This window comes from Magnolia sinica, chromosome 17 (assembly GCF_029962835.1).
Source record: "Magnolia sinica isolate HGM2019 chromosome 17, MsV1, whole genome shotgun sequence".
In the NCBI taxonomy this organism is placed as follows: domain Eukaryota; kingdom Viridiplantae; phylum Streptophyta; class Magnoliopsida; order Magnoliales; family Magnoliaceae; genus Magnolia; species Magnolia sinica.
In genome coordinates this window covers 49,300,986-49,373,074 of record NC_080589.1, presented here as the reverse complement: position 1 = coordinate 49,373,074, position 72,089 = coordinate 49,300,986, and the positions used below count along the sequence as shown (strand labels likewise).

The following is a 72,089-nucleotide window of genomic DNA, read 5'->3' as shown; positions in this document are numbered from 1 at the left end:
GAAGCCTTACCATAAGGGATGACCAATGGAGGAAGAAAATCAGAAGGAAAGACGTCCACCGGAGCTCTAAGGAAGAAGGAAGAGGAACGACCATGAGGAGGAGAAGAAATGGGGTGAAAACAAAAAAATCCCGCCCGCCCCTGCTTATATATTGTCATGTATCTTGAATGCCATCAACATGTCTTCGATGCCATCGAACAGCTTCCAAATAGGTTAGATATGTGCACAGGGCTTTAATGCCATTAATGATCTCTTCGATGTTATCAAAAATGGCATCAAAGCAATCTATCAATACAAATTTTCCAGTTCAGTTCACATGGACATATACAATGAGATGTACATACACATATACCAATAATTCATGATTTGTGCACTCAACAAAATTCATGAAATTCACAAAATAATACAGCACAAAGAGAAATTAAACTAAACTATCTATGTTAAAAAAGAATGATGAGGCCAAAATCCTCAAATATAGCAGTTAAAGCATATGGGCTAATGACGAAATTAGACCACACATACTCCAATAGATTTTTGGAGATCTCTAAATCTATTGGCATCTAGTGATTTCGTTAATATATCGGCAAGTTGTCACTCGGTAGACACATAATTCAACACAATCACATTTAATAGCACTTGTATTATCGCAAAATAGAGTCATTGTTGATTGATTAATACCATAATCCAGCAACATTTGCTTCATCCAAAGAAGTTGTGCACAACAACTACCGGCTATAGTTGTATTCGGCCTTGGCGGTAGACAAAGATATAGAGTTTTGTTTCTTATTATGCCAAGACACTAGACAATTGTCAATGTAAAAGCAACCACCGTTGGTTGACTTACGATCATCGATATTACCAGCCCAATCGGCATCTGAATACTCGACAATGATGGTAGATGTGTCAAACGGGTACCACATGCCAAAATCGGTTGTCCCACTCACATATCTTACAATTCTTTTAACATCGGTTAAATGTGATTCTTTAGGATTGGCCTGGAACCTAGAGCATGCCCCTATGCTAAATGAAATGTCTGGCCGACTCGTTGTTAGGTAAAGTAAGCTCCCTATCATGCTGCGATACAAAGTGTTGATCCACACTCTTGCCATTTGTATATTTGGAAAGGTTGAGTGTGGTGCTCATGGGAGTATGATGAGTACAGCTAGTTTCAAGTCCAAATATTTTTAACATACTTAGTCTGGCATATGAAGATCCGATTGTGCATTTGTCTCACTTGTAATCCTAGGAAGAAATTGAGCTCACCATTCAGGCTCATCTCAAATTCAGATTGCATTAGATTAGCAAATTCATGAGTCATATCTTCACAAGTGGATCTAAAAACAATCATTCACCACAAGGAATGAAATAAATAACATCTACCATCAAAAGGAAATAAACATCACCACAAGACACAGGGGGTTATAGTGGTTCGGTGCTTAAAAAACCACACCTACTCCACTCCTAAAATTACTACTCTCGTAATTTTGGCTTTCACTATTTTAAGGTTTTCATAGGTTCACCTTAACAACCTTGATATATTTCTTGTGATTTTCATGGGCTCACCACAATAAAACCCCTTTTGTGATTTTCATGGGCTATAACAAACAAAAACCCACTTTGTGATTTTCACGGCAATCACAAATCAACCCACTGAGATTTACACAGGCTATCTCAAAAAAGCCAAAATGAAATAAAATAAACAATGTACTTATCTTCAAATGTAGATTCGAAGATGTAGTCAAAGCTTGTAGTAAAAAGTCTTCTTTCTTGTATGTAGAGGAGGCAATATTCGCTCAACCAGAAAGAGTACTGGGTTCTAAAGTATTTCAAACAATGAAAAACCCTATTGTTACAGATTCAATTCTCTTAATTCTCAAGTGGAGTATAGACTACTCTCTAGAATATGGGGTTCGTCCTCTGATAATGGGTTGCTCCTTTGCCTTTTATACGAAATGACTTTTTCAATACAAATAAAATAAAATGAGAAATAAATTCTTACAGTCGGTCGTGAAGAGCAGTTGAAGAACACCTTTCCAATTGACGAACTGAGTCTATTGTACGAGTGCATACTGAATTACAACTAAAATCATCTGCTAAGAGATTACTGTTACAGGTTATGCCAGGAAAAGTAAATCAATAGACTTGAAAAGTAAAGATTATGCTGGAAATGTAAAATTTCTTGAAAAGGAAAGTGATAAATTTCACTATGGAATGTGAATCAACAGGATAATTGAAAGATAATTGATTGGTTTGGTATGAGACGCTTTTCTTTGCTGTATTCCTTCTATATTTATAGTTTTGATCTAGCTGTTCTGGATCCTTCCAACGTTCCGACAGTTATGGTAACTACCCTCCACTACTTGGCTTTTGGATGGTTCCCATGTTCCGCTTTCTTTACTTCTCCTTGCACCATCTGTCACGCGACTGCTCGAACTCGATCGCTCCGGTGATATACGACACCGACTGATATGTCGTGGCTCCTTTTTCCAAGACATCTCCGTACATATCTTCAGGCAGATCTCTGAGTTTAGCATGCACATTTGTACATATCACACGCAACCTGCTCTGGGCCAAACATTGCTGCCCACATCGTTATAACTCTGGAAGAGAAGTGACAGCAACACAAGACACCTCATTAATGGGCGCATTAAATGCATATACTCATGTTTGGACGATAACCGGCTTTGGCCGCCTCCTCGTAACGTGTCAGTATCGATCACATGTAATCGAGGCATCAGGGCCACCCCGCGTCGACATGTGTATTTTCCATCGATTTTGCCAAAACTGTCATGATGGCTTAATAAATGCTCTCTCCTTGGCCAATATAAGCACCGTTTCGAAACTTCTTCTTAAGCTCTCAGTTTTTCTCATAACTGCGATTTTCTTCCTGAAAACCTTCATCTCCTCTTGCTTAATCTACAATGGCTGCCTCCTCTTCATCCACTCCATTTAATCAGATGGACATCATGGTGATGATGGACTTTCTTATAAGGAAGTGCCCTGAAAAGGCTGTGTTCAAGTCGCCGTTGAGCAACGACTTCCTCTACCTACGGCCTACATTCTCCATTGAGGTTGAGGCAGAGGAAGTCAGCCCGCTAGATCTGTTCTTCCCTATTTGCCATAGGGAGAACATATTGATTTGATCTAGATCCATTCTCTATCCAACAAATGCTCTAAAAACTCCACGAACCTGGCCGAAGCCCCTTTCAAGATTGGGAAGACTGGTTCATGCGGGTATCCTTACAACATGGGGAAACATGGAGAGAACTTGACATCTATCAATGCATCAAGCTCTCCATTCGGGAGTATCCGACAAATCCGACCCTTTTCCTTGCACTGTCGGTGTTCTAGAGCACTTTAACTAACTCTTTCTTGTTCGGTTGCGGTTCAAGCCCAAACATTAAAGACATCTCTCACTTGACCGAGTTGCCATCCTCTGGCAAGGCATTCTTTCTAGGTGGTATCTCTAGGCTACGCAAAGTTTTCGCGAGCAAGCCTGCCAAGGCTTACACCAACTTTATGAAGGCCTACTGCAAACTCAAAGGCCCGATCGATGAGGATGAGCATACGATGTTTCTGCTTCTCTCGATCCGCCATCACCTTATGTGCATGAGTGCTCAACAAATCACCACTGAATATGTTGCTCTGGCCGAGGAACTTGCCCAGGGCTTCAGGGTCGCTTTGGCCCCTTTTATCCTCGGCCACTTTTATTTGGGTCTCTATCAATGTAACACCCCGTACCTGTCAGTACTCGGGTGTTCATTTAAATCAAATTTAGCATGAACGTGGGTAATAATGCATATAACCTATAACCTGTACATCTCTTGATTGTTCACAACTTGCCATTTAATTGCCTAATGTTGGGGTACATGAAGTACCTGTCCAATATGATATCCACTAACCTTTGAATTAACTAGGGACTTCTCAATGTAAGATTACATCATCTTTGATTATTAAACTCAAGATTTGAACTTATCATTGAGGCATGCAATGACGTATCGAAATACCTCAGATCGATCCATGTACAAAGATAAACCAATCTCTTAAGTTTGGTCCTAAACTGACCTGAACAATCCTCATCTTAGCCATGAAATAAGGCCAATCATGTAATTGGCCTCGAGATTAGCCTATATACTCAACCATACAATAATCTAACCATCAAGAATACTCATTATCCACAAATTAAGCCATCCAATCATTGATTTACAATATGGACTATTACATCCTCAATTAATCCACCTCAAACCACAAAAGACCCATTTCTAAGAACCTAATATGGGTGAAAACATCAGTTAAAGCTTTGTTAGAATTAACTGAGCCATAAGAACTCAATTTTGGGAACTAGATCATTGGATTTACCGTCAATTAGCCATTGGCATCTAATCAGATAAAATCCCCACTCTAATATATTAGATTGGCTATTTAATTCCATATTAGCTCTTAGATTCCATGTAATTTATATCAGAACCCTAGATCATTAAGCAATTCATTTTATAGAATGATTCGATCACCGGATTTTCACAGAGTTCCAACGCCGCGACTCGCGCACCGAACCGATACCCTGGCTAGAAGATGTCGATCTGCGTTTATTCCGAAGAAACACCGCGCATTGCGGATTTCGAAGGAATCTCTACAATTAGTCCCATCAATCAACCATTAATGCAAGCCTTACCTCAAGTACAACAACCCATCCCTCTTTCTCCACAAAGTCAACTCTCTCTCTCTTCACCCATCCCTCTTTTACTCACTTTTCAAACCAACCCATGCTTCATTAATTACACCCATCACTCCATCACCTCACCTCACCCATCCATATCTTCTCTCTCTCCCTCATTTCTCCAAAAAAAAAAAAATCTCTCCCAAGCAACTCAACCCCCACACGTCCAACCCTTCTTTCCCTCCCAAGTGTGGTCCACCTTCTCATCTTCCATATACACCCTCTCATCTCTCATCCACACCATCAATCTTCCATCAACCTCCATCAAAAGGCAAGCTAAGGAGCATTGGAGTCTAAGGGACCAAGAAGAAGGAAGATAAGGTGGGTGATTTACCATTAATTTAAATTTTAGGGCCCACTTGTTGGTGGGACCCATTTGGATGTATGTGATTTAATCAAGAGGGCCCATAGTGGCGGGGTTCCTCCTCTCCATCACCGTCTCTCTAGTCTCTCTCTCTCTCTCTCTCTCTCTCTCTCTCTCTCCATTGTGATGGTGAAGATCCACACCATCCATTGTTAAAATGGACCCAATGCCCTTTTTATTATATGATATATTTTATATAATCTATATATGATATATAATATAATATATATTATATATATATAATATAGGATATATATATATTATGTGTATACAAGTGTTGGTGGGCCACATCCACGTGGGACCCACCACAATGAAGTGTCTCCCTGTGCCGTCCAGCGTCCCTGGATGCTGGACGTGCTATCGGTGGCCGAACAGTGGAGTGTACACTGACATGGGAGGTACTAACGAGCTAGCCAAAATGGTGGGCCACTCATGCAGGCCCCACCTTGATGTATGCATATAATCTAAGCCTTCTATCCCGTTTCCCAGATCATTTTACCCGTTGAGCCAAAATTTGGGACCAATCTGAAGAGCAGGCGGGCCATACCATAGGAAACAGCGATCCTACCTTCAATTTACTCCCTGATGCTCTTGAATATCAAAAACAGCCCAACATTGGACTCTATGGGTTTGTATCGAGCCACAGGGACCCATGGCTGGAGTGGATCTTGCAGATACGGGCCCCATCTACTAAAATCCGTAGGAAAATATAAAAATAAAAAAAAAAAACAAAACGAGCAGCAGCGCTGCTGCTGCTACTCTGACAGCAGGCGCTGGCAGCACCCGCGCTGGCCGCTGACGGATGGACGGGTTGGGGCTCACGGCCCCAGCTGTGGGCCCCACCTTGGTGCATTTGATGGGTCCCCATGGACAGCCGTCCATCCCAAAAATAAGCTTTATACGGAACTCATGTGGGCCACACCATTTAAAATCATGTGAAGACATACCAAAACATATAAAATCACTTGGTGGGGCCTACTTGAGTTTTGGATGTTGCTGAAACTTGGGCTGGACCGTCAGCTAGATGGGACCCACATAATGGGTGGGCTGGATTTCACTGATGAGGGTCCCACCTAGGAAATTCCACAGAAAAGTAAATGTTCAAAAAAAAATAAAAAATAAAAAATAAAAAAAAGGGGCAGCAGCAGCAGCGTCCGCCGCTGCCGCGTGGACGGATGAGCTGGGGCTAGCTGTGGGCCCCACCTTGATGCCCATCAACAGGTTGTATGGAAAATAAATATTACAGTGGGCCCTATCCAGGCCAACGTGACCTTATGAATAGATTGGATGATAAATAAATATTACAGTGGGCCCTACCCTGGTCCACATAACCTTATGAATAGTTGGTTGGAAAATAAACATTATATTGGGCCCTAGATTGTTTGGAAAATAAATACTACTGTCGGCCCCGGTCTGAATGACCTTATCAATGGGTTGGATGGGAAATAAATATTATGGTAAGCCCCACATGGGACCCACTTATGTATGTATTGTAAGCCATACCCTCCATTAGAGTGGGCTCCATCATGATGCATGTGTTTCATCCAACTGTCCAACTATTTTGGAGATAATTTAAGGCCTATTGTTGATGCCTACCTTGATTTGTATAGAGCCCATATTATGAGGCCCATTGTGAAGTATGTAAGAATCGTGTGTTTAGGCCCAGCTTGATGTATTTGTGGCCTGCCCACTAAGGCCTACTTGAGATATATGAGCCCATGGTTTGAGGCCCATTTGATGTATTTGGGTCCTTGGGTCAAGGCTCCACAAGATTTATATAAAGTCCATTACAATGTGATTCTACCATGGTTCATGCCTGGAACAATGTTGGTTTGACGTTCACATTGCAAGTACAATGTTGATTAAATGTCTGCATTGTTGCTCTCCATAAGGCCCATTAATAGGTCCATACCTGTAGTATATAGGCCGTCTAGGCCCATCTTCATTTTGATCAGAGCCCATCACCACATAATATGCAGATCCATGATTCATGATCATACGCATCATATGTATGCCTGATGTGAGGAGTGACCGATCATAGCATATGCCTTTAGGCGGACTGTTTATGGGCTCCCTGATAGGCGGAGTTGCCCCATATAAGTGCATGGTACACGCAGGACTGTTGCATGACTGATAGTGTGATTCATGCACTTGCATTTGTGTGATTGTAGTTACTGTATGCCCTAGCGATATTAGGGCCATAGCCTCCACAGACACATCGTGGATGGCAGGATTGGATACCGAAAATGTTTGGTTCTAGCATACGGGCACCATAGATGTCCCTAGGTGAAAATTCCTAAACCCGATGGTACCAGAGGATGACTCCAATGTCGAGACCGAGTGGATATATGAGCGCATGAGAGCCGAATACCAGGAGGCCGCGTCTCCCACTGTGTCGTGGTCGGTTGGAAAGGAGTGTGACCTTACTCGCCCGAGGGTAAGGGGCAATACTAGGCTGAGTTTGACCAGCTCGCGAATGGGTCCGCTATCGACGTGCCGGATAGGTATTGGTAGACTATTGGCCAGGCGGATAGTGAGGTTTCTTACGCTCACTTGGATTGTGCGGCTAGGAGAGCGACAGTGCCATTTAGAGTGTATTGAACCCCGGTGATTATCCATAATGATATACCGATACATGTTGAGGATTGGCATGCTTGAGTTGCATCTCGCATCCCATGGCCGTGTTATGGCCGATAAGATTCATATCTTGCACCGCATAGCCTTGTACTACTGATTGCATTCATGTGCTCATCACCATGATTCCGCATTACTCGACCTTGCATTTTGAGCACGCTTATATGCGCACATACTTACACCACCCTCTAAGCTTTCATAAGCTTATGCACGATTGATGCGTGCGCCAGGATGCTACGCAGTCGCAGCCTTAGTCTCGCCGTATTGGAGCGTGCACCCGACTGGAGTCTTGTTTCTTTCATTACATTGCATTAATTGTATCATGCATTGTACTAAAAAGTTTTTGATCATAGTAGATTTTGTGGTGGTGTTCTTGTGGTTATTGTTTGTGGGTTATGCTTTTGTTATGCTCATTATGAATCGGACTGATGACTTGAAATCCTCCTTGTAGTATTCCAGGATCGGAACCTGGTGAATGGGTGCCGGGATCCGAGAATGGGGTTCTCAATTTTGGGAACTAGATCATTGGATTTACCATCCATTAGCCATTGGCATCTAATCAGATAAAATCCCCACTCTAATATATTAGATTGGCTATTTAATTCCATATTAGCTCTTAGATTCCATGTAATTCATATCAGAACCCTAGATCATTAAGCAATTCATTTTATAGAATGATTCGATCACCGGATTTTCACAGATTGTGAGATAACCATAAAACAACCGCTAAAACTCACCTAGATAGACTTTAGAATCCCTGGGACCATTGATAATCTAATAAAGCTAATCTAACTATCAGATGGATGGAAATCAACATAGAAGAACCACATACCCTTGATATGGCCCACCTGAGTTTATGATTTTCCTCATTTTGGGTCGGATGTCGTTTCATGGACCGTAAAGCCCGTTGGATGTAGTGAATTTCTTAAGAACATCTCTATGGGCCCCACACCTAAGGATGCGTGTGCACAAACTGTGTACAGCCACGGTGCACCGGACTGGGTATCTCGGTCAAATTGGGTTAACCAGAGTATAACCCGAAAAAGAGAGGATTTCCTCTCTTTCTCCCGCCGTTCGTTGTTTAAACGGACAACGTCCATTTACGGTCATTATGGCCCACCATCATGATCAGCCCGGATCATCTGAACCGTCCATCATGTTTGGGCTGAAATTCGACCAAACCCCCATTACTCTCGTGCGTGGCTAGTTATGTGCACGTGCATAATCTCAGGCCGAAGGAGAGTGCATGGGAGAGAAGTTTTAAAAATGAAAAGCAGATTGCATCTGCCTTGCTCACAAACCATGTGCGCACGCACTCCTTCTCCCATCCTAACCCTCCACCTTGACACATCCCAGCCATCCCTTTGTAGACTCGATTAGGGTTTTTCTTCAGCAATTCGGGGCTATTATGGCAGAAGAAATTCATGCCTCACTAGGGAGATGCTCATAGTTGTCCAAAATAGGGACCCCACAGTGTTTAATGGACCAATCCATGCCATATAGGAACTTTGGATTAAAGGAAAGACCGTTTGGAAGTGATCCGCCATTAACGGCTGGATCTTCCCCATTGAGCCAAAACACTAATCACCGGTTTGTGGGTCCCATTCACTAATCCAAGATGTCCATTCGGTGGCTTATAGCACATGGAGTCCGTCTATAACATTAAATGGTGGCCATGCAAGGCATGTGATCAAATCAAATCCAAGATTCACATGAAAATCGTCTGTGTGATGTCTGAGTTTAATCACTACGGGCCGCAACTAATCCATGGTTTGTGTTCGAAGCCTCTAGAGAATTTAGGAGGCCTATAAAAGGCTACTTTTAGGGCAGCCACTTTCGAATATAAAAAGCGTAAGAAGAGAGGGTGTGCATCATTCTTGTGCTACACTGAGTTGGGACGACTTGGTTGGATTGTGCATGGGTCTTCAATTTGAGTCAGGATTCTGAGAGAGGGAGTAAGAGAAAGAAAAGAAAAGGCTGAGAAAAAGAGGGAAAGGAAGAAAATAAAAGCAGAGAGAGAGAGAGATACACCTCATCACACTACTGAGATTGCTGAAACAGGTTTCTCTGAGTTACGGTCCAAGTCAAGTCGAGTCCTGTTCAGTCCGACTGCTGGATGTGAAAGAAGAAAGCAAGAAGAGAATAATGGGGGGGGGGGGGTGGGAGAGAGAGAGAAATAGAGAGAGAGAGAGAGAGAGAGAGAGAGAGAGAGAGAGAGAGAGTGGTGCTGCACTAGCTCGAATCGAGCTGAGTTTGGATCGAGTCAAGTCGGGTATGACGGCTATTACTGGACGTTCTTTAACAGGGAGAAGGAAGGCAGAAGAAGAATTGACAAAGGAGAAGAAGATGAAAGAAGGGAAGAAGAGTGAAGAAAGAAAGGAGAGGGGACGAGGGTCGTGTGACCTTACCGTGTCGACTTAGTAACCCACTGAGTTGACCGAGTCTAACCCATTGCTGGTGCATTCTCATATAGTTGGACAAGTTCCGTGTTGTATGAGGTGAAGCTGTTGTTACAAATTCAGCAAGTGTTGAAGAAAACTCAATTTAAAGTCGAGTTGATTCGAAGGATGACCCGATTGATATGCATTTTAGTTATCAGGTTAACTCAGCGAGTATTTGGCTAAGATTTGAGTACAGCATATAATTATGGTTTTGTGGCTTTTTAGCCTCGTTTGGATTGGGTTGACCGAGTCAGATCGGGCCAAGTTGAGTCAATCGGGTCTAAGTCTTACAAATCAATGGTTGGATGACTTAATCTGCGGATGAAGATTATTCTTAACTATCATATGGATGTAAGGTTAGGCTTGGCTAAATTGGTATCGTACACATGTACATACTAAGTTAAATTTCATGATAACACTAGAGAACTTTCAATACTCAGGTATTGAAAAGTTCGGGGGTGTTACAATCCCTCCACCATTTATTCCAGTATTTATTAAAATGGGCTTCCTCATGGCATTTCAAGCCTTTGTCAATCTCGTACGAGTAATCGGCAACAAGGAAGCCAGACCAATACTTCGTTTTGAAATACTTTTTGAAAGCGGACACAACCTTGGTCAAAGATGTACCTGATGATTGACTGCGCATAGCAGGTATCGATAGTGGCTGATCCTCTGCTACCGGGCAAGATTTAGGAGGATTTGTGCGTCGAAAAGAAATGATAGGAATTTTCAGAGGTTGACTGAACATACATCCCAGGTACAAAATCTTCTTCGAAGCCATTTGTTGCGGTCGAGCAAGTGAGAGAACCTCTAACTGTTCCTCTAAAAGTTCCTGGCTTAATGGGGGAGGAACTTCAATTGTCGAGGTTAAAGTAGAATGAGCAGAGGCTGACCTCGTTCATGTATTAGTTGTTGACCTCTTGGTAGTGGGAGTAGGTAGCATACTAGCGCCTCTTTTCTTGCTTTTCATTGCATCTAGCTAAGAATAGAATTGAGTGATGAGCTCTGTTGTGTTTCTGCCACCTAGGAACTTATTATAACGGTGGTCCCACCATACAACGAAGCTATCCACCGCTAGAGGAGAGTTGGGATAGCTGGGAATCATCAAGAGTAGTGACTCCTTGTGGTATGATTTGCCAAGGGTAATGTATAACTCCAAGTTGGTTATGATCGAACGATCATAAGGAGGTTGATTGCAGTAGTTATGAGTGAAAGGGGATACATTAGACGAGGCCAAGTTGTCGAGCGAATAACGATGGGTAGTATTGCTCAATCCCAGCTTTAACATTCTTGCATGGCTTGACCATACCCCCATACGAGAGATCATGGCCAATATCGTTACTAGTCCATGCATGATGTGAACGGATTACTCATCATTTGGCTCGATTTGCCCTGTAAGCCATCTTGGTCTGTATGCTGCTTCCTCTAAAAAGGGCATATAAGATTGATTTTCTTTGGATTTGTTGAGAGAGAAGAATTCGCCGGATATTCTTTAACTGTACAATTCTCTAGAAAGGTATGGAGAAGTCGATCGCCAAAGAAGGAATATGGCTTTCATTTGTGCATCATGTGATTGAAGAGAGCCGGCTGAAAGTGTGGGAAAAACCACATTTGTAAGAGCCACATCGTTCCCACAAAGTGTAGTCCTTTACAAGTAGCCACATAAAGACTCTGGTATAAGTGACCCAGAACGTAAGGCGTCAGGGCTATCCTTTGAGCCTAGACAAGCGCTTCGACTAGAGTAACATACTCGAAAGTGACTTGAAGGGCACTAATGTAGAGCTAATGTCGGCAAATCTAGAGAAGGAGAAAGTCTAGCCTTCAAGAAATTAGTGTAACCCTTGTTTGCCTTGCTCGGATAGTCTTTGCTTAGAAACAACGCTTGCATAGTAAGTCATGCCGAAAGGCAATAATTTGGTTAGATGGCAGATGTCCTTGATGGTAGGACTCATCGGACTGTAGTTGAAGATGAAAGTGTTGGTCGATGTACTCCAAAATGATGAAAGGGTGAGGAGAGGAGCTAAATTGGGTAGATACTCTCTGAGAGAAAGTTTTATGCATTCATAGATGTTGATATCTCTCCTGGACAAATCGGGAAGAAAGGGTCCGGAGGTTGAACCTCATCGGTTGGGATCTTAGGAAAGAAATGATGGACTAAGGCAAAGAGCCTCATTGTCAAAAGGAGATTTAGAGATAGCATCTTTAATATATTTCTTATTGAGAAGTTTTATCACTGCCATTATGTCATTTTGATTGAAAGAGGGAACGAACGAGGATGTAACACCCTGTACTTTTCAGTACTCGAGTGTTACCATATAATCCAATTTAATAGCTAAGCGAGCATTCACAATCGAAATCCGACCGTTCTAAATGGTTCTCGTCCATATATCAAGCTATCCATCTATTATCCTTCAAGATGGACTGTCACATCATGAGAAAGACCTATTCTTAGGATTTTAATTCCATTGGCACACAGATCTAACCAACCACCAGGGTTACCTTTGTAAGGTCATCATTCAGGAAATGCAATCGGATTATTCTAGTCCATGTCCAATTCCCATATCACACCTAAGCACCTGTTAGGATCCTAGGGCCATTGATAGTCGAATCAGGATCAATCCAACCATTGGATTTATATGGGCCGACAACTTGAGACCAATAAAGACCGTAGGATTTCAAAGACGTGTAATTAACTAATAGGGAATTTAATGAAATTATTTTGTGGCCCACATATCTACATGACCACCTTAAAATAAGGCCTTACAATTTTAATCTAATAATAATAACAATAATAATGAATGTTGAAATTATTTTAATAAAAACATTTAATGTTCTAAATTCATAGGACAGGGGTCTTTGTCACCTAAATGAATTCTTAGGGCCCTTTTAACCGTTGACGATCGATTTCGGGATGACCTAATCATCAAATCAATGTGGATCCATGAACAGGACCATGGTTCCATTAGTTTGGACCACCTAAACCTTGGATATGCTTAATCTTTGGCCAGACCGTCCATCTAGACCCTCCAAAGCTAATGAATGGAGTGAATTTGCCACGAACATCATGGTGGACCCCACCTTGAGGTGCAAGTGCATAAGAGGGACTTGCACTCGCCGTACACGAGTCCTGGGAGACCGGTCAGCATGAGCTGACCCGTGCTCTTTCCAAAAACAGAGAGGTTCTCTCTCTCTCTCTCTCTGTTTTTCAACAGTCGACTCTGTTTGGGACGCACTATGGCCCATCATCTATGATCAGATGAGTGATTTGATCCGTCCATCTCATGCACAGATAGGTTCTAACCAAAACCCAACCTCTCCCGCACGCAGAAACACGTATTCATGCACATGGTTCTTGACGTAAATGGGCCCTACAAACACAAAACTTCCAAAAACGGAAACTGTCTTCCATGCAACATGTTGGCGATCTATGTGAGCAAGCAAGGGATCATCCAGGCCGTTCCAAATAGAGCCTTTTCAACTGTCCATTCTAGCTAAGTGGCTTAAGTCTTCTTTTCTCCACAATGAAAATCAAACCGGTCGCTTCTTCCTCCCAAATCCGAACCCCCCGGTCCAATCTCTCCAAAGCTTCTAAAAAGCTTATCTACAAGCTTTCTAGGGTCCATATGGACCGTCCGAAAGTAGCAGATCGAAGGAAGCTCTCATTTGCAAGACGCCATTAATGGTTGTCTTTCCTCCATTGAGAAACCGGCAGGTGCTGGTGGTTTTAGCCCTTGTCCGGCATCGTTCAGGCATAGCTGGAGGCAGATAGGAGGAAAAGAAGTAGAAGGAAGAAAGAAATGGAAAAGAAGAGAAGAAACAGATGGAAAGAAGAGAGAAGGAAAGGAGAGAGAGGTGGTGGAGATGACGCTGCTGCTATTGCTGCTGCCATTACCGCACCACTCAGGCTGGTGGGCCGCACGCTGCCAGTTGGTGGGCCAGACCATCAGTCTATCACAGATCATAGTAATATGGTCCACTTGGGTTATGGATCTATCTAAATTTTTGGCTCTCTGTCCTATTTCGATCATCAGAAACTGATGTGCGGAGTAGATCTCTCACTGGAATCCCTGTGGGACATAGCATCCGACCACAAGGACTTCACGTGGGCCTGTATGAGATACGTACAACAATCTAGATGGCCAGGTGGGACCCACTATGGAGAGATCACATCCAACCATTCATTCTTGTAGGTATAACCTTATCCATCTGATCTTCCAGCTGAGTTTGGCACACTGATTAATCTGTTTTCTTTTTCCAACACCAATCGGACGGTCGCGCTCAATATGGTCCACATCCAGTGAGCCAGGGAGTTGGTTCAAACAGCTAGGCCAAAGTAGGCCCAGCTCAGTCCCAGCCAATTAATCTGATGTTGGTGCTACACCTGGGCCAGAAACCATCCAGCCCAGCCCAGTCCTTGGTCTATCAGTAAGTGGATGCGGCTGGGCCGGAACCAGTCCATCCTAGCCAATTTCTGGGCCCCACCACGAAATTAAAAAACCTCCAACCTGTCCAACATGTGGGTTTGGGTTTGAGCCTGACAGTAGGTCTAATCTGCCCTTGCCTAGATAGCTTAAGACGTGCATGATCCCATCATAAGGTAGATGGGCTTGGAGCAGCTGCACTTTGAAGAATGCATATGTGATCCAAAATGGTTTATTTGAGAACTCTCCAAAACAAGACCCATGGCCCATACAACCACACTATTAGCTTTTGTATATAAGGTTATTGATCAATGCATACAATTGCCATGGCCACAAGTGTAGGGCCTGACCCATTCAACTTAGGTAATATCCTCATCCTCCTTCCAGAATTAAAATATTTTGATTTCAATTATTGTTGTTACCACTGTTATCATTGGTTAGGATCATTAATAGCCATTAGTAGATTACCTACACTAATATCAGTTAATACATACAGATTTCAATAATTAAATAAAAGGAATCTATTCTTCATTCTTAAAGATCATCATTAATAGTAGAGCATACTATTTATTTCCATTACAATGATTATTAGTGTCACATTAATTAATATTAATTATATCATCACCATAAAACTATTAATATTATTAGCATTAGTAGATGTTTATCATTTTCCTTATGAGATTAGTATAATACTTGGTAATATAATGATTAGTATCAGTCTTTGGTATATTATCATTAATAAATGTTCTATTATCATTATTTGTATTATTTGAGAGATTATTAGTCATTATAAGAATATTAGATAAGGTCGGGACATTTTAATATGAGTTTATGAACCATCACTATTAAAATCGATGGATTAATACTCCTATTATGAATATTACTTTGCCCATTTTACAATAATAATAATATTATTATTAAAAATAATCTAGGATTCAAATCCTACGATCTAAGCATTTAACTAAACTTTAAGATAAGACCATAAAACCTAGATAATCCAAGCCCTAGGTTATATAAATCTTTACTATGGACACTTTGTAGAACATTGATCTCACGTACAACTTTACAATTCATGATAAGATTTGCTTTTAAGGGCATACGTGCTTCCTAGCAACATTAGTGATGATCCAATCCATAAGGTGATGATTCTTCCCATTGAGCTTTCCATTTCCCATTAGCTTAAATGATAGGTTTTATTTACATTTCAGTTAATAATTGAAATATTTATATTATAGTCACATGTGCTAAGTGTTGGAATTGAACTGCTAGATTACATGCCTGATATCTATACTGCACATTTTCTCATACTTATGAATTACTTGTGGATTGTTTATGGAACTTAAACTAGTACATCAGTGGGAAACCCCCACTTATAAATGTACACCCATGCTTGGGGATGTAACTCGACTGGTTGTAATTATAATAGACCTTCGACTTAGTGGTTATTGAATAGTGGTTTAAATTGACCATTGATGTGATCCTACCATTCAGGGTTGTTGTGTCCAATGATTTTCAAGGATGGTCGTTTATCACATGGTTTTGATACTCGCCCAGTGTGGCTTATTTTGATATTTGCCCTATGTGGCTTGTTTTGATATTGGCTATACGTGGCTTTGTTTTGGTATTTTTCCTATATGAGTTCGATGCTTTATACTGTGCAAGCATACGATGGTAAGCCCCATATACTATAATATGATTGACCACCAGTCGACAGGTTTCCATTAAACATCCTAAGATGGCAGTCTCATGAGCCGGGGATGGTGGTATGAGACCTATGCCCAAGCTGTTGGCTTACGCTAGTGACGAGCCCCCGTAGTGACCTTGAGCTTATTTAAATTGGCTGATTGTACTGGACTAATAATGGTTTGGCTAATCATGCATACATGGCACAGACCAGCATCTATTGCTATCGTACGTGATGTACGTATTTTTCCGACTGAATGATTTTTCCAAGTCGATGATTGCATGGGTGACGAGCCCACTGTCCGCACGAATGAGCATCCCTAGGGCGATGATTGCATTCATGCATCCATGTATTTAATAAGACCTGCATCATGTATTATTTTATATGCTTTATTTTATAACTATGCTTACCTAATGCGGCGGTGTGTAATTTTGAGGGGAATTCATACTGAGTTGGCTACTCATCCATTAAATATATAACCGTACAGGTAGCACAGGTGACTCAATTGATCTTCAGGTGTAGACTGATGAGGAGCAGAGTGCCACTGTTGAAGATGCATGATTGTATTGTCAAGAGTTGTTACGTGGTTTTACAGTTCCAGATTTGTTATAATTTGCCTTGTTTACATGTAACATCATTTCACTTAGTAATTGTAAGTTGGGACATTTGCTTATATAAGTCATTATGGGCAACCTCTTGTACATCCTAAATAAAATATAAAATTTCCTTTATGCTGACTTGTCCATTCTACGGTTATCTGTTAACTCTGATGAAGGAAAAAGAAAGATTATATATGGGATTTGGCTCTTTATAAGTTAACACTCGGGTTTTTGAGAAATGGGTCGCATACTCGGGTCCTGAAAATACAGGGCATTATAGGGGAAGAGGTAGCGATTGCAGAAAAAGGGTTTAAGAGTGAAGGTTTTGAAAAAAATATTGCAGTGAAGAGAGAAATTTGAAAGCGTAAGAGAGAACCACCTTAAGTTTCGTTTATATAAGCGAAGGGGAAGGGGGCATTTATTGCAAATTTGAGATGATTTCGGCATAACGGCCAGAAGAGACACGTGTAAACAAGGGATTCATTTGATGCATCGATTCGAAGTGGCCGTTAGTAAAGAAAACAATCGAAGACGGTTTATATTAAGCAACATGTGTAGACATTTCATGACTGCAATAATGAAGCATCAGACGTCGCTGTCACTTTCATCGAAAGGATAACGACAAGGGGGGCAATGTTCATACCCGTTTCGGTTGATCCTTGTCTTAGCTAATTAAGTTCATTTACATGTGATATGTACGGGCACGTGTGGTACGGCTGTAGGTTGGAAACAAGAGTCACAGTATAGCAATCGCGACCAAAAATTACTCAAGCGGTCGATGGGTTAGTGATCGAGTTTACACAAATGAGTGACAGGTGTGCAACGATTGAATTCACATGATTACTCGACACGTGGCTACAGGAAAAGTAAAGAAATAAAGAATGTGTGAAGCATCCAGAAACAGAGTAATGGCGAACGGTTATTATAATCGTTAGGATGTGGGAAAGATCTACAATGGTTGAACTAAGGCTATAAGTAGAAGAAAATTGCAATAGAACAAGTCGTCTCATACCAAACCAATCACACCAATTCAATTATCTTTCAATCATTAGTCTCTTTACATTTTGTAGTGTAATCGTTTACTTTTTTTGTCAAGTAAATTACATTCCTTAGTGTAATCATTTACTTCCTGAGCTTGTTTACATTTCATAATGTAATTTGTAATGATAATCAAGTAGTTGATAACCTTAGTTGTAATTGGAATCTACGCTCATATGCTGGATTCAGTTCTACATCATAGAGGCATCCTTCATCAGTTCACACAGCCAACTGTAAGGATTTACTTTCCTTTTCATTTAATCTATATTGAAAAGTCCTTTTGTATGGAAGGTAAAGAAGTAACCTATCTTTAAAGGACGAACCCCACCTTCTGACTATTGCCTGATCCATTTACACATTAAGCGAATGACTAAATAGACGGCCAATCGCTCTGAATCTTGGTCATACTCTGTGTCTGCTTATCTTAACACTTGGGGTCATTGTTGCAACCACCTGTGCTGGGAACGACAACAGTCGAACAATATCAAATCAATAGTAAAGAAACTCAACCTCAATAGTGTGTGTGTGTGTGTGTAAGCTAATAGAAAAGTGTACAAAACACACAACTAGTCATACACAGCAACAATGTCCACTCAATTGGGGACCCAATGTATACATGTCCCAAAATATGAAGTCTACGTTTGATATCTTTGATCTGCTCTCAAAAGATGAAAATGGAAGCAATGGCCTAACAACCTAAAGCTACTCATATGTAAATTGAAAGTATGGCCTTCTGAAAACAAGGTTCATTAATCCATCATCACTCACTACTACCTCATAGGTACTTGTGTCACAAGCATCCAATTAGTGTTTTAAAACACTATCCCGGAAAGGAGTGAATGATCAACTCAGTGTTACCGTTCCCTAAGTTAAACTTAATATCAATACAATTAAGTTTAAGTAGTGAAGTATAACGTAACAACCAAAATCCTAAAGTAGTTGATTAATGCACGTATGTAATGATATGTATGTATATTCTGGAACTTTTTAACGTGAAGCTCTCTCACCTACCTCGATGTGGGGATCTCTCACCTTTCACGCTATGCTAGGGGTCAAGTAATACCTTGGGGTTCTTACCAAACAGTCAGGCACCTGATAACACCCGTGAGTACCTATGCACGTGGATGCATAATTACCAAGTCTTTATTAATCCATATTTAAACGACAATATTGGCGAAGCTAGATTACCACAATTGTAGTACGAGTCAAGTACACAGAAACCACATGGCTTGTCACCAGGGTCATTAATCCATTAAGGGTCATTACCCAGCATTTGAAATCATCAATTTCATAGGAATTGACAATTGCCCAAGACAAATCAATAAGGAAATGGGTTGTCACCCAAAACCACGGATGGAAGGCTTGTCACCTCCATCGATGCTCAAGACTCATTTTAAGGCTACCCACTTACATTGGTCAGAGACAACACAGACACAATGTCCCATACCACCATGCCTGACCCATGAGTTGTAATGAGTAGCTCGCTGAAACATAAATACAACGACTATGAATGGTGACTATATATCAGTGATAATCATGGTATTTTGGATTTCACATGATGATCAACAACATCCACGTAATATTGATTGTTCCTTAATTGGACTAATTCAATGGATAGAGTGAACATTGATTAGACCAGCCTTGGGTGTAAAGCAACCCAAACTAGAATCGTTCAGTCTTGTTCTACCCCAATCGATCGAACATGTCTATGAAAGCCAAACCTAATGAAGGCAGTCCAAATTTTCAATTGTTTCCAGAGACTAATCCAAAATAATATAAATTCATAGCATCCTAAACATGGTTACAAACTCATAATACACAATTTCTTAAAAAATCTCACATAAGCATATAACCAAACACTTAGTGTGCCAAATGAAGCGTTTCTTATTTTCACAAAATCAAGCCTAGATGAATACCAAATTCATACAACTCATCAAGAATATTATCAACTTAGCATATATAGCATGAATCATAACCATGGAATAATTCTAACATTCAAATATGGAAAATTCTAATGAAAATCCAAAAATTTACTAATTAAAAATATAAGGGGTTGATAAAAAGTTAGATTAGAGAATAGTCCTCACCTACGGACTTAATTCCACGTTCTAGCTACGATTAGGATCTAAAATCTGAAGAAACCCCTAGACAAATTTCAAATGAATTTCAATTAAGGCAAGAAAAACACAATTTCAGTTTCTTAATTCAAATGTTTGACATAGACTCATATTGGATCACTACATTGTGTGAATCGAACGGGGGAAACGACGGTAAATTCAGAGTATTCTAGCAAAATCCTAAGAAAACCTTGATTTTTTAATTTTTTTTTTCTAACCTTAACCAAATCAAATTATATATGTACACACACACACACATACACTCCTTGGTCTCGATCTAAGTTAAGTGATTTGAGGTATTATCTTAGACATCTAATTCATGCGGAAGGTTAAGCCCACTAAGGTGAATATATTCGTATGGTTTTCCGATCAATCGCCCACGGAGCAAAATAGAGCTTGTTTGAATATTCCCGCCACTTTTAAGTTAATTTAGGGAATAAAGTCTTATTGATTTTATTACTAGGTTTTATAGCGGGCATGATTAGGTATAAGATGTAGCTTACTGGGTACATTTATTAGTTATCTAATGGCATCTAATGTAACGCCCTGAAAATCGGGGGGTCGAGCAGGAGCCCAACTCCTGAGTTCCAATGCATCACTTATGCAACATGGTAAGGAATGATTTAATGTTGTTTGTGTTAGTGCATTAGACATGAGTGGGGTTATACCAAAACAACGTATCATAATCCAGAGAAAGTTAAATTTTACAAGCGGAAGACTGTGATAGATATATATAAAGCATATAAGTGGTAGTGCGTCTCCAGAGTATAATCATGTTCCAGGTTAAAAATTACATGTATCATTTCAAATTACAAAATATCAAAAGGTGTAGGTCCGTCTACATCATGAAATCCCTGTAGCCCCGACGATCAGAATGCGGCCTAATGAACCTGCCTGAATACTGCATATACGAGAACTCCTCCTCATCGACATTAAAATCAGGCTCCGCTTCATAAGCCGCGTCATCATCTGCAACTAAGACAGAGTTTGGTTGGTGTTTTAAAACACCGTTCTAGAACGTGGGAGTGAGTGATCAACTCAGTGGAACTGTAAGGCAAAGGTTAACATGTTATCAATTCAGTCAAGCAGTAATGATAACGTAGTACAGCAATCATGTCCTATATTACTCTTGTTAATGCAAGCATGGTATATGATAATGATGCATGCCCTCGCCTATACTCCCTCAGCGACTTCATCTCACGTTCGTGTATGGCATCCTCTTGAAACGTGCGCTTCCTCGCTAAAGCACATGCAATGCGGTGCATGATCGTATTAGCCAATATACTTAATTAAACATATTCATACAGCAGGATTGTGAAGCTAAGGCACCTCCCTTTATATCATTTACCCAAATAATGATCCATCTAGGGTCGTCAATCCTAGTTAAATCACATACGATAGCAGTTCTAGGTCGCTACGGAGAAACTCATCACCATCAGCACAGGCCTAGTTTATACTCAAGGTTACTACGGAAAGGCTCGTCGCCTTAACGTAGTCCTAGTATATACTTGAGGTCACTACGGGCTCGTCACCTGATCGTAAGCCGACAGCTCGAATACATTGTCCCATACCACCGTATTCGACCCACGAGTTTGGGTTGCTCACTGGTCAATACGGGGAGGCTCGTCGCCCCAGCGTAGGCCGACAGCTCGACCACGGTGTCCCATACCACCATGCCCGGCTCATGAGTCTTACCGGATCGAGATACCAAGGTTAAACGAGCTTTTCCACTGGTAAGTTGGTACCTTAGATTCAAGCAGTAGCGTCCACTGGTAAATTGGGTTACATTATAGCCCCAATCACACTTCAAGCAATGACATTCACATGTGATCGTCAAAGACAGCACGTGACAACCAATTCAGATATAAATCTCATATAAGCATTTTAGCGAACGCATAGAGTACATGTTATCATACATAGGTATTCTATACATAAATTACGTAGTAGTAAGATAGATTACATAAAGGAAATTATAACTATAGATGAGGAGTTGAGGATCCTATCTCCACACCCTCATTAAATATATCACATAAAACATTTTATCAAACACTTAGACTACACATATTACATACATGTAATAAGTTAGTTAAAACACATATTATAGCAAATCCTTCCACATAGGAGTTGCCACACGTATAACCATCATGTGTTCTCAAATGTCCATCACAATAAACACAAATCATAATTCCATATCCATTCAGACATTTCAACAAACACATAGAATGCATTTACAATAAACATAGTTTACATATATGTGAAATATACGGAAAACATTATATCTAGGCATATGTGATAGTAATTAAGTCAGACATAAATCATGGTTGACATTGAAAGCGTTGAAAGCCATAACCTAAATGTTTATAGTCCGCACCTTACGCCAGTAGACTCGTAACGAACTCAGTTTATATAGTAAGTCTTCGTCTATGGCACAACGGCAACCTATAACATGAAATAGGTTAGTTATTTCACCATTTACGCTATTTGGATACCTAAAACAGATTAGGGTTAAGATTTCTTACCCAAGTACGGAGTCAGAATCGCTGGAATAGCAATACGGTAACAGTGGTTACGCACGTGGAGTGGCAGGGAAGAATCCCAGGAATAATCTCCCACTCTCTCTCTCACTTTCTCTCTCTTTCCTTTGCTTTCTTCTCTCCTCTCTCTAGGGTTTGCAAATTCGTATGTGAAAGGAGAGAGAGGGTTTAAGGCCCTTATATAGGCACAAAACTGAACTCAATGGCCCCTAGGCCATGATATACGTAGGTTATAGCCAAAAGTTGGTTGTTTCGGTCCAACGAAGCACATCTGGAGTCCCCTTTTCTACATCCGGTTAGGAATAAGTTCCCTAACATGGGATTAAGGTCAAGTTAAGTTTTCGGTCTGATCAGATTTACAGATCGACCGCGGAGGACCAGTTTCAGGTACTCGATCAGGGCCACAAGTACACTGACATGTGTTAGAAAATTTTTTTGATCCAACGGTGTAGTTGGGTCAGAATCTGACGGTCTGAAACCTTAGATTTTTTCTGCAAGCGAACAAATTAATTCACTTAAGTTTCAGTTCATTTTCTAAAGATATTTGCATTTCTCACACACTTCGCTTCGGGCTCAAGTTGTGCGCTTCTGGATACTATTAGGACTTGATTTTCGAGATGGTCGTCAAGCTCAATAAGGCGGTCATAACCGTACAGTTTCGCGGTCGTCGGACTTTTGACGCATGATCCAGGTCCGATACGAAGTTTCACTATGCTCCCGAGAGCAACTGGGTTTAGAGGTTAATCCTAGATTTTAGGGTAATATAGCGTAACTGACTCTACAAGTTTTGGGTCTTACAGGTCATATTTAAAGTGATCTAAGCTAATTTCACAGATAATCTCGTTTAATACTTAGTTAATTCTCGTCTAATTTCTAAAGGATTTGGTCTTAAGTGATTTCTGCCAGAGGTGGTACTCGGGTCTTGGTACGGATTTTTTCGAGACATTACATCTAATCATAATCATATGGTTGTACAGTGGTAATACCCACATATTCATTTAAGTTGAGTTCAGCTAAAAATGTGAGTCATTATAGATATGCTACTATAGCACACCATGTCCCATCAGGTGTGCTAGAAAATAGTATTATTTTTCAATTCGGATACATGGCCACACGTGTAATGAATGACCTTAATTTGGTTAAACGTATGCGATTAGGAATGGTGGCGAGCATGCTAGAGTCATACTTAGACTCGAATCAATTGAATGCTTGTGACCCCTAATGTTATGCTAGACTAGACTTGTGAAGGTTGGCTTGATTATTCTATTAGTGCACTTATTTGCACTCATGTTTATCAATCACGTGATAAGTTGTGTCTTGTAGTCGGATGAGTTCTTAGCAAATGAAGACCGGTGACGCAACTGGAGCTAAAGAAGGAAAAGCTACATTGAAGATGAAGAACTGTTTCTGCGATTTGAAAACCTTGCAAATAGATGATCCCAACCCAAATAGGAAAACCCTCCTAGGTCATCTATTCTAAGCCAAACCCAAATCCATATTTTATATCACATAGTCTTGGCTTAAGCAAGTCCTAAGTTGTTGAACTATTGGACAAAAACAGAAAAATCTGTCTACTATCGATAGGACGAAGGTGTCACCGAATAGTACCTTCGGTATCACCAAAGATACCTTCGGTCTTACCAAAGGGGCTCAAAACAGTCCAGCAAGTTTACAACGTTAATTCGTTATCACCGATTGGGTATTTCGGTGACAATGACTGCCACTGACGAACAAAGTCGGTGCCACCAAAAGAGACTGTTTTCAGTTAGCAACTTGGAAAATTTAATTCGGTACTACCGATAGATAATTCGATACTGCCAAAGCAAGTTCGGTAGTACTGAAGGTCACTTTGGTAGCACCAAGAACTAACCATTTTCTATCTGTTAGAAGCTTTTGCCTATAAAAATGGCTTATAAGAACTTGCAGAAAGAATGGATTAAGGCTATTGAGAGTCCCTAGTGCAACCCAAGCTTATCCTAAGCCTCCCTAGACTCTATCCATATGAGATTCATGCTCTCTTCATTATGATTCAACATCTTAAGAGCATTCAAAGCTTGAACTTATAAAGAACATGATCTTAAGCCTTCGCTAGAGTATTGAGACCAAACATATAGGTATATCCTTGATCTCAATCACTCTAGTATATCCATCAGTTGAATCTCTTAGGAAACCCATTCATAACCTTTGTTAGAGATTTAACCAACTCCCATAACCTTGGTCACCTTTATAGGTATATCAAATGCAAGGTTTTAGATCGTGAAAGTCGACCCAACTAGTAAATCCAAGCTACGCGATCGGGGGAGCACCGAGGAGCTGATTCAAGCACCAAAGTGTGAAGATCAAGAAACCTGAGAACAAGCTATAAAAGAGAACTCATCTGACAAGTAAGTGTCATTTTAAGAATTTAAAATGTTAGCTTCATTCCTTTTGAAGGATTGAGGCTACGAGTTTGTTATCCACAAACTCGTTTAGGTTCCTAGTATGGGACCTTGGCCAGTGGGCCTAAATAGTGGGTGCCTTGTGTGGGACCTAAACTTATGTGCCTTATGTGGGACCTTAGCCGATGGGCCTAAACTTAGGTGTCTTGTGTGGGACCTTAGCCGATGGGCCTAAACGATAGGTGCCTAGTGTGGGACCTTCGCCGGTGGGCCTAAACGCGTGTCCTTAGTGTATGACTGTAAAGATTGTTGGTGAACCTGTTTGAAAACAATCAACAGTGAAATCCGGTGCACTCTGGGATTGAGTGTGGATGCCAGGAGTGGAATAGGCATGTAACCAAAATATTATACATGCTTGTGTTTGGGATTGTCATTTATGCATCTGTTTAATCATGCTTAAATATGTTTAAATGTTTAAATTCTTATACATGATTGAATGAATGTTATTTAATTGATAGGAAGCACTTCCCAAACACAAGCTCACTATGATATAGACTAGTTGCTTTATTAGTATATCCTAAGCTTCCTATATGGTTTGTAAGACCTTACCCTGAGTATCTATTTTGTTCCCCTAGGTCTCGCGGTCCTACCGGTTGAATTTCGACGACTCGTGACCTGTGGATAGCGTTTGCGGACATCCTTGAGTCACGTCATGTAGACCCAACCCAGATCAACTCGAAACTTATGCCATTGCGTCGGCATCGGCGTTGTGGTTCCAACGCCGCGTCTCATGCGTAAAACCAATATATGCATCTTGTGATTTCAACCCGAGCATTCTTGGCCATTCATCATGTGGTCGAGCCCACTTCCTAGCCCTACACATTTTTCAAGGTGGGCCCACCTAGTTGCAATTTCCTAAAAGGCCTATACCTAGCCTCTACCTAACCTAGCTACACTCATCACAGCCTAGCTTGGGTTTGCTTTTCTAGAGAATAATCATTTACCTTGATCCCCACCCCCAATGCTACATCATGGAGTTGCTCTTCCCTAGCCAAGAGAGCAATGAGTGCTTTGGTATATACCCCTCCCTTCTCTCTCCCTCCCTCTAATTCTCTCATTCCCTCCCTCCATTGCTAAGGACGTCCCCAAGCTCCCTCCACTCCAGCCCCTTCTTCCCCAATATCCCCTCCATCTAGCTATTAGCAACCCATCTACACCTTTCAATCATCTTCCTCATGAAGTCTAGAACTTGGATCTTAGAGTTTTGAAGGCTTTCTTCAAGGTGGGTGCACCATCAAGCTTCTTCATCTCTTCTTCTTCTTCTTCCCTTTCTTCTTTTCTTTTTTACATGTATGGAGGCATGTAGGACCCACCAATCCATGGTGGAGATCCTATATGGCTCATAGGATGAGGCCATGGGCCTAGATCCTCCACATTTCCATCCATGGTGGGCCATTCTCCATGGACCTACCATGATGCTTTCTCCTTCTCATTTCTTGCAGCCCATGGGCCATCTAGGCCTTGCATGCATGTGGGGAAAAGGATCCATACCCTCCTGCAAGTTCCTTTGATGTATTATAGCATGTATGTATCATACAACATAGTAGACGGTGTGGATTTGGGTGTGGGAGGTCCATTAGTGGCAGGACCTTCCACTAATGGCCGATTTGCTTCTTCTCTTTCCTTTTCTATCTATTTTTCTTATATGTATTCTGATGATGTGTGGCCCCACCAAGGAGAGGTCAGCAACATCTCAGACTCTTAGCTACGTGGGACGTCTAAGCCCACCATGCATGCATGATTTGGGTGGCTTTCAAAATGGCTTTTTCATGGAGGTCTGAGTGAACTCATGGGTCTGAAATTTTGTTAACCTATCAAGGTGGACCCCACATGTTGAATCAGGGCCATAAACCCTTTAATTAATTTGTATGGGCTGAAATATGGACAGCCTATGTTGCTGTCTAGATTTCGGGCCTAGTTGGAGCATGAGTTTTGAGCTACTGTTTAGACCTATTTGTAGGCCTTTCTATCCCAAATTTCTTTAGGGGTTTTGTTGTATGTGGATTCCACTTGGATGTAGAATGAGACCCATACCCTATCTCCCATGATTGAGGCCCATGGGATGGGCCAAAGTAGGCTAACTGCCTAGAAATTTCTGGACAGTTCAGCAACACAATAAGGTGGAAATGTGCATATTTGCCTGATTTTCTGAAAAAGTGGGCCACCCCAGTGGACCCCACTTGTTGTCCATGAGTAGGACCACCATTCTCATAAATTTTTCAAGGGTTTGGGTAGGTTTAGGCCCACTCCATGTGGTCCCAAACATAGGGACAACAAGATTTCTGCAACAACCAAATTTCTGTAACATGTATGGTTGCCATTTTATTTTAAAATATTTATCATAATTATAAAAATATGAAATTTATTCTTGAGGTGGCCCACCCTTGCTAGGACCCACCTACAAGATTTGGGGCCATTTGGGCCACTGGAAATCCGAGTGTGGTGGCTGGACTGGGCCACCTAGCTGGACGTCCATGGTGGTGACGTCCAGCAAGGCTGGCCGTCCTCACCCATTTGTGGCCCACCATGATGTGTGTTTTATCCACTTGTCCATCCATTGTGGGACCCACTTGGACATGGCCCACCTTGGTGTGGAATGTCCAAGGTGGGGGCCCACCATGTGCATTGCATAGGACTGGACATCCAGCCCATTGGACCGCCCAGCCCATTGTAGGACACCCCATGTGAGCTGAATGCTGGACCTTGGTCCAGCAGTATGGCCCACCTAATTCTTTGTGTCCCTTAGTATACTCCTATGTGGTGGGACCCTCTGGCCTGATTGCTGGGCCACTTGGACTTGGGTCCCAATCAGATGAGCATTTTTGGGCTCCAGTAGGCCCATAAAACTGGTGGAACAAAAATCCAGTAATATATTCTAAATGTACATTGCCTGTGGGCTGAGATTTTTAGGAGTGAGACCCACCATAGTTGGGTTATTTGGGACCATGTATATAGTTAGATTGTTGGACTCTTTAGGCCCAAATGGGCTGGAACCTTCTTCTTAGGCCCAGTGGACTCTTGGGACATTTTCACCATAATGTTGTGCTGCGTTAGCAGGCTGAATTACACAAATGGTTGGCCCCTTGGTTGCCCACCAAATCAACTATATTCTTGGGCCAGGTTGTAGGCCCAACTTACTTGACTAGAGCATGATTTTTTTTTGCCCATGTGGTTTGAGTAATGGGTTGCCCACTAGGCCCAACACAATATATGGAATTGGTGACCTTTATGTTGGGCCCTAACCTTCCCTATGGGCCCGTAGTATTGCATATGGGTTGGGCTATGTGTGTTGCCCTTGGACCCATGTTTGAGCAGGCCTTGGGCCATCTACTTGAGGCCTAATATGGTATGTATGTGGAATGTTATGGCTGCCGTTCTCTTATTTATGGTGATGTGTGGGCCTTGGGACCTAATATGGGAAAGATTATTATTTGGGCAACCTTCTTGGGACAAATAGTGGTTGGATGTCCACATTTGTCCCCCTAAGGTAGGCCCACTTGCCTCTATGAGTGGTTAAAGGTCCACCATAGACCTTTGCTAGGCCCGTTTCATTTATTTAAGCACATGTGATTGTCCTTCCTTAGCCTTGTGCGCTACCCCAGACTATTGGGCTCCCATTAGAGAATTTGTCTAAGTACTTAGACTCAGTCCCTACTTGGATAGGAGTGTATTGCATCGTTCATTGTCGCATGACGCATCTTGTTCATCCTCATGACCCATACGTATTATGGCGTGCTTGGTTAGCATTATGTGTGGTCATAGTTGAGCCATTGGGAAGATATGATGACTTCCTAAAGGGATGGAGTTCCCCTCTTGAGCACGTTGGATGCTTGGAGCTGATGCATGACTAGTATACGTGATTTATGCATATGAATTTCATTACATGGTTTATATTCACCCTTACTTCATCAGGGTCGTGGCCTCCACAGGAGTATCATGGATGACCATATGGGACACCAGAAATATCTTTGAGCATAGAGGGCACTTAGGATGTCCTTGGGTGAGAGCCTCTAAACCTTCATGGTACCAGAAGACGCCTCAATGCCGAAACCAAGTGGAAAACATGAGCGCCCGAGTGCCTTATACCATTAGGCCGCGTCTCCCACTGTTGCGAAGTCGGTTGAGATGGGATGTGGCCTTATCCGCCTGAGTGAGGGGGCAATAGTTAGGTTGAGTTTGACCAGCTCGTGAATGGGTCCACTACCATCGAGCCTTGCTGGTAATTTGTTGTCCACGAGCGAGTAGTGCGGTCTCTTACGCTCGTTAGACTATGCAACTAGGAGAGCCGCAGTCGGCTGGCAGTGCATTTGATCCTGGTGGTTTCCCCATAGTAGAACTGTATATGATTTGTAGACTTGATATGAGGACTGACATGTATTGCATTGCATTGGCATTGGCTATATAGGCCTTTTGTGCATCGCCTCGGTATGGCGCCCAATACTCATGTATTTATTTGCGTAGCCTTAGTACGGCTTATTGCATTCATGATTGTTATAGCTCAACCTTGGTATGGCTAGTGGCGTTGATAGTGTTCATGGTTCATGCCAAGCTTCTGCATTCTCTGATATTTCTTTCTGACACTGGTATTACATACACTTACATCGCCCTTTAAGCTTTCTATAAGCTTATGGACGATTGATGCGTGTAGGTGATTCTAGGTAGCCGCAGTAGCTGAGGAGCTTTCGGAGCATGCCGAGGACCTGTTGGAGTTTCCGTTATTCTGCTTATGTATTTCCCCTTTGAGGCTTATACCTGTATAAAGTTTTAATTCCTAGTGGATTTGTGATGTGTTCCTATGGTTATTATCTGTGGTTACTATGTTATGATCTTGTGGATGCTCTTATTAGATTCAGACTTATGTTATAAATCCTCCTTGTGGGATCCCAGGATCGGAACCTGGTGAATGGGTGGCAGGAGCCAAGAATGGGGCACCACGAAGGCTGTTGCGGCCGGAACTGGCTATCAGGTTCCTTGTGAGTTCGGTCACCGAGTCTGGGGCATGACATGATTGGACCATCTAACTGGCTTGGAAGCCATCAGAGTTACATTACCTTACTGAGGTTATTTGTAAATCATTTAAGTTAGGCAATAGAAGTATTTATTTGGTACAATCACTTGAAAAGTCCTATTCACCCCCTTCTAGGACTATAAAGACAGTTCCATACTTCTACTAGTGCGGTGCAAACCGCAATTTCATTTTCAACCACCAATTATTACAGTGATCAAGCGATTAAAAAGGGGGAGGGTCAGTCCTTCAGAATGGGATATTTTTGCCTTGAGTTAAGGACTTTTCTTTAAATCGTAGCATATCAAGTTTCTCAACGAATTAATATTGGTTGGATATGATTAAAAGTAAGATTGATTGCTGATTTTATTAATTAGAATGAAGAATAATATAATTAACAAAAATGATGAAAATAAACTATATAGAGAAGAAACAAATACCAATGGTGGCTTGTGTTGGCAAAACAGTTGTGGAAAGGATCAGACGATCATGGTGTGAAGTCAAGAGGATGTGACTGGTGTGTATCAAGTATGAACTCAATAATCAGGGATCTAACGATGGTGGTTGTGGATATTTAACGTACTCCTAGGACGTACTGCAATGATGACACTAGATAGGGGTGAATTTAAGTTGTTTTAATGGCTCCAAACTTGCTGTAATGTGGCTAGAGAGTTTAAAGCTAAGATGCCAAACTAAAAGGATAAACAATGTTGTGATATAGAGAGATTTATTAATCGATTGTGGCGAGGGCCCGAAACTCTTCTTCGAATGTTTCGTTTATAGACTTCTAAGAGACTACCCGTGCATAAGTTTCTGCAACGTGAGAGTTTTGGATAGTTTTCCGTGCAAATATCCTTAATTCTCCACATAATTGTATCCAATTGCATTACGCCACATTTATAAGAGATTACATATGCCTTTTGCTATTCCAATTGTGTATAGGAAGCTTTATTAGAGTCTCCATGTTGCTGAACTCTTGCATGAGAAACATTGCCATACTACTCACATCACTGAGCTCTTGCATCTGCGGAGGGTTGCTTTTGGTATGACTCTAGTATTTAATGCTCGATATAGATTTGCTTTGATGGAATTTGCTCTGAAGAGAGTTGCTTTTGATGGAAACTCTAACATTTAATGCTCCACATATGTACATCTTTAACTCTTCATTTTAAAGTTCATCTATATCACATGTGGCGTGACTGCTGCGTGTCACCTTCTTGACTGTTTGATCTGGTTGTAATTGGCCACGTGTAGATAGTGGATTGGTCATTAGTTGCGCACACATCTCACACCCACTACATGAGTTCTTCTCATAATGCCATGTGTAGATAATTGTTATCTACTTCTCCATTTAATTGTGTGTTGTGTGCTAGAAAAATCGGTTAATTTAGCATTGCCTTTATGCTACTTCATTGCTCATTAAGCAGTTTCAACTTATGACTGTATTTTATTCTATACCTATCATTGGTCATAAGGCCACTACAGTGAGTAATCGACTCTTGAAATTGCATAGAATAGTATCCCACGGCTATGCGTGGAACCTTATTGCAGTTATAGAATAGTGGCTATGTACTGGGGGGGGGGGTGTGATTAGGACCAAATAAAATTTATGCCTTTTAACATACAATTTCTTACTTAAAGTAATATGGTAATTTAAACTAAGTAAGACAATTAGTCTAAGGGTTCCAAGTCAATAGAGGGTCCAATCACATATCCTACCATAAATATGCCAATGAAGCAACTAGTCTATACTCAATAGTATGCTTATGTGTGCTACATAAGTTAAGTACCTAACATACAATCCAATTCAAGCATTTAAATGATTTAACTAATCAAACATATAAGCATGAGTTAAACATGTATGTAATTTATAATCTAAAACAAAAGCATGTATATTGGTTTGGTTTTCTTACTTTGCACTCAGCAGACATGCTCTCCCTGAGTGTACTAGAATTCACCATCATATGTTTTAAATCAGGTTCACCTCTAACCTATACAAGTGTACACTCCCACTGGAGGCCTATAAAAGGACTTACCCACGTATTCACCCTTGTCAGTGGCTTACGCATGGACTTACCACGTATACACCTATGTTGGTGGCTTAAATAAGGCCTTTCCCACGTATACACCCGTGTCGGTAGCTTATACAAGGACTTACACACGTACTCACCCGCGTTGATGTCGATATGGTCCTACGTGTCGATGTCGATATGATCCTACACAAGAATCAAAGCGAGTTTGGATTACAAACTCTATACTCAATCCTATATAAGGAGTATGAGGACTCTTAAAATTGACAAATTACTTGCTGGATTGAGCCCATTTTATATTTTCATGTTGAGTTTCTTGATTGATGCTCTCCTGTGCTCTAATTGGCTCCCCTTGTGCTCTATCGATTGTTGATGCCGATGTTTGCCAATGTTTCAGCTCCAAGATCAAATAACTTGCACGCAATTCTCCATTGAGGTGACCAAGGTGATGGGAGGATGATGAAATCTCCTACAACTAATGAAAGGTTGTAATCCTAGGGGGGTTCACCTAGAAGAGTCTTCTGGAGGATTTAGACAAATGATATACCAATAAGGTTTGGTCTAATCTCTAGAAAATGGTAGAGTTCAAGCTCATCTTTAAGGTAGATGTTGGAATCCTTATTAGAGTGTTAATCTCAAGGAAGATGACTTGAAACTCATTGGTTTAGAGGCTCAGAATGAGGGATATGAAACATAAAATCACCTAGGCTTTTATTGCACAAAAAACCCATCCTCTTACCCAAGAACCGAATACTTTTTTATAAGAAACCGATTTACAGCGGCTATAAAACCGACTCTGTCGATGGGATCGAAGCAATCTTCGATGGGATTGAAAGGCTCTTCGATAGAATCGAACAGGTTGTCGACCCTATCGAGAAAGCTAGATAAATATATCAATGCTTGCGGGACAAATTTGGGTTTTCTAATCGATCCCATTGAGTGGACCTTTGATTCCATCAAGACCCATCGACAACCTGTCAATGAGATCAATAATCACTCAAAAAACTATTGTTTTGGGCATATAACAGATTTGGGTTTCCTAATCGATCCCATCAATTGGATCTTTGATTCCATTGAGACCCATCGACAACCTGTCAATGGGATCAAGAATCACTCAAAAACTATTGTTTTGGGCATATAATTTCACAGTAGCTTTGCATATCTTCTATCCTTACTTATCATATTCCAATTATGCTCCTAAGGCTAAGGAATGGTCAAACAAAGTTTACCTATTAATCCATTATCATCTAGAGGTTTAGGGTTGTTTTGGATCAATGGCACCTCATATGTCTGTTTTTTGCACTTTGATGTCCATTTCCACTTATGTCTTCAGTTTTTGGCTTTAAAGGGCTCAACCGACTCACTGACATAATGACTTATATGATTGACAAATAAGGTGCACAAATAAGTGCACTAACAACTCTGCCATGTGAATAAGGTATGTGACATGCGTTCAAAGATAGTAGCACATTATACTCACCATTTTTAGGCTACTCATGACTTTTCAAATTTCAATCAAATTCTACCGTCATAATAATTTAAAAGATCTATCATTTGTCTCTTATCAAGTTCTTACTGCTAGGTAGCATCATCTAAATTGCTAGATTTGTTGTAGTGAGATCAAGTGCAAACACATTGTTTCTTGTGTTGTGGCCCAGTTGAGTATTAGATATAGCTAATTTGGAAAATAAAGGTAATTCGTTGAGCATGTGGTTTAGTGACCCCAACACCAGCCAACTAGCTAGTGTCAAAGTTGGGTGGGACCTACCATGATGCATGTGTTTTATTAACGTGGTCCATTTATTTTGTCAACTCATTGTAGGGCATGAGCCTAAAAATGAGTTGGATCTAAATCTCAAGTGAACCATACCACAGGAAACAGTGAGGATGAAATGCTTACCAACGAAAACTTCTTGTGGCCACGGAAGGTTTAGATCAAGTCGGTATTTGTGTTTTCCCTTCATCTAGGGCTATGTGACTTTATGGACTAGTGTGATGGTAAAAAAACATTGATGTGGGCCTCAGGAAGTTTTCAATGGTAAGAGTTCAATCCCCACTTAGGCTTAGGATCCACCTCGATTTTGGGCTCGTGCCCTAGAGTGAGCTAGCAAAATGGATGGACGACATGGATAAAATACATACACATCATGGTGGGCCTACAAATCTTGACACCATCCCAACCACATTCGTATGTGGAACACATATGATGGACAGGTTGGATGGTCTTCATACATCGTGTGGGCCCCCATTTGTTATTGCACTTGAGCGCGCCTCATATGAAAAAAAAGGAATGCCCTAGCAAGAAGATCTGTGGATCATGGTGTTATGCCAGTAAGTTATAATCAGTGTCCCATCGGGCATGCCAAAGTATTGTTGGCAGTTTCTTTGTTTTTCCAATTTGGTAAGTGATAAATGCGGGCATGCTATAATTGAATTTGCGGCTCAATTCTAACCGAACAACTATGAACCCAAGCGCTGAGATAGGCAGATACATAGTATATGACCGAGATCGAATGAGATTGGCTATCTATTCAGCCACTCGCTTAGTATATAAATAAGATCAGACGATATTCAGAGGGTGGGGTTCATCCTTTGATGATAGGTTACACTTTTGTCGTTCATACAAAATGACTTTTCAGTACAGATAAAAGATGAATATAAAAAGAATACTTATAATCGGTCGTGAAAAACGGCTGCGAAGCACCTTCGTGGATGGGTACTGAATCTAGTATATGAGAATAAACTCAAATTACAACTAAGATTACCAGCTACTTGATTAACACTACAGATTACACTATGGAATGTAAATAACAAGCCAAAAGTAATTGACCGACAGATAAGTAGAGTGATTACACTAAAGAATGTAAATGACGAGTAATCGAAAGATATGTATTGGATTTGATTGGGTTGATATAAGACAAAATTTTCCTAATAATTCCTCTATTATTTAGTCTTACTTTGGCCATCTATATCCTTCCCACATTCTTCCTATGTTTATTTAACACTACGTGGTCTTATTTGCTTCTACTTCTGCCACTTGTCTTATAACCATTTCTACACGATCGTTCTACAATAGTCGTTTAAGAAATATCGTGACTTTGCTTAACGTGCTTCAACTCTATTATAGCAGAATTGCTAGTATATCTCAGCACATCTCCAACTACATAATGCAAATTCATTCAGATTAACTATCTTTGATTGGCTTTTCAGGAACATGCAGCAATGGGCACTCGGATTTCCTGCGAAAGCCTTCCGCAGGAAGTTCCTGCACTTGAAACATAGGTGAGGCCCACTGTGATGTTTGTGAGAAATCCACACCTTTCATACGTTTTTTGAGATCATTTTAGGACATTGGGAGAAAAATGATCCGGATCCAATACTCAAGTGGGCCTAAAACATGATATTCGTGGGATACAGAAGTTTTGAATCATAGTTGAAATATTCGTGGGGATACAGAAGTTTTGAATCAGGATAATATTTTTTTTTTCAGTTCAACTAAGTAGTAATGATATTATGAACAGTATGGATGGCATGTAAACATCACTGTTCACCCAGGGAGGTTTCAACGGTAGGAATTTCCCTACCCATCTTTTCATTTAGTGCGGCCCACGTTAGTCTTTGGATCCTTCTCAATTTTGGTCTAGAGTGTTAGAATGATCTCAAAAAACGGAAGGATGAGGTAGATTTATCAAAAACATCACAGTAGGCCCCACATAGGTTTCCAGCGCAGGAACTCCCGAGGGAGACTTTCGCAGGAAATCCGCGTCCCAACAATGGTACGAACACACTGTCCATTCTGGGCCGGGCTTGACGAATACATACCGGTGGTGTCGACAATGGGCGTTTATCGTTCACCAACTATGCGAAACCATCATCGGGAGAGGCCGCAAATTCTGTAATCAAACCCGTCCTACGCAATGGGAATCCGCCTCCTCAGATGCCCTATGTTTGCAAACGAACAAGAATGAAATGTGGTCCACTTCGAGGGGAACTGGCCCTCCAATCTTCTGAGAATAGAATAGACTGATTGAAAAGTTGTTGTCCTTATTCACATCTAGGCATAGCCTTAAATAAAAAAGAAAATAACAAAATACAAAAGAAAATAACAACCACTTAGAACACGTGGAGTCTACCCTTGGACACGTGTACTCTAGCCCAAAGCAAAGCCCTTAAAACTAGCAAATGGTTATTGACTAAAACAACTCAAACAACCCAACGTACTGATTTGACTGAGTCATATCTGGCACATAACAACCCTCCCCCCCTTAAGAACCAACCTTGTCCTCAAGGTTGAAACTTGGAAACCGTTCTTTGATAGACACGAAGCTTTCTCATGTGGCGTCCTCAGGTGGAGAGTCATGCCACTGGATCAACAGCTCAGTCACCGCCTTGTTGTTTTTCTTTACCATTCGTCAATCTAGGATCCATTCTGGCACTTTAGAGAAGGAGTCATCCAGCAACAAAATAGGCGGGGTCGTTTGTAACTGGATAGCTGGCCCTACCCTTTTCTTGAGTTGAGAAACATGGAAAATGGGATGAATCTTTGCACCTTGAGGTAGATCGAGCTTGTAAGCAACTGGACCGATGCGCTGTAGAATTTTATAAGGACCATAATATCGTGATGACAGCTTCATAGAACGACGTTGAGCTACAGAACTTTGACGATAGGGCTATAACTTAAGATACACCCAATCCCCTTCATTAAACTCACGATCTGTTCGATGAGTATCAACATATTTCTTCATACGATCTTGTGCCCTGATGAGATTGTCTTTAAGAATTCGTAGAACAACATCTCTTTGTTACAATTCAACTTCTGCAGCTTGTACCTTGGTCGTCCCTGGAATGTAGCTTAAGAGAGCGGGAGGAGATACTCCATAGACGACCTCAAATGGGGTCATCCGAGTGGCTGAATGGATGGGTGTGTTACAAGACCATTCAGCCCATGGAAGCCAACGAGTCAACTCCTTAGGCTTATGACTGCAGAAACAACGCAAATACCCTTCAAGGCATCTGTTTAGCACTTCTGATTGGCCATCAATTTGAGGGTGAGACGCTGAACTCATTCGTAGTCGGCTTCCTTGCAAACGGAATAACTCTTGCCAAAAGACACTAGTAAAGATTGGGTCACGATCACTGACTATTGATTGTGGCATTCCATGAAGTTTGAATATGTGGTTCACAAAGGCCTGCGCGACTGATTTAGCTGAGTAGGGGTGGCCAAGTGCTATAAAGTGAGCATATTTGGACAATCGATCAATAATCACAAGAATCACAGATTGGCCTTATGAAAGAGGAAGGCCTTCAATAAAGTCCATGGCAATGTCGGTCCAAATCTGCTTGGGTATCGGCAAGGGCTGCATGAGACCTGTCGGTGATGTATTTTCATATTTGTTTCGTTGGCAGGTGTCGCATTCCCTAATAAAATTTTTCATTGAATTTCTCATTCCCGGCCAATAGAACAGTCGCTTGATTCGCTGCCAAGTTTTGTGATATCCCATATGACTAGCAGTGGGAGAAGCATGTAATTCAGTCATTAGCTTGGTTCTAGAGTGAGCCGAGCAGTGCATATCTCTTGGAATCTAGCTGGCCTAGGTTCCAAAGCCGAATGAGCTCGCGAGTAGCTGGATCACTATGACAATCTTTCTTGATCTCATCCCACCAATCAGAAACTGGTGTGGACAAGGCTTGGAGCTCCCCCTCTTCATGCCTTCTAGATAAAGCATCAGCTACCACATTTCCAATTCCCTTTTTATATTTTATTTTATAATTATACCCCATAAGTTTGATGAGCCATTTTTGTTGTGCTGGAGTGATGACCCGTTGTTCCAAGAGATATTTTAAACTTTTGTGGTCGGTACGAATAATGAAACGATGGCCAAGTAAATATGGTCGCCATTTCTGAACTGCATGGACCAAAGCTAACATCTCTTTTTCATACGTGGACAATGCCAGATTTCATCCCTGCAACCCTCAACTAGTGAAAGCAATTGGTTGTTCGTCTTGCATTAAGACTCCGCCAATCCTACCACCAGACGCATCGCATTCAATAGTAAAAGGCCTTGAGAAGTCAGGTAAGGCGAGTACTGGCGGGTTTGTCATGGCTTCCTTAAGATTTATAAAAGCCTGATCAGCTTGCTCATTCCAATGAAAGGAATCATTCTTAAGGAGGGCTGTCAGTGGGCTAGCGATTTTGCCATAGTCTTTGATGAACTTACGGTAGTAGCCTGTTAAGCCCAGGAAGCCTCGCAAGGCTTTGAGTGAGTTGGGCTTAGGCCAACCCATCATAGCTTGAATCTTTTCTGGTTCCACTGCTACTCCAGCACCGAATATTATGTGCCCCAAATATTCAACCTCCCTCTGGCCAAACCTACATTGGACATTTTTGCATATAGTTGGTGGTCCCGCAGAAGGTCCAATACAGTGGCCAGATGCTCTAGGTGTTCCTACCACGATTTGCTATATACAAGTATATCATCGAAGAATACCAATACAAATTTGCGCAGATAAGGACGAAAAATATCGTTCATGAGACTTTGGAATGTTGATGGCGCATTAGTGAGACCAAAGGGCATCACCTTGAATTCGTAATGCCCTTCATGTGTTCGAAAAGCCGTTTTTGGAATGTCAGCTTCTGCCACATGAATCTGATGGTACCCTGATCTCAGATCCAACTTGGAGAAATAATAAGATTCATGAAGTTCATCAATTAGCTCGTCCACAACTGGAATGGGGTATTTGTCTTTGACGGTCACCTGATTAAGGGCACGATAATCGACGCATAACCGCCAACTACAATCCGCCTTACGTACCAAGAGGACCGGCGAAGAGTATGGGCTTGTACTGGGTCGGATTAAACCAGTTACTAGCATTTCACGTATCATCCGCTCAATTTCATTTTTTTGATAATGTGGGTAGTGGTAAGGTCTGACACTTATCGGTCGAGCCCCATCAACCAACAAAATTTGATGGTCATGGGACCTAGGAGGTGGCAACCCTGGTGGTTCTTTAAAGACATCTTGATAAGTGTCAAGTAGAGACTTTAGTTCAGGTGATGAAAAGGTTGGGTGAGACAACCCTTCCATGCTGCAGAGATGTAACACCATTCCCCATCCCAACTTCTTGGCCTTTTTACTGAAGGTAATTCCATCCACCATTTGAAGTGCAGTTAGCTTCGAACCCTTAATATTATATTCTTGCCCATGAACGGTGAACCGCATCCACATGTGGGTGAAATCCCACAAAACGGGGCCAAGAGTTTGTAGCCAGTGCGCACCTAGAACCACATCACATCCTCCAAGGGAAAGTATATAGAAATCAGTGGAGGCGATGAAGTCCTGCAAACGCAACGATAATCCTGTGCACTTCCCTTGACTTTTTAATCGGTCACCATTAGCAACCATTACTTCAAATGAATCTTTAGCTGAGGCCGCGACCCCGACCTTTTTAATGGCTTCAGGGTCCACAAAATTATGGGTGCTCCCAGAATCAATAAGCACCGTGACCGGATTTTGATATAGGAAGTCACGAACACGCATGGTCTGAGGAGTCGGAGAGCCGGCTATGGCTTGGAGAGAAATTTCAGGTGGATCACCGGTAACATGGCTGATTTCGATTTCTTCGTCAGCCTTGATATCAGTATCAAGTGTTGGCTCACACGACCCATCAATCAAAAAGAGTTTTTGGATTTTGCAGCGATGTCCGGGGTGAAATTTTTCATCGCAATTGTAACATAGCCCCCGATCTTGCCGTTCTTTTGCCTCAGTAGGAGTAAGCCGTTAATGGGTAACAATTGTACCTTGGCCTCCCTTTCATTGGCAATTGTGGAAACTAAGGGCTTACTAGAATCAGGGCGGCCCAAACGATGTCTCGTAGCCACCTTTTCTTCTTGGAGTCGGGTCAAGGCTATGGCTTGTGTCAAGGTAACTGTTCGAAACATTTGGACATCCAAGCGGATGTCATCTCGTAGGCCGCATACAAAACAACTTATGAGAAATGATTCGGTCAGCCCATCGATCCGATTGGCCAACTTTTCGAATTCTTTTTGGTATTCTCGCAATGAAGAAGTTTGGCGAAACTTGGCAAGAGCTCCAGCATGATCTTCATACCTGGTTGGTCCGAAATGCTCGTTCAAAGCTAACAAGAACTCTCGCCATGACATGTAGACTTGCGATTTTTCATACCATTGGTACCATTGCAAGGCATCCCCCTGCAAATGGAATGAGGCAATGGTTAATCGCTCGTCCGCCGGTGTGTGGTGATAGGCGAAGAACTGTTCTGCTCTATAGATCCATTCGGATGGGTCACCTTCGTCGAAGGTAGAAAAATTAAACTTCACGGTTCTGGATTGAATGGAACCTGTGGGTCCTGAGAGCGAGGATCCACTGGTGTCACCAGGTCCGCCAGTTGCCGGATCTTTCCCTTTCTTTAGAGTATTGGAAATCTCTTCGTAACGGCTGTCGAGAATAGATAGTCGTTGCATGATCTCTGAGAGTGTTTGTTGTAAGTTAGCATTGTTAGCTTGGGAATTTCTTAAATCAGCCATGGAACTTGGCTCTGATACCAAATTGATAGGAATCCGCCTTCTCAGACGCCCTATGTTTGCAAACGAACAGCGAACAAGAATGAAATGTGGTCCACTTCGAGGGGAACCAACCCTCCAATCTTCTGAGAATAGAAGAGACTGATTGAAAAGTTGTTCCCCTTATTCACATCTAGACATAGCCTTAAATAAAGAAGAAAATAACAAAATACAAAAGAAAATAACAACCACTTAGAACACGTGGAGTCTACCCTTGGAAACGTGGACTCTAGCCCAAAGCAAAGCCCTTAAAACTAGCAAATGGTTATTGACTAAAACAACTCAAACAACCCAACGTACTGATTTAACTGAGTCATATCTGGCATCTCTCTCTCTCTCTCTCTCTCTCTCTCTCTAAACCGACCATGTCTGGTGGTAAAAGTACTAGAAAGAAGGGAAGGAAGGACGAGAGCTCCAAGGAGGTGGAGGAGCTTCTGTCTGCGGCCGAGGACCAGATGCTCCTCAACATCAGCACCGGTTCCCACATCACTCGCAATACCTCATTGGACAGCGACCTCGTCCGACGGTTGGAGGCCCTCAAAACGCCCTCATCTTCTACAGGAATTACGAGGGTGCCACCCATGAAAGATAGGGAAAGAGTCGTTGTTGTGAGTGCAGTAGTGGATGAGGAATTGCAGAGAATTTTAGGGGAAGATCTGTCCGCGAGGTTTTCTGCTCTCAAGGGTACTTCTTCTTCTAGAGAATTCCAAGCGCGTCCCAAGAAATTAGATGATGATGATGATAATGTTGATGTTGATGATGATGGGGTGTCCAAGGAGGTGGATAAGCTTATGCAGTGGGCGATGGATGAGGCTCGTCTCAATCCTTCCATGAGCAGCGATGATGATGATGATGATGATGATGTGAAGGAGCAAAGCAAGAAAGATAAGGGGAAAAGGTAGGATTTTTTTAGTTTTTGTTTTTGCTATTAGTATTTAATATTTTTTACTTTGTGAAATGTGAAATTCATTATAATGATGTAATTGTCAGAAGCTATCTAAGGCTCTGTTTGGATGTATAATTGAAGTGGTTTGCAATAGTGTTAAATAAAGGGCCTGTTTGGATAGGTGAATCCGGGAGAAAAGAAAATGCTTTCCCTTGATTTCATGTTTCATGTTGTTTGGATTGCAAATAAGAAAACCGTGAATTCCTCAAAATAATCATTAGTTTTGTTTGGAGTTGCGGTTCTCTTAGGCAAGTTCCAAGTGATTGTTGTGACTTGAATATGAAATTTCGGCTTGTGAAACAAATGGGACCTGAAAATTGAATCCTTTTTTTTTTTTTTTTGGCAATATTGCAGTTGGAAATAATCATATTACCATTTTTCGTTTCAGACCTTGGATTCTGCCTATCTGAAAAGGCCAAAGGAAAAATGGCCAGATCGTAGTTTGTCAGTAAAACAACTGAACCATTAATCCATCAAATGTTCTTCTTTTTTATGTGGGGCCCACATTGACCCACATGTGATCAATGAGGACCATTGGATATGAAGCGTTCATTGTGGATTGCATGCAGCTCCATTTCACATCCATTCAAATAAGGGCCTGGAATATGGATTGTGATATTGTTTTTACTGTCATTTTTGTATGGTGTGATTATCCAGTCATGGTTCTTTTTTACAATGCCCAGGCGGACCTAGAGACCACACACTACCTTTCAGATTTTCAATGTCTATAAGTGGGGCTGTTTGTTCAATAATCCAAACCATTGATGCTATGAGCTCCAGTCTAAGTGGTCCATGCACAAAACATCTCCTAGAGAGAAAAATCATACAACTTCAAATAATTATCCATCAGAGAAATCGTTATGAAGGAAGATACAGTAATGATTCCCATTCCACTAATTAAAGGCCAAATATTATGTGTCAAGGATCCTCTAATATAGGCACACTAGCACAAACCGGAAGCCAAAACTTACCGAAAACCTGTCAACACACCAAGCATTGTATCATACTACATTTTTCAATAATGTTTTTTCTATGGTGAATTCTTCCTATCCAACTGTCCTGAATGACCATAGGGGCTCACCTGCGCCTCAAATAGGAATTCACCGGATTATAGCTCTAGTTTCCCTTTATCGAACTAGCTATTGCAGCTCAATACAAGATGCATCTTAATGCAGCTAAGTGCATCGATAACTTTGTTGATAGTCATTTGTGGGGCTTGAATGATAAAATGGTAAAATTGCAATCTGCCAAAGTAGGCAGGATAGTCATCCGTAGTATAAGGAATAAATCAAATTTCCAAGACATTGGTATAAGTGTCAACCTGCCATTTGAGACTTCACTCATTAGACATGTCTTTGTATGTGAGTACCTTTGTTCGGTGATCATAATAAGCTGATGACTGCTCAAGGATCCTTGACCACAATGCTTTTTCTAATTTTGGGAGATTTAGTCTATGTTTTGGGTGTTCTCACTTATGGCAGTGGGTGCAAGTTGCTCTACCTTAATTGCCACCTAGATGAATTTAGTTCCAAGTTGAAATTATTGGGATGCTATTTTTTTTTTTTGGTGATGAAGTGATCTGGATACAAATTTGGGGCGGAAAAAATACTAGACTTCTCTGGGTGTTTTAAATAGCAGTTTCAGAGTGCGACTCCCCCAGAGGCCGAAACCATTACAACTCACCCCAAGTCATTCTGTTTCTCTGTTTCAGTCATTTTCTGGTGACCCTTTTCATTGCCAACCAAAAGTAAGATGAGTCAGTCGAGTCGACTTTGTTTCCGACAATATCAGAAGCATCATGTAAGTTGCTGAAAAAAAGAAAGAAGAAGAAGCCCAACCCAAACACTTCTCTGCAAAAATGTTTAATCCCTTTCATCGCCACATCCACTCAGATGTGAATTTGGTGGATATCCAAATACCAACCTAGAGTTGAACTTTAGCGACCAATCCCCCTAAAACCCTAACCAATAAAAAAAAAGCCATTTAGCTTGCCTATGAAAGCAAACATCATTAACTTTTACCCTGAATCACCCACGATGAAAACCATAAACCTTTGGTTCTTCATGTGCATTCTTAAGCACCGTTTTATTTCTGATTTTAAAAAATATACACAAAATTACACTCATCCTGGAGATCTTTCAGTTGGAAATCCATGATTATTACAGAATATGATTTCAAGAACCCACACCAAATCTGTGATACTGCAATTTCCTCTAGCACCATCCCTTAAATAATATGTCTAGAGTGCCCCAACAAACATCTATTCTATATTCAGGAAGTACTCATGGGAGCTTACTGGCTTTTATATGATTTGCATAAAACACTAATATCCTTTTCTTTTTATATGATTTTGACATTGGTGCTGTATTTGCCATTGGGTCATAAAGTGGTAGCATAAGTAGCAAGAGCATTGACATGAGGAGCTGTAATACTCGTTGCATCAACATGAACAAAACTGAATATGTCATTATTCGCATTGTAATAGGAACACCGATAGAATTACAGCAAAAACATTGGCCTATATGAGAGGGTTATCTAGGCATATTTTCATCATACTTTCGTGTCTTAAATAGGAATGAATAGTTCCTATGATCTCCACCTGTTTGGATGTACCCGCAAAACAAGATTGGTTCCATTATTTTGGTGAAACCAATCTGCTCCATTTGCAGTGGCTTGGAAAGCAGAAAGTACATTTGACGGGTGGATTTTCTGTTTTCCCACTTTGTCCACCGCAAAGTGTCTGTGATAAAAATAAATAAAAGTGTATCTCATTTGTGATATGGGGAACTGCATCCTCCAGTGTTGGCATATGCGATTGCATATGCCATTTGGAGAGTATGGACTGCATACGCCATAGTGGTATATGCAGTTTTTTGGACTGTTGGGCTGAAGTATTCCACCACATAAGCTATCATTATGCTGTTGTGCCTATGTGATGGCATGATGTTCCAACTGTTTGGACTTTTTTCCCCCCTTCATTTGGTCTCTTATTCTGCCATAAACAGGCAATCCCACCCCTCAATTTTCTTACCCTTAAGACTCTATTACTCTCTTACTCTCTACTCTCATAAATATGCATTCATATGATTATTCGTTAATTGACTTGTTATAGTCCACTACAAAAAATATAGTTATTAGGGGCGTTTTTAGCACAGGCGGCCACAACAAACCGCCACTGTAGATGAAATGAGGGGCGTTTTTATGTGGCTGCCCGTGTACAAAACAGGTGACCGCCGCTGATTTGAAATAAAAAAAACCCCAAATTAAAGCCCTATCCCGCACAATGCCCTATCCCCAAATATCCAAAACGCGCACCTATCCCAAATCCATCGCGCCTCTTCTTCTCCCACCTCTTTTCTACCAAAACCCATCTCCCCTCTTCTCTCCTCCCTGCAATATCCTACCGAAAGTCTCTCTCTCTCTCTCTCTCTCTCTCTCTCTCTCTCTCTCTCTCCCCCACCTCTCCAACATCTCTCGATCTCCATTTTCCACTCCGGCCTCTCTTGATCTGGCTTCCATTTCCGTTGCTGGTTGAAGATGCTGATCTCTCGGCCGTTGCGGTCCTTCTCGCCGGAACATGCCACAGTCCGAGAGGCTCGCAAGAGGAAGTACGCTGATCTCTTGGCCGTGCCCTCCTCGCCGTAACACACCTCCCTCTCTCTGTATCGCCTAATCCACGGAAGCCATAGCTCGAGAAGCCATAGCTGCTGCTGTCTCAACCATTGGAGCTACCAACAGAGTACCGGTACGTTGCTCTGTTTTTTTTTTTCCCACCATATTATCCGTATCTATGCTTTGAAATATATGGATAGGATTTCTTCTTCTTCTTCTTTTATTTATTTATTTATTTATTTGATGGGTCCTTTGAATTTTCTGTCTTGAGAAATGGGTTCTTGGCATTTTGATTTTTGGGTCTGTTTTTTGCTTGATTTTTTAAGAAGATCCAGTCCATTCTTTTCATTTTACTGCATATATGGCATGTGTTTGATGAACCGAACTGTTGGTTTGTTGTGGACAAACATGAATGGATCATAGGCTGAAAATTACACTGACCACACTAGTTGGATTATAAAATCACTAAACGTGAATGGACAAACGTGAAAAAATAGTGTATAAAATCACTAAACTGTAGTTAGTGGCTAGGATTATCTGATCAGGATGATGATCGGTAAATGGTCGATTGGTGGACCTTAAGATGAATGAATGGCTCAGATTATCAATACATGTGCCAAATATATGTAGGTGGATTGGGTCTTTTCCCTTCATTGAATATGCTATCTATTACTACTGTGACACAAGCACCGCTGATGATAGAAAACCATAAAACGAGAATGATGATTAGATTAAACGCAAATTCAATCATAGAAAACTGTGAAACAGTTTATACATCAATTATGCCACTGAGATCTACAAAAGCACATGCATATGAACTAATAATTACAGGACAGGCACTAACCACACCATTCTCTAAAGAGAACTATTTATAGAATTGTATGGAGGGGCACTAAACCACACCATACTTCATAGTGAGTTGCCTTTAAGATCCACATAAATAAGAACTAAATTGAGAAACGTACATGCATGATCAGAGCATTGTATAAGTTGATACAGAAAGCCAGCTTCTCATCCTTGCTCAAGTTGATTGTATTGACTTTTTCCAATTGCTAAACCAGCAATCTGTACCCAAAACAGAATAACATGTCAGTGTCAATAGACTCTTCCCCCATCCAAAGACTCGTATGCATTTACATTTGAAGCATTCCACCCACAAAAAACAGGGGACCCCCAAAAGAACAAGCCGATCCAACCATCGTACGGGCCACCAAGTGAATTTGGAGGTTTTGCAATGGTTCTTCATTATTTTCTACGCTGCAGCCATATTTGCAAAGAGCATCCATAGTGGCAGGATCAAATGCAAAGGTCACAACTCATACGAGATATCACAGGAAAAAAAACAAATCTCTAAAATTTGGTCCCATTAAAAAAAAAGTCAAATCCTGGGTTGTGAGGCAAGAACTATGCTTCCAATTCATCCTTATAAAATTGAACAGTTAATGAGATTAATATAATTTAATGAGTTCTTGAAATTAAACTGAAATTGGAAAATTTTGCTAGAGAGAAAATCCTCTGTAACCATAGTTTTCTTAAAGAAAACCAGTTAAACCAGCTTTCTGAAATATAAGTCTCAAACATTCACAAGAAATAACAACTGATTCCCTGGTCACAGTTTTCTAAAATTAAGAGGATAAGACAGCTCTTTAAGAAGCACACGATGTAAACCAGCTTGCTCATATGCTATAAACTCAGATGAGAAGTACCTCCAAGATCTTGTGAATTAGGGAGAAAATATCTCGGGGGAGTAGACCAAAAGGAACAAGACTCATTGGGTGCTCATCTAGCATTTCATAAGAAGAATCTCACCAAATGAATTGCTTTCAAGGTTTGGTTGCTGAGGAGATGGTCCGGCATTCAAGCTTTGGAGGCCAGCACCCAGTCCAAAACCAAATGGTGAATTGACTGCTTGGAAACCACCAATGCTCTCATACAGCCTTCTCATGCCAGCAATTTCCCCTACACAATTGGACTTATCAGCTGCACTAAGCACGCCAGTGGAGAGCACTTGCAGGAAAAACACTTCTGTTACCCTTAAGCTTGTTCCTGAAGCTGCTACAGCGGCCGATATAACTGCAGGAACATTTGCTGTTCGAATGCCTGTCCCACTATCATTTTTCCCAATAGAAAGGTGTATCTCAGATAAAACAGAAACAACCTCTGTTTTATTCTGTGCTGTCTGCCACCTGTTTAGCTTACAAAAGTTCTCCTGAATAAAAATAAATAAATGAAACAATTGGAAACATGGAAGTGCTTAGTCCAAAAAAGCACACTATATTAAATCAATGGTAGGAAATATACACCAAATAAACCTAAAAGCCTATGCACTGAGAATTATAAAGCGAGTTAGACATATTTCCTTTGCACCATAACTGGTTCTAAACCTTAGTTCAACTCAACAATTAACTAATTCTCACCAATGTCAACTCGACAAGCAACACGTAAATTCTAACTACATACTGTCCAACTGAAGGGGAAAATATTTCAAAATATAAATCCCACATCCAAAACACATGCAAAATTTGTCAGCACAATAAGTAATGACACAGAGATTCAGGTCCAATATAATAGCATTGTTCATGGTAGTGGCAACCAAATTCTTACACACTTTAGAACAGATCTATTTAGAAACATGGAGTTACCTCTTTTAATTAATAAAACTGAACCTTTCGTATAGAATGAACTCCAACTAATGAAGCAATAAATTTCCCCACAAAATCAGCAAAAAAAAGAAAAAAAGAAAAGGAAAAGAGATTAAAATTTGGAATTGAGAACACCATCCAAAGTGTTGATATATGATGGGAGCCATCATGGATGTACCACAGCTCCCAGATTGGAAGATCCAGTCCAATTGATGGCCAGCAAATGGACAGTTAAGAAAGAAAATATAGCAATGGTCCACATTCAACCCAGAAGGCCAAAGACTCAATGGCTAGAATCTTCCTTTCTGGGGCATTTTTGGTTCGTGGCCACCATTCATATCTACAGTTTCAATCATTGAGCCATGGTCCCTACTTTTACAAACTGAAAACCCCAACGCATCATAGAAACTATCTGTCTGAGCATTATATGATACCTTCTAACAAGGACACTGTACTTTGCTAAAGAATTATGTGCTAGTGTAGTCGACGTGGACACTACTCTAGACAAAAAAACTAATATTACTCTTTCATTTGTGTCATGGGTCATGCCGGATTCCTCTGTCAGATGTTAATCCTCTGTGCTACTGGACATAGTTGTGATCCAAACCATTGAAATAATGATAGAAACTGTGGATGGTCCATCATATCAATGTCTAAAATATGTCTATCCTTACAAAAACTGGGACAGTCTAGATGGTGTGGCATGCATGTGTTCTACAAAGTGTAAAGGAGCTGCATACAACGAACAAATGCCCATCATACAGAGGCCAGATAGGTCCAACGGATCTGATTTTACCTATTACTCCTCATCTAAGTTAGGGTCCAGAAATTGAGGCAGTCAATATGGTGTGCCTGCATGTGTGTCAAATACAACATGGACATAGTAATTGATCTAGCAGCATCAACCTTTTACTATAAATACCCATATCCATCGTAAGTTTGTAACAAACCATAAGCAACAACAGCCATGGCCATACATAAATCTCTCTCCCTTGCTTTTATCCTCTTTTTCTTTACCCTTTCTTTCTTCCCATGCAACAATATCATCCGCAACAGCAGGAGAGGCTCTCCTGAAATGGAAAGCCAGCCTATTGCCATCACAAGCTCTCTACTCATGGTCACTTCCTGCTACTAATGTTACCACCAAAATGAATACTGATTCATGCAGTTTGCGAGGAATAAAACCAGAAGATCTTAAAATTTTAAAAGAAAAGCTTCAGCAGGAGGTAATTTTCTCAGGCACCACAATTGATTTTAGGTTCATATTCCTTTACATGCCTTTCTATCTTCTTTTACACTTGATTTATGCTTCCTGATTTTTTTTTTAGCATTTATCCAAAGTCTTGGCACCTTAAATTTTTCAGTATTGTTATTGTTGGAAAAAAGATGGAATGAGGAGCAGATATGAAAGAGACAAAGCCTATGTAACTTGGACACATCGATGATGGACATGCATACACACACATATCGAATGGTTATCATCATCAAACCAAAATACTTCTTTGAAATCATAAGCAAGTCATGGTGGGAACAACATGAAATCATGCCTAAAACCTCTAAATTCATGTGGTGGGCCTACTTGAGTATTGGAATGGTCTGATTTTTTGTGTCCTTTCATCCTGGTAGTGTGTGCCCGATGAATGTGTTGGATGGCATACAAACATTTTGTGGCTCAAGAGTTTTGGAATGGCCTGATTTTTTTCTTTTTTTTCGTCCCTTACATCTTCATGTATCATACAATTCATCATGCAATGACAGGACTGTTTTCAGTTTGTAGAAGTGGGGCCCATCATACAGTGTCTGAATCATTGAGATTTGGGGCCCTACTATAGCAAATATCTCCAGTTTCTATTTTCACATTTATTTATTGCTTTACAAATAGGCTTTAGTTCAAAAATAAATTTTTTTAGTTGTTAAGTAATAAGAACTCATGTTTAAAAATATAATTGTTAATTGAACTTGCTTAATTATATTTTTATTGCTTCATTTATAGTTGGTTGGATGATGAATATACTTGTAATTGAGAATAGAAATAAACAACTTACAATATATATATATATATATATATATTATACACACACACACACATACATATATATGTTATCCCTGGAGGATTTATTTTTTAGGGGGACATGTTATTATTGTAGCCTATGGTATGGTGCCCCAGTATTGCTTGTATGTTACTAGTATGTAGTAGATAGTACTAGGTTAATTATTTCAATTCTACATGTGCAAATTTTGAAATTTATTTCTTCAGTTTAAACACATTCTGTTATTAGTTAGGTAAATGATGAATATTCATTGTGATTGATTATGGAATTGGAATTGTTTAAGAATAGGATAATCAGTTGCCCATTTGAGAGTTTCTATGTGGCCAAGCATAGATATAGTGTGCTTTTGGATGCATAGAAATTCTCAAATTGTCCCACGTATGGACAGTTCAAGGTTGGATAGATTAAAATGCTTCGGTTCCATTATTTAAATGCACATGCTTGTTCTGGGTTGTATCTGTCCATTTCTCTCTGGTTACGTTTCTTACATTTATTTCTAATATCAAATATCCTCACAATGTCTGGATAATTGGTGTGGGAATCAAATGCAAGATCAACGTATCTGAAGAGACATGGGGAGATGCTGCGGAATTTCGGCGTGCGCATTTAAATGGGAACTTGAAAGCATTAAAATCTATCCGGTCTTGGATGGGTGACTGATTTAGTCAGTTAGTTGGATATACCATTAGTGATTCTTTAAGATGCCTAAATCATTGTCATTTGGCGGTAGGTTGTCATTGATTAGTATGTAGGTAGGTATCTCGTTTGTCACGGAGAATCCTGTTGAAAAAAAAAATTGTCATGTAACTTGGCTTCCTTTGCTAAATGAACGGATGATAATGGGGCTTGTTTAAATTATATTATGAAGCTTTGTCAGGTTCAGAGTGTATTTTCACTAACCCGTCCAAGTGGCTAAGGAAGATACTTATGGATAAGAGATGGATTCATCTGCCAAGGTACCTATTTAGAAACTTCTCATTTTAGTAGTTGTGGCTTAGTGGTCAAGATGCATTCTTTTGACATATCCTCCAATTTCATTGGATGATTTAGGGTGAGCCACACTTACTTAAATGGAGCTACGAAATTCATAGATTTTGCATTTTCAAATGCAAGTAATAGAGGGAGGATCCGATGTCCATGTAAGAACTGTAACAATAACTTCTGGGTGTCTCGAGAAATAGCATATGATCATATTGTGTGTGATGGATTTAATACAAGTTACACCTATTGGCATTTCCATGGGGAAGTTACGTCTTCTTCCATGCCAGCTACCACAAATGTCGTAGGTGATAATCCAGATCCACACAATGATATGCACGGATTGTTACATGATGTGTTCAGTATTTCAAATCTAAATGATGAAGAGAGTGATGCGGGCCACACGCCATACGGACCTACACAGGGGTAGAATACTGAAGCACAACAAATTTTCAAATTGGTAGAAGATGCTGATCAGGAATTGTACCCAGGTTGCAAGAAATTCACTAAGCTTTCTTTCGTTGTGAAACTATATCACATAAAGTGCCTTGGTGGATGGAGTGATTAATCATTTACCATGTTACTCGAATTGTTGAAGGAGACTCTTCCCGAGGGTGAAATGTTGCCAAAGTCTTTCTATGAAACTAAGAAGATCATTGGGGAGTTGGGCTTTAAATATAACAAAATTGATGCATGTCCCAATGATTGTATGTTGTATTGGAAGGATGCCATCAATGAGCAATCATGTGTTATATGTGGTACTTCCAGATGGAAAATGGCTGAACATCAGTCAGATGATGAAGGATCTTCTTCATCTGCAAAGGATCGAAAAATTTCAGCTAAGATATTGCGTCATTTTCCCTTGAAACCAAGGCTTCAAAGGTTGTTTATGTCATAAAAAATAACTTCCTCTATGAAATGGCATGAAGTAAGACGCACCGACGATGGAATATTAAGGCATCCTGCTGATTCCCCAGCGTGGAAAATTTTTGACCACAACCACCCAAGCTTTTCTTCGGACGATCGTAATGTTAGACTTGGGTTAGCAGCTGACGGTTTCAATCCATTCAGGACAATGATTATTGCTCACAGCACATGGCCTGTTATTCTGATACTATATAACTTGCCACCATGGATGTGTATGAAGCAACCTAATCTAATGTTGTCTTTTACTTATTCCTGGCCCTTATGGACCTAGTAATGACATTGACGTGTATATGCAACCTTTGATAGAGGAGTTGAAGGAATTGTGGGAGGTTGGCGCAGTCACTTATGATGACTCAAGCAATGAGACGTTTCGATTGCGTGCGGCATTGTTGGCGCAGACACTTATGATGACTCAAGCAATGAGACGTTTCGATTGCGTGCGGCATTGTTGTGGACTATCAATGACTTCCCTGCATATGCAAACTTGTTTGGAGGGAGCACTAAAGGACGTCTCGCTTGTCCTTGTTGTAATAAGGACACTTCGTCTAAATGGTTAAAACATGGTCGAAAGTTTTGTTATATGAGCCATCGTCGATTTTTAGAACATGATCATAGGTTTAGAACTGATAGCAGATCCTTTGATGGCACGGAAGAATTTGGCGAGGCGCCAACTCCACTATTTGGTTCTGATGTGTTGGCCCAGTTGTAGGGAATTAATGTCACCTTTGGGAAGAAGACTATAGGCAGTCATGGGCATAAGAGAAGACGAGAAGACAATGAGGAAGAAAGATATAACTGGAAAAAGAAGAGCATTTTCTTTGATTTGTCGTATTGGGAGCATAATCTATTGCGTCATATTCTGGACGTGATGCATATTGAAATGAATGTATGTGACAATGTGCTTGGGACGCTGTTGAATATTGCAGGGAAAACGAAGGATAGTGTAAAGGCATGTCTTGACCTACAAGATATGGGTATAAGACAAACATTACACCTAAAGCAGCTTTCATCTAACAAGACATATTTGCCACCCGCATGCTTTACTATGTTACCAAGTGAGAAGGATGATTTTTGCAAAATCTTAAAGCGGGTGAAAGTTCCAGATGGTTATGCAGCCAATATTTCACGTTGTGTGTATCTCAAAGAGCGCAAAATTTGAGGACTCAAGAGCCACGACTGTCATATTATGATGCAACAACTACTTCCAATTGCGATACGAACAACATTGCCTAAGAATGTAACCTCAGTCTTACTTGAATTGAGCGGTTTCTTTAGAGAATTATGTTCCAAAGACTTTGACCAATTGGAATCTCGAATTGTGTTAACACTTTGCCATTTAGAAAAGATCTTTTCACCAGCTTTTTTTGATATTATGGTGCATTTGACCATTCATTTAGTGGGCGAGGCAAAAATAGCTGGACCGGTACAATATCGATGGATGTACCCCATTGAGAGGTGCGTGTTAATGTTTATAAATTAAAATTATTTGCCATGCTATGCTAGTCATGCTAATCGACCATATATTTTTAACCTTCTTAATATTGGTGATCACAGATATCTGCTCACATTAAAGTCGTATGTGCGTAATAGAAGTCGGTCAGAGAGATCAATTGCGGAAGGGTACTTGGCGGAAGAATGCTTAACATTCTGCTCGAGCTACTTGCATGGTACAGAGACAAGGTTTAATCGACCAATATGGAATGATGACTATGGTAACACTGTTATAGAAGAACAATCCTCTATTTTCCCACGAGTAGGTCATGCATTAGGGAAGTCTGAGGATTGTGTACTGGATAAAGTTACATTTGCACAGGCACATCGATATGTCTTGTTTAACTGCCATGAACTCAGCCCATTTCTTGAGTAAGCCAACTATAGGACTTTTAGAGAGAACATATGAATGTTGTTAAGCGGATGAATCATCGTGCACGGCCAAGGGACATAGAACGCATTCACAGTGATACATTTTATAAATGGTTTAGTGATCGTGTAAGTAGTCGATTTGATAAGTTTAAGGAAATGTGCATGTTTTTTTATTTTTTATTATTCAAACATAAGCTTTTGAATGAATATTTTTGGTATCTGAATAGGTTGAACAGTTGCGCCATGAAAGGAATGAGCAGGTTTCAGAAGACCTTAGATGACTAGCTCGGGGTCCTAGTATGGCAAGAAGATATAAGGGCTTTATTGTAAACGGCTTCAGGTCCATCCACTCATCTGAAGGGCCAAACATTTATATTAAATGCCGATTGTCCATTTCTTCTGCATATGTTTAGCTCACCAGATCTGTGATTGACCTGATTCTTGGATCCAAGGCATAAGTTTTGTGTGAGGTTAACTTTAAAAAAAATAAAATAAAATAAAATTGGGTGAGGTTCGTAAAGATCACACATTTGTGGAGCCTTGCCAACCACATGCACCAAAATAGCATACAGGTGTGAGGTAAGAGCCTTCCATCAAATTGACCATTGTGTATAAAACAAATGGATGTCTAGAATAAACCTGCATCTGTTAGCTTGTTAGTACACCCCACTGTCAGATCACACATCACTGTTAGCCACCCCCACTAGGGAATCGATACCAAGACCTCAGTGTTGAAACGAGGCTTCTTTCACTCAGTCTACCACTTGAGCTATGGATCAGGGTGTCTATGGGTAAACCTGTATTCACTCAGTCTACCTCAGTGTCTATGAATAAACCTGTATCAGCCATCCATTTCTTTTGTATATTGTCTCCAACCTGAGCACCAAAATTGCCTGATTTTTGTGCAAGAACATCCAATCAATTTCATCCGATGTAATTATGGAACGCTGGGACCTCATACACATCTTCCATATTGGCATGTGCGGCTACATGTGGACAGGGACAGCTCCATATGCGTGTAGGCTTAGCAAACATCTGTTTCATGTTTACTTAATATGGTATTGATTTGTTTGGTCCTTGTATATGATATTTTCCTTTACAACATGTAACTCCTAACCGCAGTAATGTAATTTTTGTCATCAATAGGAAACTCTTCTAGCTAGCAGCCAGTACGTTTGGATTTGCTTGCAGTCAATCCATGCTTTGAAAACCATATCAGATGAGATTAAGAGCCTTCCATCAAATTGACCATTGTGTATAAAACAAATGGATGTCTAGAATAAACCTGCATCTGTTTTTTTTTTTTTTTTTCCTTGTTAGCTTGTTAGTACACCCCACTGTCAGATCACACGTCACTGTTAGCCACCCCCACTAGGGAATCGATACCAAGACCTCAGTGTTGAAATGAGGCTTCTTTCACTCAGTCTACCACTTGAGCTATGGATCAGGGTGTCTATGGATAAACCTGTATTCACTCAGTCTACCTCAGTGTCTATGAATAAACCTGTATCAGCCATCCATTTCTTTTGTATATTGTCTCCAACCTGAGCACCAAAATTGCCTGATTTTTGTGCAAGAACATCCAATCAATTTCATCCGATGTAATTTTGGAACGCTGGGACCTCGTACACATCTTCCATATTGGCATGTGCGGCTACATGTGGACGGGGACAGCTCCAATGCGTGTAGGCTTAGCAAACATCTGTTTCATGTTTACTTAATATGGTATTGATTTGTTTGGTCCTTGTATATGATATTTTCCTTTACAACATGTAACTCCTAACCGCAGTAATGTAATTTTTGTCATCAATAGGAAACTCTTCTAGCTAGCAGCCAGTACGTTTGGATTTGCTTGCAGTCAATCCATGCTTTGAAAACCATATCAGATGAGATTAGTAATTTCACATCCCAATCTACGCTATGATGTAATTGTAGGCTTAGCAAACATCTGTTTCATGTTTACTTAATATGGTATTGATTTGTTTGGTCCTTGTATATGATATTTTCCTTTACAACATGTAACTCCTAACTGCAGTAATGTAATTTTTGTCATCAATAGGAAACTCTTCTAGCTAGCAGCCAGTACGTTTGGATTTGCTTGCAGTCAATCCATGCTTTGAAATCCATATCAGATGAGATTAGTAATTTCACATCCAATCTTAAATTTGGATTGTGTTTGTCATATTTTTACAATTTTACGAGTCCTCTTTTTGTTATGACCCAACCAAATCTAATAAGAAGTTCCTTCCCATCAAATCTTTGGGCATCTTTTTTCTTAGATAAGTGATATTCATATTCTTTTCCTGTCATTTGTAGGACATTGACCATCAGATTAGAAGTTTCATTCTGTAAGGTTTTTGGAGCATCTTTCATCTATGGCAGAGCTTATCAAATAAAAGTTTGTGTCTCACAACTGCTGGCCCCACTTGTAAGTTGTAACATCTTTCTCAACACTTCAACCCAACGCAGAAGGAACTTACTATTTTTTCCATGATTAGATTTAGACCGTGCCAAGGTCAATCCAAGACCGACCTGGGTCTGTGACCAGCCAAAATGGATAGGCTCGAGCCTGGCCTTGTAATCTAATAATTGGCCCAACCCTTGATGGTGTCAGCTGATCTTCATGGTTATTTTTGAATGCATTCTTTTGCTGCAATACCATTTCTAGTTCCTCCTACTTATGCCAGGCTATTCTGTTACATATCATGTATTGTAGTGGTAAGCTGGTTGAGGATGTGAAGCATCCAATGCACATGTTTGTTTTGAGATTACACATGAAGCAACATGCTAGTGGCTGGTCTCTGATCCTTTTCTCAAGGATGCCTGAGAAGCAGCGGAATGCCACCATGGACCATCTCATTTCTGCGGGATATAGAAGCTGGACTTCTTTGATTATGAGGTATTATGCCCTTCCACATATTTTGATGTGAAAAATTGCCCATTTATCTTTTAGGAGTGTTGCTAAGCACACAGGCATTTGCAATGAGTCTCATGTAGTCACCGCCCATGTGCCAACATAGCACATAGGAGCGACATCCGATCCAATCCATCTATAGCACATCGGAACTCATGCTTTGTTCAGGTACGCAGGCAACTGTCCTGGAATTTTGAAGGTGCATTTGGGTGTTTAATTACTGTACCTAGCATGTATGTGCATCCAGATTTATACTCATTCACTGTTAATATTTTGGGCTTTTGCAACAGGAATGATCACTGCATCCTTTCATAGCAGCCATGTTTCTAGTCTGCTTTTCCAGTTGTTTTTTTTTTTTATTTTTTTTATCCATGTTCACTCAACATTCATAGTGCCCAAGGTTCTGGTGAATTTCTGCTACCTTTATTGCCATTGCACCTAGCCTGTATGTGCATTCAGATTTCTGTCAATGTGAGGACACCAATCTCTGCGTCATCCACGCCAAGAGGGTCACCACCATTTTTTTAGGATTTTGCAACTTTTTTTTTTCATTATAATGTTTCATACATATGCTCATGGTCTCAGGTAGCTGGAGGCCTGGCTGGTGAGACACCCCACATGATCAGTGCTGCAGTCAAAGGACTAGCTCGCTTAGCTTATGAATTCTCTGATCTCGTATCTGCAGCTTGCAACATGCTTCCATCTACATTTCTCCTCCTGCAGAGAAAGAATAGAGAAATAGTCAGTCTGTCCTCCCTCTTTCTCAGCATATTGTGTGAATTGTCGGAATTTTTAGATCTAAAATGACTGCCCCAAAATCATAATTGTTTCTATCTGTCCTTTTCATATAAGCTTCTCTGATGCCTGCTTAATGCAGGCTAATTTAGGTTTGCTGAAAGTGTTGGTGGCCAAATCACAAACTGAGGTGTTATAGACACACTTGAAGAGTATGGTTGAAGGGTTGCTGAAGTGGCAAGATGATACCAAGAACCATTTCAAAGACCTTACGGTTGCTGAAGTGGCAAGATGATACCAAGAACCATTTCAAAGCCAAGGTCTGCATCAAGGACATGGGCATCAAAGTAAAGAGCCTGCTCTTTACCTTCCTGAAAACAGAGTGCAAGATCTCCAGGAAGAACTGCAACACATTCTGCAGCTTCACATGGAAGTGACCGCTGTCTCACACACTTGCGCACATTAATCCACTCATCCTCCTCTGCGCCAAACCCTGAAAACTGAACCCGAACTTCCGGATCCCCCGTAGCAAACATTCTATGAGAAATGAAGGTTGAAACATCATACCATGCACCATCCCTTGCTGATTTGGCTTCAAATTCCATCCGAGTTTTATCTAAAGCATGCCTTCCTGAAGGAACAGAACTTGGTGCATTTCTCAGTGGAACTGAATCATCCTGAATCGTAGAAATGCTTAGCTTCCCAGGAGCCTTAAATCAACTTTGCCCGTAGTACCTTCTGTTTTGGAACCAGTTCCACACCTGCTTAGGTTGCACAACAATCTTCCCAGCTCTATCCGCAGACGCACTGAACTCTTCTGCAAGTGAGCAGATGGTCTCACAGGCAGTTACTTCTTGCAAACATGCTTCCATCTCCACCACCTCAGTGGAGGTGAAACGGAAGGCAGGGCCTCCACCGTGTGGAGGTCGACCCATTCCCTGATCTGATTTAGAGCGAATCTCTCGCCTCTCGAAGTGCTATTTCTGTCTGAATAACAAGCGCTGTTCAAAATCTAAGAACCAATTTTTTTTTTTCATCTATCGTAATGGATTTTCCTAAGAAATTCAGTACATTGAGAAATCTCTCTCTCTCTCTCTCTCTCTCTGACCTTTCAACGCCGAAAGGCCCTACCTCGAAATTCAGTACATTGATAGGCATACTTCATCATTGATAGTTATATGTTAGTTAATGCTTTTGCAAAAAGGCTCATAGTGAGTTGCATGCTATGATGCTTATGATGCAGTTTTATCCTTGAAGAAAAAGGAAAGAAAAATCCGTCCACATATTTATATAAAAAAAATTCCATAGCTATTCTCCTCCATCTGCTAGTCACAGGTATTTATTGGTTCCTTTTATTTTATATCAAATTTGTTTTTTGGTTATTTTATTTTGTTTTGTAAACTTTTGTCTCTGCATTGGTAACTGAAGGTAGAGCATTTGGGGTGAAACGTGGTAGCCCAGAGGGGGACTTTGCTGCTTCATATGGCGATGGATATGGACTTCATTCGGTATGGTTGTTTTTGCAGGAAATATTTATGACTGAAAATTTAATTTTAGATAGTGTAACTCATATTATGAGTGTACATACTGTTTTATTAGCTGACCTCTACGCATGGCAGGGTGTTGCTGACAAAGGTCCTCTATATGGCATGAGTTTTGGTTCTTGGGGTGCATTTGAGAAGTCTCGCCTTGGGCGTCGTTGAAATCCGTTGCTTTTTTTTTTTTTCCTCCTGCTTTTCCTTGTGTCTCAATCTATAAATTTCTGTCCGTTATGTAACCTTTCATTCTTAGGCCTCCTGCAAATGAGGCTGGAATGATTTACAGGTTGTGTTTGAATGCTAATTTAAGCTTGTATAGGTCTTTTGATTTAGAAGATTCAGCTTAGCAGAATTTTTAATTGTTTCTTTGACACTGTAAACGATTTACCAGCGTTTTTTACAGCTTTTTCTCGAGTTTGCTGTAACTTTTAGCGGCGTTTATTACAAATTCACTGCATTCCTGATGCCTTCCACCGGCGTTTGTCTATGTTTATCGGCGGTCCTAAAGTTTACCGGCGCTTCATACAGTTTGTAGCAGCAGTCAATGGAAGCGCCGGTAAAAGATAATGAGTGCTGGTCAAAGTTCAATTTTTAGCGGCGGCCATAAAAACGCCGCAAAAAGGGCAACCCCTGGTAAAAATGCACAAAAATCCAGTCATAACCGGTTTCCTATATTTTCTAGTTTTCTACATTAATAGAAGTGCACCAGTAGAGTTTTGATCCCCAAGGGTGCTTTTGGGTGCACTATTTGAATTAAAGTGCAATTGTCAGCCTAAAGAAATGGAAATAACCCAAATTGTGATTTCATTCCACCGCATTCATATTATGGGTTTATTTAACTTCCAAGTTCCACTTGAAAGAATATAGCTGGAAATGGAGATTTTGAGGTCACATTCCTCACTTTGAATATTAGGAAATACCATTAGCTTTTATCATTGCTTCTACGTGTTGAATAAACTAAAATTTTCAAAATTCAATTCAGGCTTTTTAACCACACTTGATAAAATACTTAGACGCTGTTTGCTTGCCACTTGAAAAATGATTTCATCTCATTTTAGTTAGACAGTAACTAATACATAAATACTGTTAGCTAAGATGAGATGAACTCAATTTTACTTGGCAACCAACCATGGCCTTTTCTTGTTCTTCTTTTTTTTTTTAATTTTTTTTATTGTTCTTGTTCTTCTTTTTATTTACTTATTTTTATTTTTTAATTTTAACAATACTATATGGTGAGGGAAACAAGTTTATCTATAAGCTTTTAATGGAGAGTGCAGAAGAAAGGAACTTCTGCAAGTTTGCTTTCAAACCAATTTCAGTTTTGTTGGCTTTATCATGCAGGGAAGAGCGTGAAACAATAATGAGAAAGATCACTGTCTTCTTCAAGTAATCAAAACCTTGAATAATAAGAAAGAAAACTTGAATATTTCATTATATAATTGTTTACACCCATTTTCGATGCCTTGACATGTCTAATAGAAAACTATCACATGGTGACATTACGTGTTTGGCACGCATGGAAGTTATACTTGCATAAGAGATATTTGGTTCATATTCCTTCGGCGTTATATGTGAGACTCGTATTTTAGCCTATACCGTTCTGTAGGCTTCCGTGGTCCTCCTGGCAGAATTTCGGTGACCCACGATTTGTTATCGGTGTTTACGAGCGATCCTAAGTCATGTCTCGTATATCAGAGTCGGGTGACAGCTGTCTCACACACTTGCGCACATTAATCCACTCATCCTACTCTGCGCCAAACCCTGAAAACTGAACCCGAACTTCTGGATCCCCCGTAGCAAACATTCTATGAGAAATGAAGGTTGAAACATCATACCATGCTCCATCCCTTGCTGATTTGGCTTCAAATTCCATCTGAGTTTTATCTAAAGCATGCCTTCCTGAAGGAACAGAAATTGGTGCATTTCTCAGTGGAACTGAATCATCCTGAATCGTAGAAATGCTTAGCTTCCCAGGAGCCTTAATTAACTTTGCCCGTAGAGCATACCTTCTGTTTTGGAACCAGTTCCACACCTGCTTAGGTTGCACAACAATCTTCCCAGCTCTATCTGCAGACGCACTGAACTTTTCTGCAAGCAAGCAGATGGTCTCACGGGCACGTATTGCATTATTGACTTCTTGCAAACATGCTTCCATCTCCACCACCTCAGTGGAGGTGAAACGGAAGGCAGGGCCTCCACCGTGTGGAGGTCGACCCATTCCTTGATCTGATTTAGAGTGAATCTCTCGCCTCTCGAAGCGCTATTTCTGTCTGAATAACAAGCGCTGTTCAAAATCTAAGAACCATTTTTTTTTCATCTATCGTAATGGATTTTCCTAAGAAATTCAGTACATTGAGAAATCTCTCTCTCTCTCTCTCTCTCTCTCTCTCTCTCTCTCTCTCTCTCTCTCTCTTTGACCTTTCAACGCCCAAAGGCCCTACCTCGAAATTCAGTACATTGATAGGCATACTTAATCATTGATAGTTACATGCTAGTTAATGCTTCTGCAAAAAGGCTCATAGTGAGTTGCATGCTATGATGCTTATGATGCAGTTTTATCCTTGAAGAAAAAGGAAAGAAAAATCTGTCCACATATTTATAAAAAAAAAATCGATAGCTATTCTCCTCCATCTGCTAGTTACAGGTATTTATTGGTTCCTTTTATCTTATATCAAATTTGTTTTTTGGTTATTTTATTTTGTTTTGTGAACTTTTGTCTCCGCATTGGTAACTAAAGGTGGAGCATTTGGGGTGAAACGTGGTAGCCCAGAGGGGGGCTTTGCTGCTTCATATGGGGATGGGTATGGACTTCATTCGGTATGGTTGTTTTTGCAGGAAATATTTATGACTGAAAATTTAATTTTAGATAGTGTAACTCAGATTATGAGTGTACAAACTGTTTTATTAGCTGACCTCTACGCATGGCAGGGTGCTGCTGACAAAGGTCCTCTATATGGCATGTTCTGGTTCTTGGGGTGCATTTGAGAAGTCTCGCCTTGGGCGTCGTTGAAATCTGTTGCTTTTTTTTTTTTCCTCCTGCTTTTCCTTGTGTCTCAATCTGTAAGTTTTCTGTCCATTATGTAACCTTTCATTCTCAGGCCCCCTGTAAATGTGGCTGGTTGTAAATGATTTACAGGTTGTGTTTGAATGCTAATTTAAGCTTGTAAAGGTCTTTTGATTTAGAATGAGTCAGCTTAGCAGAATTTTTAAATGTTTCTTTTACACTGTAAATGATTTGCCAGCGTTTTTTTACAGCTTTTACTTGCGTTTGTTGTAACTTTTAGCGGCGTTTATTACAAAATTTACCTGCATTCCTGATACCTTCCACCGGCGTTTCTCATAGCTTTTCATCGCCATTTTTCATATGTTTTACCGGTGGCCTTAAAGTTTTTACCGGCGCTTCATACAGTTTTTACCAGCAGTCAGTAGAAGCGCCGTTCAACTTTTAGTGGCGGCCATAAAAATGCCGGAAAAAGGGGAGACCGCCGGTAAAATTATAGCGAAGCCCCCCTTTAGCGGCATGCGTCGGCCGTTAGTAATTCTTATACCGGCAGTTTTTAGGACTTTTAGGGGCGGTTTTGGCCGCCGATAATGCCTATTTTTCTTGTAGTGGTCTAATAGTAATAATGTAGTATTTTTATATATTTTTCATTTTTTTCCCATTTTGCATTGATTTTTCAGATTTTTTTATTGTTCTTTTTCTAAAGGTTTTGGGAGTTGTCGCACATGCATGGAGTCCCCTCGTGTCGCATGGGATTGCTTATGCCATTTGACGAAATTGATCCTCTCTATACCCAAATGCGCAAAAATCCAGTCATAACCGGTTTCCTATATTTTCTAGTTTTCTACATTAATAGAAGTGCACCAATAGAGTTTCGATCCCCAAGGGTGCTTTTGGATGCACTATTTGAATTGATGTGCAATTGTCAGCCTAAAGAAATGGAAATAACCCAAATTGTGATTTCATTCCACCGCATTCATATTATGGGTTTATTTAACTTCCAAGTTCCGCTTGAAAGAATATAGCTGGAAATGGAGATTTTGAGGTCACATTCCTCACTTTGAATATTAGGAAATACCATTAGCTTTTATCCTTGCTTCTACGTGTTGAATAAACTAAAATTTTCAAAATTCAATTCAGCTTTTTAACCACACTTGATAAAATACTTAGACGCTGTTTGCTTGCCACTTGAAAAATGATTTCATCTCATTTTAGTTAGAAAGTAACTAATACATAAATACTGTTAGCTAAGATGAGATGAACTCAATTTTACTTGGCAACCAACCATGGCCTTTTCTTGTTCTTCTTTTTTTTTTTAATTTTTTTTATTGTTCTTGTTCTTCTTTTTATTTACTTATTTTTATTTTTTAATTTTAACAATACTATATGGTGAGGGAAACAAGTTTATCTATAAGCTTTTAATGGAGAGTGCAGAAGAAAGGAACTTCTGCAAGTTTGCTTTCAAACCAATTTCAGTTTTGTTGGCTTTATCATGCAGGGAAGAGCGTGAAACAATAATGAGAAAGATCACTGTCTTCTTCAAGTAATCAAAACCTTGAATAATAAGAAAGAAAACTTGAATATTTCATTATATAATTGTTTACACCCATTTTCGATGCCTTGACATGTCTAATAGAAAACTATCACATGGTGACATTACGTGTTTGGCACGCATGGAAGTTATACTTGCATAAGAGATATTTGGTTCATATTCCTTCGGCGTTATATGTGAGACTCGTATTTTAGCCTATACCGTTCTGTAGGCTTCCGTGGTCCTCCTGGCAGAATTTCGGTGACCCACGATTTGTTATCGGTGTTTACGAGCGATCCTAAGTCATGTCTCGTATATCAGAGTCGGCTCGACTCGAAACTTGTACCTTAGCAACCGCGCCATCGCCGTGGTTCCAATGCCGCATCTCGTGCGTCAATGCGATGCTTAGATCATAAGTTGTAGTCCGCGCATTGCAATGACTATAGACTGTACGTTGCGGGACCCACCTATTGCAATGACACAATTTTCTAAGCCATCATGGGGTCATGTGCTAGGTAATCATTTCCTCTTCTTTTCCCAAAAGTCAACACCCTCCCTTACCAAGAAATTAATGATGACCTTACGTCATTATTTCAAGACATGACCTTTTCCTCTCTCTCTCCTATCTCTCTCTCCCTCCCTCTTTCCTTTTCATTCTTCATTGCAAGAGCCATGGACGTCCAACCCATCCCAAAAAAAAATCAGCCCTCTCCCACCTTAGATCCACACCAATCCAAGCTCTAGATTGTCATCTTCATCGTTGAAAGAGCTTTATAAAAGCATTGAAGTATATGAGAAGAAGAAGAAGAGTAAAGTGAGTGCTTCTCTCTCTCTCTCTCTCCCCCTCCCTCCCTCCCCTGTTTGAGACACACGTGATGAGTGTGTTTCGTCTAGGACGTCCAGTCCCTGGACGTAGGATGTGGACCCCACAACGATGTGTATATATCATCCTCACCATCCAGAATGCTTAGATGGTGGGATGTAGCTGATGCATTGACGTTTGCAGGTTCCGTGGGCTCAACATGATGCATGTATCTCATACCATGCCATCCATCTGTATGATCCATACCGTCCAGATGACCGGATGGTGGAAACCCACCATGAAGTACATGTTGCATATGCACTGTCCATCCAGAAACCACAGTGATATATGTATGATGGACGGTGGGAACCAGGCAGCAATGCTGCTGTATTCACGTCAAAAATTTTTGGGCCCTGCATGTGATGTATGTGGGGTCCACACCGTCCAGATGGATAGGACAGTGAGACCCACCAGTGTATGTATTTTATTCACACCATCCAAGATCTCTGGACGGTGGAAATCCACCCTGATGTATTTGTTCTATCCACGACCGTCCATTACACGGACGCTGGTCGTATCTCCCTGTATAATATATATATATATATATATATATATATATATATTATCTAATAATATAATATTATATTATGTGGGCTCCACATGGGACCCACCATGATGGATGCCTTCGTCCACACCGTCCACTACCTGGGACGATGGGACCCACCTCACCTAAACTGAGAAAGATTCAAATCTCAGATGGGCCACCACGTGGACTCCGGCATGATATATATGTTATATTCATACCGTCCATTTGTACTGGACGTGGGCTCACCCCACACGTGTGACACGTGGGTAGGTGGGACCCACCTTGATGCATTTATTCCATATCCACTACGTCCATTTGCTCTACAAAGGTCCTCTATATGGCATGTTCTGGTTCTTGGGGTGCATTTGAGAAGTCTCGCCTTGGGCGTCGTTGAAATCTGTTGCTTTTTTTTTTTTCCTCCTGCTTTTCCTTGTGTCTCAATCTGTAAGTTTTCTGTCCATTATGTAACCTTTCATTCTCAGGCCCCCTGTAAATGTGGCTGGTTGTAAATGATTTACAGGTTGTGTTTGAATGCTAATTTAAGCTTGTAAAGGTCTTTTGATTTAGAATGAGTCAGCTTAGCAGAATTTTTAAATGTTTCTTTTACACTGTAAATGATTTGCCAGCGTTTTTTTACAGCTTTTACTTGCGTTTGTTGTAACTTTTAGCGGCGTTTATTACAAAATTTACCTGCATTCCTGATACCTTCCACCGGCGTTTCTCATAGCTTTTCATCGCCATTTTTCATATGTTTTACCGGTGGCCTTAAAGTTTTTACCGGCGCTTCATACAGTTTTTACCAGCAGTCAGTAGAAGCGCCGTTCAACTTTTAGTGGCGGCCATAAAAATGCCGGAAAAAGGGGAGACCGCCGGTAAAATTATAGCGAAGCCCCCCTTTAGCGGCATGCGTCGGCCGTTAGTAATTCTTATACCGGCAGTTTTTAGGACTTTTAGGGGCGGTTTTGGCCGCCGATAATGCCTATTTTTCTTGTAGTGGTCTAATAGTAATAATGTAGTATTTTTATATATTTTTCATTTTTTTCCCATTTTGCATTGATTTTTCAGATTTTTTTATTGTTCTTTTTCTAAAGGTTTTGGGAGTTGTCGCACATGCATGGAGTCCCCTCGTGTCGCATGGGATTGCTTATGCCATTTGACGAAATTGATCCTCTCTATACCCAAATGCGCAAAAATCCAGTCATAACCGGTTTCCTATATTTTCTAGTTTTCTACATTAATAGAAGTGCACCAATAGAGTTTCGATCCCCAAGGGTGCTTTTGGATGCACTATTTGAATTGATGTGCAATTGTCAGCCTAAAGAACTGGAAATAACCCAAATTGTGATTTCATTCCACCGCATTCATATTATGGGTTTATTTAACTTCCAAGTTCCGCTTGAAAGAATATAGCTGGAAATGGAGATTTTGAGGTCACATTCCTCACTTTGAATATTAGGAAATACCATTAGCTTTTATCCTTGCTTCTACGTGTTGAATAAACTAAAATTTTCAAAATTCAATTCAGGCTTTTTAACCACACTTGATAAAATACTTAGACGCTGTTTGCTTGCCACTTGAAAAATGATTTCATCTCATTTTAGTTAGAAAGTAACTAATACATAAATACCGTTAGCTAAGATGAGATGAACTCAATTTTACTTGGCAACCAACCATGGCCTTTTCTTGTTCTTCTTTTTATTTATTTATTTTTATTTTTTAATTTTAACAATACTATATGGTGAGGGAAACAAGTTTATCTATAAGCTTTTAATGGAGAGTGCAGAAGAGAGGAACTTCTGCAAGTTTGCTTCAAACCAATTTCAGTTTTGTTGGCTTTATTATGCAGGGAAGAACGTGAAACAATAATGAGAAAGATCACTGTCTTCTTCAAGTAATCAAAACCTTGAATAATAAGAAAGAAAACTTGAATATTTTATTACATAATTGTTTACACCCATTTTCGATGCCTTGACATGTCTAATAGAAAACTATTACATGGTGACATTACGTGTTTGGCACGCACGGAAGTTATACTTGCACAAGAGATCTTCGGTTGATATTCCTTTGGCGTTATATGTGAGACCTGTATTTTAGTCCATACGTTCCGTAGGCTTCCGCGGTCCTCGCGGTAGAATTTTGGTGACCCACGATTTGTTTTCGGTGTTTGCGAGCTATCCTAAGACATGTCCCGTATATCAAAGTCGGCTCGACTCGAAACTTGTACCCTAGTGTAACGCCCTGAAATTCGGGGGTCGAGCATAACTCAGCTCCCGAGTTCCAAAACATCACTTATGCAACATAATTAATGAATGATGTATGTTGACTGTATTAGCACATAAACATGGGATAGATTAAGCCAAAACGCAGATATGATTCAGGGATAAGTGAATAAAGCAAGCGGAAGACTTATAGTAAAATATGTGTACAAGTGTAAGTCCCTGAATTACATATACAACCAGATTGTGTAAAAGTGTTATTTATCAAAATTATAAGTACAAGTTACATCATTTCAGTTCCCAAAATATAATCCCAGAAATCCCGCGCAACAGACTAAGGCTCGCTAGAACCCGTCTGAAAACTGCATATAGGAGAAGGCAGCCTCGTCGTCATTCAGCTCCCGCTCTGCCTCAGACGTCACATCTACATCTGCAACATCAGGGCCTAAGACAGAGTCTGGTGGGTGTACAACACCGCCCCAGAAACGTGGGAGTGAGTGATCAACTCAGTGGAACAATAAGGCACTGGTTAACATGTTATCAGTTCAATCAAACAGTAATGATAAAGCAGGACAAGGAAATAAATCCTAAGTACTCTTGTTAATGCAGGTATGAATGCAATATGATGCGTGCCCTCACGCGTACACCCTCAGCGTCTTCATCTTACGTTACGCATGACATCGCCTCAAAGTGCGCCACATCTACAAAGCACATGCAAATGCGGTGCATGGATATGATTACCAAGTTGTTATTAGTCCAATTCATACAGCAGGATTGGGAAGCTAAGATACCTTCCTCATATCACCATCCAAACAGTGATCCATACTAGGGTCGTCAATCCTAGACATCTCATACGATCATATAGTTGAGGTCGTAGCAAAGGGCTCGTCACCAATCAATGCACGCCTTTCATGCCCTTACTACCACAGATCAGCTCGTCACCTCCTTGCGGTATCCAGGTATGCTCGAGGTCACTACAAAGGGCTCGTCACCAATCAATGTAGGCCGACAAAAACGAATATGGTGTCCCATACCACCATAATCGGCTCACGAGTTAAGTTGCTCACTGGTCACTACGGGAGGCTCGTCACCCGCGTAGGCCAACCTCGACCACGGTGTCCCATACCACCATGTCCGGCTCATGAGTCTTAGCGGATCAGGTACCATGGTTATTAGGATTTCACTGGTAAGTTCGGTATCCTAGATTCAAGCAGTAGCGTCCATACATGGTTAACATACACTGGACAATCGGGTTAGTTGACGAACTCAACTAGCACGAGCGCACGTTGAATTGAACGACATGGAGTGCGCAAACACCCCGCGTGGCCAAACCACTGCCGTCAACTCTAATACGACTCGGGTTCGTCTAATGCGTCTCACGTGGCGAAAGCAATCTCAACCACGATTCATAGGGTCAATTACCGATTTCCTGGACTAAAGCATAGTCCCAAATACATTACACTACTACAGATATTCATATGGAATGTAAAACAGTAATGGAACAACCACTCAAATCATGGTGCATACACATCTGAAGAATATCAACTTAACATAAATGTAAGCATAGGAATGCTTGAATTGAAATAACTTGGAATGTAACTGCATAAGGAAATCATGCGCATTCATAGGAGTATTGAGAATCACTTCTCAACGCCCGCATTTAGTGTAATCCGTTACACTTAGATCATTCATGCATTTCTACAAACACTTAGCATACATGGAACAACATACATGACGCATGTTGAAATACATGCACTTAGACAATTCCTTTTATCAAGGAGTTGCCATACATGCATCTAGCATACATACATGACAAATAATCATGGCAAACACAAGTGCGTATTTTATACGTATACGGTACTTTATAAATACACTTAGAATACACAAATCTCAATATAGCATATGCATAACAGGAAAGCGATGTAAACACAACATTTGGCATGTAAAATCTCATCCATAACAAGAATAAATCACTAACTGGGATTGAAAGCCTTGAAAACCATAACCTATACACTTAAAGTCGTCACCTTAAGTGAAGAAAGAACCGCCGAACTGATTTAGACGAGTTGTCTTCGTCAACGGCGCAAGAATACCCTAAAATAAGGATAGAAATGAGATACAACAACACCAAGTCTAATCTAAGCTCTAACACAGATTAGGGTTAGTTTAACTTACCCCAAAAGAACTCAGAATCGCCAAAGGAACGATTCAAAGTGAAGATTCAAAGATGAAGAAGAACAAGGAAGAATCAAGATGATTCACCAACCAATCTCTCTCACTAACTCTCTCTTTTCCACTCTCTTTCCAAGCTAGGGTTAGAGAAAATTCGTATGGAAATGAGAGCTAGGGTTAAAGGACTATATATAGGCCTTAAAATGATGGAAATAACCCCAGGGTCAAGGTATACTTAGTTTATAACCAAAGTACGCCTTTCTCGATCCAACGAAGCACTTCTGGTGGGCCTATAACCACGAAAGGTCGGACTTAAGCTCACTGACCATGGATCTAGGTCAGGCTGAGTTTTCGTACCGACCGGCTCTTCAGATCAGCCGTGGCGGACCACGCTCAATTCAACGGTCACGGAATCTCGATCAGGTCCACAAGCACTAGGATATGCCTGGACCAACTATCCTGATCAGCGGGTGAAATTGGGTCAGAATCCAACGGTCAGATAGCTTAAAATCGTCGCGCAAGCAACACGACTCAGATTTCATAAAAAGCTTATTAAATTCCAACCGTTCTCACACTCTTCACTCCGAGCTCAACCAAATCGACCCAGAACATCAGATCGACTTGATTTTCGAGGTGAAGACCAAGCCCAACTCAGTGACCGCAACAACCTAAGATCATCGCCATCGGACTTTCGACGCGCGGTTTAGGTCCGATCCAGATCTTCCAAAAAATCCCCAGAACAACTGGATTTAGCGATGGATCCCAGATTTCAGAGTAACGTAGCGCTCACTAATCTGCACGTTTAGAGCCATGCAGATACAATTTAAAGTGATTGATGCGAATTTCACAAGCAATCAAGTAAAGCGCTAATTACCCCAAACAACTACTTAAGGAAAGATTAGCACAGAAAATTCCAAGGTCGTTACACCTAGTAACCGCGTCGTCGCCATGGTTCTAACACCGCGTCTCGTACGTTAATGCGACGCTTAGATCATAAGTTGTGGTCTGCGCATTGTAATGACTATAGACTGTACGTTGCGGGACCCACTTATTGCAATGATACAATTTTCTAAGCCATCATGGGGTCATGTGCTAGGTAATCATTTCCTCTCCTTTTTCCAAAAGTCAACACCCTCCCTTACCAAGAAATTAATGATGACCTTACATCATTATTTCAAGCCATGCCCTTTTCCTCTCTCTCTCTCTCTCCTATCTTTCTCTCCCTTCCTCTTTCCTTTTCATTCTACATTGCAAGAGCCATGGACATCCAACCCATCCCAAAAAAAATTCAGCCCTCCCACCTTAGATCCCCACCAATCCAACCTCTAGATCGTCATCTTCACCGTTGAAAGAGCTTCATAAAAGCATTGGAGTATATGAGAATAAGAAGAAGAGTAAAGTGGGTGCTCTCTCTCTCTCCCGCCCCCCCACCCCCCCCCTATTTGAGACCCACGTGATGAGTGTGTTTCGTCTAGGACGTCCAGTCCCTGGACGTGGGATGTGGACCCCACAACAATGTGTATATATTATCCTCACCATCCAGAATGCTTGGACAGTGGGATGTAGCTGATGCATTGACGTTTGCAGGTTCTGTGGGCTCAGCATGATGCATGTATCTCATACTATGCCGTCCATCTGTATGATCCACACCGTCCAGATGACTGGACGGTGGAAACCCACCATGAAGTACGTGCTGTATATACACCGTTCATCCAAAAACCACAGTGATATATGTATGATGGATGGTGGGAACCAGGTAGCAATGCTACTGTATTCACGTCAAAAATTTTTGGGCCCTGCATGTGATGTGTGTGGGGTCCACACCGCGCAGATGGATAGGACGGTGGGACCCACTAGTGTATGTATTTTATTCACACCGTCCAGGATCTCTGGACGGTGGAAATCCACCCTGATGTATTTGTTCTATCCATGACCGTCCATTACACGGACGCTAGTTGTACCTCCATGTATAATATATATATATATATTATATTATATTATATTATATTATCTAATAATATAATATTATATTATGTTGGGCTCCACATGGGACCCACCATGATGGATGCCTTCGTCCACACCGTCCACTACCTGGGACGGTGGGACCCCCTCACCTAAACTGAGACAGATTCAAATCTCAGATGGGCCACCATGTGGACTCTAGCATGATATATATGTTATATTCATACCGTCCATTTGTACTGGACATGGGCTCACCCCACATGTGTGACACGTGGGTAGGTGGGACCCACCTTGATGCATTTATTCCATATCCACTACGTCCATTTGCTCTGGACGGTAGATGTGGGGTACCATTGTGATGTATGTTTCATCCATGCTATCCGTCTGTTTTGGCAGCATGGGACCCACCTGCTATGCGTGCACCATCCAGCACGTGGAATGTGCTAGATGCACCTTGATGTATTTGTATCCAAACCATTTAGCAGTGGGTCCCACTGCATGACGTCACAAGTTCCGTGGGTCTGGATCATGAGGAATGTGTTACAACTCACCGTCCATCCATGTAGGGCCACTGTGATATATGTGTTTCATCCTACCGAACATCTGTGGCCCACCATGACATGTGTTATGTCCAAACCGTCCATCTGGATGGTGGGCTAGCAGGTCACACTAGCTATATGGCTGCTGTATCGATGTCGGCAAGCCATGGGGTCCACCTTAATGATTTGTTGCATATCCGCACCATCCATGGTGCTGGACAATATTTGGACGGTGTTGATGAGATGATTTTGGACAGTGTTGATCATCATTAGTGTGCTGTGTGGGACCCACTATTGATGTATTTATTCTATATCCACACTGTCTATTAGGTGGACCACTGCAGAAAATGGTGGAGATTGAACACCAACCATTGAAACCCTTTTTGGGGTTACAGGAGTTTTGGATCTTTATGAAATTTGTTTTTCCTCTTAATCCAGGTCTTTGTGACCTTATGACTAGATTGTATGGAG

The 72,089-nt window shown here is 40.8% G+C and overlaps 2 protein-coding genes, 2 long non-coding RNA genes and 1 pseudogene across 4 annotated transcripts; 2 read left to right on the top strand and 3 right to left on the bottom strand.

Annotated features, from left to right (window-relative positions):
• Window positions 1–40,932: 40,932 nt before the first annotated feature.
• Window positions 40,933–41,675, top strand: LOC131230827 (uncharacterized). The gene has a single exon (XM_058226832.1). The coding sequence runs from the start codon at window positions 40,969–40,971 to the stop codon at window positions 41,503–41,505; it is 537 nt and encodes a 178-aa protein (XP_058082815.1). The 5' UTR covers window positions 40,933–40,968; the 3' UTR covers window positions 41,506–41,675.
• A 12,429-nt stretch (window positions 41,676–54,104) lies between these two features.
• On the bottom strand, window positions 54,105–54,539 carry LOC131231362 (uncharacterized). Its single transcript, XR_009164332.1, has 2 exons — window positions 54,459–54,539; window positions 54,105–54,261 (listed from the first exon to the last, which is right to left on the bottom strand). It is a non-coding gene; the product is annotated as an uncharacterized LOC131231362 (long non-coding RNA).
• Window positions 54,540–55,552: 1,013 nt separating this feature from the next.
• On the top strand, window positions 55,553–57,531 carry LOC131231361 (uncharacterized). Its single transcript, XR_009164331.1, has 4 exons — window positions 55,553–55,593; window positions 55,682–55,763; window positions 55,939–56,050; window positions 57,122–57,531. It is a non-coding gene; the product is annotated as an uncharacterized LOC131231361 (long non-coding RNA).
• A 9-nt stretch (window positions 57,532–57,540) lies between these two features.
• LOC131230498 (protein SAWADEE HOMEODOMAIN HOMOLOG 2-like) lies at window positions 57,541–58,290 on the bottom strand (annotated as a pseudogene).
• A 2,232-nt stretch (window positions 58,291–60,522) lies between these two features.
• LOC131231360 (protein SAWADEE HOMEODOMAIN HOMOLOG 2-like) lies at window positions 60,523–61,540 on the bottom strand. The gene has a single exon (XM_058227527.1). It carries the CDS (start codon window positions 61,025–61,027, stop codon window positions 60,554–60,556), a length of 474 nt encoding a protein of 157 aa, XP_058083510.1. The 5' UTR covers window positions 61,028–61,540; the 3' UTR covers window positions 60,523–60,553.
• Between the last annotated feature and the right edge of the window lie 10,549 nt (window positions 61,541–72,089).

Excerpts from the sequence above, each read along its gene's own strand:
- LOC131230827 (XM_058226832.1), top strand. The coding sequence starts at position 40,969 with ATGTCTGGTGGTAAAAGTACTAGAAAGAAGGGAAGGAAGGACGAGAGC.
- LOC131231360 (XM_058227527.1), bottom strand. The coding sequence starts at position 61,027 with ATGGGTCGACCTCCACACGGTGGAGGCCCTGCCTTCCGTTTCACCTCC.